At 37.4% G+C, this 62,350-nt stretch overlaps 1 protein-coding gene and 2 pseudogenes across 2 annotated transcripts; 1 reads left to right on the top strand and 2 right to left on the bottom strand.

Moving 5' to 3' along the window:
• Positions 1-2,379: 2,379 nt before the first annotated feature.
• On the top strand, positions 2,380-14,811 carry LOC114046886 (zinc finger protein 383-like). Of its 2 annotated transcripts, XM_027867488.1 has the most exons (6): positions 2,447-2,461; positions 3,145-3,309; positions 4,188-4,276; positions 10,295-10,421; positions 10,780-10,875; positions 13,213-14,811. In XM_027867488.1, the coding sequence occupies exons 3-6, from the start codon at positions 4,244-4,246 to the stop codon at positions 14,562-14,564; spliced, it is 1,608 nt and encodes a 535-aa protein (XP_027723289.1). In that variant the 5' UTR covers positions 2,447-2,461; positions 3,145-3,309; positions 4,188-4,243; the 3' UTR covers positions 14,565-14,811. The 2 variants fall into 2 exon arrangements, with proteins under 2 accessions (XP_027723288.1, XP_027723289.1); XM_027867487.1 differs by lacking the exon at positions 3,145-3,309 and having other exon boundaries at positions 2,380-2,461.
• A 1,665-nt stretch (positions 14,812-16,476) lies between these two features.
• On the bottom strand, positions 16,477-17,949 carry LOC114046890 (annotated as a pseudogene).
• A 20,736-nt stretch (positions 17,950-38,685) lies between these two features.
• LOC114047012 overlaps positions 38,686-62,350 on the bottom strand; it is a 71,802-nt pseudogene continuing 48,137 nt past the window's right edge.

The following is a 62,350-nucleotide window of genomic DNA, read 5'->3' as shown; positions in this document are numbered from 1 at the left end:
GGTTTCTCTGTGAAAGGACTATTTCATACTTCCTCTCCTATTTAAAATATTTATATATAACATAGCTAGCCAAATCAGAATTGAAATCTTGGATGAACTGATTTACAGAAAGATTTCCAATGAAGAGGAGCCCATTACTTCTTGAAGCAACCCATTCCAAATTAGAATAAATATAATTGTTAGGAAGTTTTGCCTTACATCAGCCCCAAATTGGATTCTCTTTATTTACCTAGTGTTCATAGTTCTACCCTTTGGGGTCAGATAGAATAGCTAATCCTTATTCTGTATAGCAGCTCTTTAAATACTTGAAAATTATGATGTCCCTCTCTCCCCCAAAACATGTCTTTTCATACTAAACATACCCAGTTTCTTCAGTCTTTGTAGTATCATTTCTAGTCCTCTCTATAGCCTGGACCCTCTCCCCTCTGAGTATACTCCAGCTTCTCAGTATTGTAGAAGACAATAATCTGTACTAACTCCATAGCCATTATTTATAAGTAGCATATGCCACATATGTAAAAACTCAAGTTACCACTCCATCTTTAGAAAGTTCCTACAATCATTTGGTCAACAAGTGTTTAAGTGCTTCCTATATGCCAGGCACTATGCTAGGTAGAGGAGATGTACTCAGCTCTGCATCATTGTCTGAAATAATACAACACTGTGTCCATGATTTGGGAATATTGAGACCCTGGAGCACCTAAGTTTGTCTCCTGATCTTATACATCCTTACAATAAACCTTGCTTGAAACTATAGCCTCTGAGTGCCTTGCATGATCATTTTCTGCACCTCTGTACAAAGTGCAAACCTATAAATGGGTAGACTAGCACAGAATTGGTAATAACAGTAAGATGCAGAAACTGAACCCAGAAGTGAGGATAAACAGGAATAAACATGGAAAGATGGAGTCTCCACTTTGGGTTGGATGGGTGGACCTAAGTAGGGTTTTTTCAACCCTCAGGTGGGCTTGACTGGTGACACCAGGGTCTTCTATAAAAGGGAAATGAAGCAGGAAGCAGTAGGTAAACGTTGAGGTCAGAATCTTGGGAAGGAGTAGGCAAAGCAGCACTGGGCTATGGTTTTGAAGGAAAAAAATGGAAAGAGATCAATACCACTGCTCATGACTACTTGACTGTGGACAGAGTGGAAATTATTGAGGAAAAGGCATTCAAACTCAGGCAAAGTTAGAGAGCATGGTATGGATCCAGAAAGGTTGGCTGAATTTTTCTTAACTTGGTGTCTGATGACCACAAGGTCATTTTCCACAAGGAAAGCTTTATTTTGTTGTTTTTTTTTTCAGTGTTAAATCTATATCCATGTGTGTGCCTGTTGATTTAATGTGTGTACATGTGTGCTAGTGCTAGTAGTAAATCTGATTAGGAGAGTACTATTTCTTTCCCTGTTACCTCTAGGATCAAATATAAATTCCTCTGGCATTTAAAATCTTTCAACCTAGGTCCCTACCTATTACCTATCCAGCCTTATTCCACATTACTCCCTTTCACATTCCCTAGAGTCCCGTCAAACTGACTTTCTTACTTTTTGTCATACAGAGTACTCTATTTTTCGTTGTCTCCTGTGTCTGCAATGCATTCTCACCTTGCCTCCACTTATCCGTCTCCTTCAGGTCTCTGGTATTGCCCTCTCCCTCTTCCCCTACCCCCCATTACCTTGTATATGTCTTCCTTAAGAGAATGTCAGAGGCAGTTCTCCTGAAAGTTGGGGACGGTTTCACTTCTGTCTTTTTACGCCTAGCAACTAAGACAGTACCTGCCAAAGTTTATGCTAAATGGTGACTTACACAAAGATACTAGTTTCCTGTCCCAGGTGAGCCAGAAGAGAGAGGTTCCGAGATGCTGTGGGAGAAGACAGACCAGAATGGGTATGAGGAGGGTAGGGAGAGAAGGTCGGCAATGGCGGCCTCTGATTGGTGGAGAGAGCCTCGCGTCCTGGCCCCTCCCCTACTCGCGCAAGTTAATTTATTTTTATCACAGTTTATTATTTTTTCCTTTCCACTGCTCTCCCTGCCTCAACAGAACAATTTTTCAAATCCTTCATAATAAATACGCTTAGTACAGCAAAACAAATTTCCACGTTGGCCATGGCCAAACTTGCAAGTCCACCTCTTCTGCATGGCCGGCAGCATGATTCATCTTCAACCCCCCGGACTTGTAGAGTTTCGCTTTTTGCTAGAGCTCTGGAGACTTACATACTCTTCCAGGTGCCGAGAGTTAAGGAAAGCGGGGGCGGAGGGGTCGGAGGCGGGGTACAAGTCTTGGAGAACCTCCAATAACTGAAGTCTCTGCAAGGCAGAAGCCGTGGCATTTTGGGAGTTGTAGTATTGAGGATCCCTGAGCGCAGGCGCAATCCCGAGCCTCGCCTGAGTATGAGCTAGATTTCCTGTAGCACCTTTGGTCGGAACGAGCTGGAGATCATTCTAGGTCCCGGACTCATTCCCAGGTATTTAATGACTTGGCCCCGATTCCCCACCCCTACTCCTAGATTCTGGATCAGGTAGATCCAGAATACTGTGCATGCATTTCCCTTGAGGATGTGTGTGTGTGTGTGTGTGTGTGTGTGTGTGTGTGTGTGTTTGTGTGTCCCAGATGAAAGATCTCCTTATATTCTTGTAACTGCTTTTGTGTGTGTGTGTGTGTGTGTGTGTGTGTGTGTGTGTGTGTGTGTGTGTCCCAGGTGAAAGATCTCCTTATATTCTTGTAACTGCTCAGCCGCTAATTCTGGGCTTTGAGCAGAGTAGGTGTTTATTTAACTACTTTGAAATGCTCATTAATATTCTCATCATCTTCAATTTACCTTGTATTTCATTCTTTATCTACATGTTGTATTCTGCTGGCCTACTCACCCACTGACTGCCCTAGCAATGTCAGCTCCTTGAGGGCAGGAACTTTCCATTTTTGCTTTTGTATCCTAGGGTCTAGCCAGCTGCCTGGAGCATAATAGCTGCTAAGTGTTTGTTGAATTTAATTGAATTATAGGTTTGTTGGATGAATGAAACTCATTTTTGCCCTTTTGTATGTACAGCTCTTTACCTATCTCTGCAGTGCCTGCCCTTTGAGATCCAAACTGAGGCTGGGGCTGCTAAGTCCTGACTGTTACCGATTCCATCTTCTTTGTGCTCACAGCATCCCCATTAGACTCTATAGGTGTCCAGTGTGGAGTACTAAAAGGAGTATTCTACAGAGGAGGCAAACATCTCAGCTCTAGTGATGGTCCCTCCAAAAGTGACCTTGCCTTTAAGCCTCCAGGCCCTGGAAAGCAGGAATCCATCCTAAGAGGAGAAACATTTGGTATGAGACCTTTGGCTAGAATTTCAGGAAACAGCAGGGTTTGTCAGAGGCTGGTGCTGGAGCAGTTCCCAACCACCCAAGTTGGGGTTCTTTGATCTCTTTCCCCTAATATCTGGCTAAACAATGTTAGAGTGACATCACAACATTCAGATGCTAAGGAGGAGTGAGTGATCTTAGAGAATCTGACCAACATGCTTGGGTAGAAAATTGAGCATTACAGAAACTAAGAACGAGTTGTGGTTTGGCCATATAGGAGATCACACCTAGACTAATTGCAGTAGCCTTATTAATACAGAAGAGAACATTCTTTGACCTGAAATCGCCTTTCTCCTTATAAAGTTTGCTTAGTAAGGTGGGTACTTTGTTCCCTGTGGGACTTAAGCATACCCTGCACTGCACCCCTACTCTATACTCACCAAGGGATGATTCTGGGAAGACATCAAAGGCAGGATATTTTAATGGGTCCTGGGTCAAGACTTGGAGTGGAGAGGAATTCAGGAGGAGAGGAATAGAGCAGAAAATGCTTTGCAAATGGGTAGGTAACACATTAAAAGCTTCCTGAACTATAGCTTGACAATTTGGTGACTGTAGAAGTAGGTTTTGGTTGGTACTATATAGGCTGTGGTGTTATAATATATATCTATTCTAATCTAATGTCTTAGAATGTACTAAGACCACAGTGATAGGATCTTTACTCTGTAGACCTTTCTTCTGATTCCGGATTGAGGGTGGGGCTACTCCTTTGACCTCCAGCTTCCTTCCTAAGGCATGGTGGGTAGATATAATAACACCCAGTTGTGCTGTGAGGATTTCTAGCTTGGTGGGTCTGGGAAGCACAAGACAAGAGATTTCCCTCATGGCTTCTTTCCCTTATGCAGCTCCGCCTTGTCAGGAATCCACCCTTCCTCAAGAGAGGAGCACAGAGTAGGAAGGAATGAGTGCAGGACTGCTTATGACCAGGTCACAGGTAAGTTGGGGTTCTTTGATCTCTTTCCCCTAATACGCCTTCTCCTGCCTGAGAGTAAAAACATTTTCTTCCCTTACGCTGGAGCTCATAAATGGCCTTCCTTAAAAAGTCCCGTCCAGGAAACCTGAGCAGTTATTTGACTCCAGAGGACTGGGAATGTTTTTCTCATGTTCCCAGTTTACCTACTGCTATTCCACAGCGTCCTTCTCTTCTCTCCCAAGATCCAGTCCTTCAATCAGGATATGCAGTTGTATTCTCAGTACTATGTTCAGGAACACTGGCAAAACATAAGAAATAGAAGACACAGGCCTTGTCCTTAAGAATCTTCTAGTTTCATTGGGGAGACAAGACATGAACATTAAAATCACAATTTTAATTATTTTTAACTTATAGAAAAGTTATATAATGCAAGATGAGTCAAGATCAAAATGAATGGCATGGACAGTAAATATGAGTTCCAGGAAGGTACAATGTGGGCTGTAAACTCTTTTGAAAGAGGTGGGATTTGAATTGGCCCTGATAGACAGGATTCGAATAGCTATAAAAGACAGCTAAGGGAAAGCCAGAGGACGGGCGATCAAATCCTTTTCCTGATGCTCTGTATTTGTATGAACTTGGGGCTAAATTCTGTAAACTGGAAAAACAAAAAGGTTACACTAGATGACCTCTAAGGCCCCTTCCAGTTCTAAAGCTCTAATCCTGTCATGCTATGAATACCATGAGTAAAGACTTGGAGCTGGAATGAACATGTCCTTTATAGGAATCAGAGAGAGGACTGACCTGGCTTGAGTTGAGGTTGCATTTTAGGAAGTAGTGAGGAAATAGAGCACAGCTTGGTAGGGTGAAGCCCTATTGTACTGGGCCTTGAATGTCAGATTAAGGAGTTTTGAATAGGTCCTGTAGATAGTTAGGGGATACTTTCTGTTCTCCGGGTTTTCATGATTCTGCTCTTCCTTGGTGTTCATACTGGTCTGACCTCTCTTCTATCTCCTTTGTTATGCCCCCTAACTGCATGTGTACTCCAGGATTCTGTCCTAAGCCTTTTCTCTTTCTACCACGTGGTGACCTCATCAGCTCCCACAGGTTTAATTATTATGTCTACATGGATAACTCCCCAATTGCTATCCAGCCTTGGGGTCTCTTCTGAACTTCTATCTTGCATCACATCACTAACTGCTTACTGAGAGTTTGGAACAAGATATCCCATAGAGAGCTCAAACTCGGCATGTCTAGAACAGAACTCATTGCACTTGCACCTGCCACCCCCACCTTGGACCCATTCCTCTCCCAAGTTTCTCGATTGCTGTTGAGGATACCACCAACCTAGGTGTGTCTTCCTTAACTCCTCATTCTCCCTCAGTTCATGGAGCCAATCAATAATGGATTTAAAGTCGGAGAACTTTGTTTAACTTGATACCATCACTATCTAAATGACCTTGGACATATCGCTTAACCTCCTTAGGCCTTAGTTGCCTCATCCTTAAAATGACAAGTTTGGACTAGATGACCTCTGAGGCCTCCCAAGTTAAAACACAAGCTCTCTGAGGCCAGAAACTGTTTAACTTTTGTCTTTGTATCCTGAGCCCCTAGCACAGTGCCTGGCACTATAGTGGTTACTTTAACATGCTTATTGATTGACTAAAGAAGAAATGACTTTTTGGGTGGAGGGGGATGAAAGAAGGAAGAGTCTAAGATGTCTTCAGGATTTCTGCACATTGTGCCTGGAAGAATACTGATCTAGATAGAGCAGGTGGAAGTGACTGTCTCACTGTTTGAGACTAGGCCCTACAGTATGTAAATTATCATTGAAAGTTGTTCCAGATGAAAAAATTTTCACATGTAAAAAATGACGTCCAAAAATACTCCCTTTAATCTCAGAGTTTTTAATTGTCTAAGAGTGGCAGGATCTGGAGAAGCCAGTTACAGGAGCCTGAGGTTGGAGTTTATTGATGTTTTCCCAGACAGAAGATATTTATACTTTTCTGGACAAGAACTTAAAATCCTGGGAGCTATTTTTCCCGTAGGAGGATGAATGCACAATTTAAGATTTATATTTTTACTGTCCACAGAAAATCAAGAACTTACCTATTTATATTAATTGTAGGCCAAATTATAGTTAGGTGGATTTGGAACTAGTTGAATTCCAACCTTTGGAGTCCAATATTGAAATCAGTGAGTAGACATTAATGGCTTCATATATACTTGAAGGGAGTGTCCCAGGAATCTGTCCTTGGTTCTGTGTTAACATTTTTTATCAATGATTTGATAAGGTGTAGATGGTAGATGGCAGACTTACATTTTTGGGGGACAAAACTGTCAGGGAAAGCTAACTCATGATGACAGGATCTAAAGAGATCTCAAAAGACTAATAAATAGTTGAACCAAATGTAATGTGGAATTTAATGGGAAAAAATTCAATTCAACCAAGATTTATTTGTGGTGGCGGTTGTTGTGGTTGTTCAGTCATATCTGGCTTAACGATTGCATTTGGGGTTTTCTTGGCAAAGATACCAGAGTGGTTTGCCATTTCCTTTTCTTCCTCATTTTACAGATGAGGAAACTGAGGTAAACAGGGTTCAGTGACTTGCCCAGGGTCACACAGCTAGTAAGAGTCTGAGGCCAGATTTGAACTCAGGAAGATGAGTCTTCCTGACTCCAGGCCTGACACTCTAGCTACTGTACCATCTAGCTGCCCAAAAGATTTATTAAGCTCCTACTATATATGAGCCACCATATTTGGTGCCAGGAAAATCAACTCTTTCTCCAGGATCAAGTATTATATTGGGAGATATTACATTGGCAAAATGCCGTATATATACATATAAGTTAATACAAAGTAATATCAAGAGGGTGACAATGTTAATAAGGTGTATGTGGGTGGAGATACTGAAAGGGTTCACGTTTTCAAGATGCCCACTAGGGGGCACAGCATGCCCTGGCCTGTCTGCAAGAAGAGAGGAATAATTGCAACAATAGTAATAGGACTAAGGCAGTGAAGCCCAAGCATGGTGAAGGAGCCTTCTGCTTTCCTCTTCAGTACTTCCTGGTAAATAAAAGGAGAAGCTCACAGCCTTGCCACCTTGCCACTTATCCCTTCAGACTCCTGGGCATTGCCATTCACCTTGCTAATGTGTGCAAAGACCACTGGATCTTGCCATCTGCCCTGCAACTAAACCTCTCTTTGTATGTTATACTCACGACATCCGTAACACTTCCACAGAAGTGTCTTCCACTTTTTGTGTGTGTGTGGCCCTAGTACAAGGTCAAACAGTAGGCTTCTCTCCACTCACAAGGCTACCATCCTAGTTCAGACCCCGCCTCTCATACCTGTACTATACAAGAGCCTACTAATTAATTTCCCTGAACCCTTTCCTTATTACAATCACTCCTCTACACAGCTGCCAAAATAATTTCCCTACGGGGTACAGAAATCTATCCTGCCCTACAGGAAAATAGAAGAGGAAGGGGATAAGAGAAGGGGAGGAGAGATAGAAAGGAGGGCAGACTAGAGGAAGGGGTATTCAGAATGCATGCCATCTTGGGGTGGGGGGAAGGGCGAGATGGGGTGAAAATTTGGAACTCAAAATCTTGTGGAAGTGAATGTTGAAAACTAAAAATAAATACATTTTAAACAAAGAAAAAAACAATTTTGCTAAAATGTGAGTCTGATGTCACTCACCTATTCAGTAAACTCCAGTGGCTCCCCTTAGCCTCTAAGATCGAATGTAAACTCTTCTGTTCTGCTTTTAAAGCCCTTTACAACCTGGACCCAACCTATCTTCCCCATCTTGTTACTCTTCTTCCCTCTATATACAGCCAAACCAACCTTCTTGCTATTCCTTACACATGACAGTCCCAGTTCCATATCTTTGCACTGGTTGTCTCCCATGCCTGAAGTGCACTCTCACCTCAGCCTCTTAGAATCTCTTATTTCCTTTAAAACTCTAGACGAGTAACATCTTGATCCAGCTAGGTGGTGGAGTGAATAGAGCACTGGATTTGGAGTCTTAGAGACTCCAAGTTCAAATTTGCCTCAAACACTAGCTATTTGACTCTGGGCAACTCATTTAACCTATCTGTGCTTCAGTTTCTTAATCTGTAAAATGAAGGGATTTAATTTGATGTCCTCTGTTCCCTTCTGTGATCTTTGATTCTATAGAAAGTCTTTGCTGAAACCCACTCCCCCAGGTGCTAGTTCCTTCCTTCCAAAAAATAAATTACTTTTTTTTAGTTATTGTGTGTATACTTATTTACATATTTAATAGAATTAAGCTGCTTGAGGACAGGGACTATGCCATTTTTGTCTCTGTACCCCCAGTGCCCAGGACATAGAAATTGTTCAATAATGCTTGTTAATTGATTCATTGATACCTTACCCCAAACCCAACTCTGTATATATCTTGGCTCTCTTGACCCACCCTCACATATCTAAAATCAGTGGAAGTAAATGTAACTGTAGATGGTAATTTCCATAATTCATTGGTCATCAGTATAAGGATACAGCTGCTTCTGCTTCCTGGTGCATGAAGAAAGTTGGATGCCATATAGTCCAGATAAGCCCTTCCATATTTTGCTTGTATTCCCACAGTACTATCATTTCAGTAATTTAATGCATAAATGGCAAAAGGTCAGTAGGGCCATAATTGAAGCTGTCCTAATTGAAGCTCACTTGGAAAAATTTGTTTTCTTCAGTCACTATCCCTAGGAATTCCTAAAGCAGGACAACTACTACTGAGGTGGATTCTTGGAAGGGCTTAGTGACTGACTCAAGAGTTGGATAGTACCGTGTTCCAATGTAGGAAGGGAGGGAGAAAAAAAGGGAATTAGCATTTACATAGCATTTACTATATTCCAGGTACATATTAATCACTTTTACCAATATTATCTTATAGGAAGCATTTGTCTTGCTATAGCCATTAAACCTAAGCATGCTCCCCAATGTAAGCATATTGATCTTCATGAGTATTTGGCCTAAGTAGCCATCCCATATTACTTTACTATAGGTTTTATGGCCCCGTTACTTTAAGCTCATTATATATTACTATAAGCACATTATGAATTACTGTGGCATGGCTGTCAAAATATTACTCACAATCTTAGGTTTTATTAATATGATTTGTAGTGTCTAGGGTGAGGGAGATGAAAAACCCATTACAGTCTGTGTTGGTCAGGCTAAATAGAGAATATTCTATTCTGTTGCGTAAGCTACATTTTAATGGGGACAAATAAACTGAGAAGGGAAAGACTAGCATGAAAAAGATGACATATGAACAATTAAAGAAAATAGGATGTTTAGTCTGGAAAAAAAGATTGAGAAAAATATAATAACAGCCCTCAAATATATGAAGAGTTGCTAAGTAAAAGATGGATTTGACTTGATCTTTGTAGAAGTCCAAACTAGGAACAATGGGTGGAAGTTAAAGTTAAAGGTCAAGAGATTGCACCTCAATAAAAGGAAGAACTTTTTCATATTTAGGAACAAAATTAATTGCGCTGCTATGAGAGAGAAAGAGACTCCACTGGAAGTACTCAAGCAAAAGTTGGTCGATTGAGGAGAAATGTAGAAAGTAATTGTCCATTAGATTTGAGATTGCTCCAAGTCAATGCTATGACCTAGATCAATGCTAACTTTACAATTCTGAATTTTCTGTGAAATCTTTTGTGATCCAAATCCAGGTTGGTCTCCTTATTCTGAGCTTATGTACACTTACTGTCTTGCCACACAACTTATCATTTTACTAGATCCTATCTTGTATCGTTTGCCAATTGAATTGTTATTTGTTTTAATACCAGTAAAAATATATGTTCCTCAAGGACACATTATATCTCATACTTCCGTACCAGCTATATAATCGGGGGAAGTGCTATGCTTATAATGGAGAATCACATAATTTATTTGACTTGAAACACTCAGGTCTCTGAACATTATCAGTACATATAATCTTATCCATTCACTTTGATCCTGCCAATTTTCCAAGAACACACCCAGGCTAAGCAAAAATGTGTTTGTCATTTCAGGCATCATTGACATTTAAGGATGTAGCTGTGGTCTTCACCAAGGAAGAGTGGGGGCAATTGGACTATGGCCAGAAGCACCTCTACAGGGAAGTGATGCTGGAAAATTATAAGAACCTGGTCTCGTTGGGTAAGGTTGATTTTCCTGTGTGATTTAGGGTCAGTCTTCTTATTGGAAACTTTTTCCCCCCTCAGTTAAGTTTTTGGGCTTCTAAAATACTTATCTGTGCAGGAAGTGAGTGTTCAATGATCTTATACTGCTAATCCCTTTGAGCATAGAAAGAGAATATTCCTGCTCTTTCTTTAAGGATGAAAAGTCTGCACTTTTATAGTATGAAATAGATACCTTTATAGTGCTAAATTTTTTTCAAATGCTTCAACTTTCTCATATTCCAGAGATTCTGAAGAATAAAGGGTTAGAGATTTTCTGTGATGTTTCTTCATTCTCAGAACAAATACCCCAGTAATTTGTCTTTCCATATGAGCAGGGCATAAAGGGTCCAAACCAGATGTGATCTCCAAGTTGGAACATGAAAGAGATCCATGGAAGGTAGAGAAAGAAATCACAAGATGTACCTGCCCAGGTGAGTGAGAGAAAACCAAGCAGGTCAGAGTCATCAAAAAGTCATAAGGAGGGGGCAGCTAGGTGGCACAGAGAATAGAGCTCTGACATTGGAGTCAGGAGGTTCAAATCCAACCTCTGACACTTGACACTTACTAGCTATGTGACCCTGGGCAAGTCACTTAACCCTGATTGCCTCACCAAAAAGCAAAAAAAAAAAAGTCATAAGGAGTTATAGTCTTAGAACTCTTGATATTGTAGTTTTGAGATTTCCCCAGGCCTGTGAGGAAGACTGAGGTCACTTGTCATGAAGCCTCAACCTCTATATATCATGTGCAACTTAATCAGTTTTCTTGCAGAATTCCAAACTGATACACTGAACATTTGAACCAATTCACAGCTTCAACAATAGTATGTTACTGTGACTGCTTTTCCACAGCCTGCAAGCAATATTTCCATTTTTTATTATTGTCTATTTAAGAGATGTGAGGTAGAACCTCAGAATTGTTTTTAATTTGCATTTCCCACATTAATGATTTGGAACATTTCTCATCTCCTTTGTTTATTGATTTATTGGGGAATAGGACTTTTATTCATAAATATTTGTTTCAATTCCATACATATCTTGAATGTCAGCTTTGTCCAAGTTATTAGATGAAAATATCCCCTCCCACCACTCAACATTTTTTTATTCTAGTTGAATTGAAAGTTGCCTGCTTTCTTCCTCCTGTTCAGTTCTAGTCCCACCTCATTATTCATCTTCAATGCCTTTCCAAGATGTGTGACCTGATGGACTAATTTCATCTGAAGACACAAAAGAAATAGTTTTAATGAAGAAGAAAATGAGTAATAGCCTTAAGAAACTGAAGTGGATACAAGGGAACCCATCAACCAACTTAGATTTTTAAAACATATACAAAAGATGGAATCAAAAGCCAATAATGGGAGAATTAATGCAAAGGCATTTCATGCACCTCTAAGAAAAGTATCAGAAATTTTAATTAAGGATCAGGATGAACTAAGGCTCATAAGGAAATGCTATACAAGAAAAAGGATATTTGTAGTAATTGGCAAAAAGATGAGTATCAAAGAGGGAATAGGACCACTGCTCAAAATGGATAAGATTCTGATAATCAATATAAAAAAGAAAACAGAGCCACTCAAAGCAGAAATATAAATAACTACAATAAAAAAAATATAAAGGATACAAGTAAAGGGAAAGATCAAGGCATCAAACAAGACTTTTTTTTTAAAGAAAGAGAGATAGGAACATGAGTTGGACCCTGAGAGCTTTTAGAATTTGAATGGGGTGAGTAGACAGTCCAGGTGGAGAGAAAAATATGAACAAATCTCTGGAATGAGAAATGAATACTGTATGTTTGTGGAACACTTACGAGCCCACCTAGACAAGAGTGGGTCATGCTTGTTTTGAAATAAGGCTGAATAAGTAGTATGAAAATGGATCATGAAACACTCTGAACGTCAGGTTAAGGATACTAATCTTTATGTTGTAAGCAATAGGAAGATGCAGTGTTCAATAAGAACAATTTTCACTTGGAGCCATTGGGTATAGTAGTAAAATGGAGGTTCAAGATCAGGGGGGAATAAGAACAGGAAGCCGGGATTTTAGACCCACAAAGGTCTAAAGATAGCAAAGTTATGGGAATCAGGAAATCAAATTAGAATAGAGTTAGTCTGGCATTAAATGTCAGATAAAAAGAGTTTCAATAGTGAGGGCAGATGATTGCCCACAATTCAGTAACATCAGGAGAATAAAACACGACACCTGTGATCAAAATGGGGTGCTGCTCCTGATAATGTGGAGCCAATGGTTTTCTCTCTGGCCCTTTGTAATTTTTACAGAATGTTAGCAACCCCAGCCCTGTAAGTGTGTGGAAGAAGTGATTGCATTTAGACAGAGATAATTATCGTCGTGGTCACAGAAAGACCCTGATAATGGTTAGGGAAGGTTTGGGAGAGCTGGGACTGCAGGGATCTTCTTATAGACTTGAGGATTTTTAAACAAAATGTAGACAGAAGTGTACAGGGTCAGTTGAAAAGGACAGGATCGTACTACAGTAATGGGAGTGATTGAGCTCTCTACGCTGACCTGAGTCTTGTTCCCACAATGCTGACATTTGCTCTTTGACACATCTCCACCACTTCACTTATTCCACTCCTTCATCCCTTCTATTCCACTTCATTCAGATTCTTTCACTTGCTTTCTGCCTTCTTTTTCCATTCTCATTCAGGATCATTGTGCATTATTCTCATCATTATCACTTCATTATTCTCATTTTAGTAATTTCCTTCCTCCCAACACAGGCTATAGGGCACAATTTTATCATTTTTCTTTTAGAATGGTATAACAGACATGAAGTCAAGGAGCCATTTTCAAAACAGGGCATTTCTGAAGAGGAATCCTCCAAAGGGTCCACAGTGGAAAGATTTACAAAGGGTGGCATCTTGTACCCTAAGCTAGGAGAAGTCTGGAAACTCAATGACCAATTTGGGATGCAGAGACACCTGCAACAAATGACTGTTTCCCAAAAGACAATGTTCCATGGAAAGACAGGTCCTGAGTGTAATGAATTTAGTCTGAGCTCAAACCTTGTTACAAAATGGGATGGTTTTACAAGAGAGAGTTGGTATAAATGTGATATGTGTGGGAAAATCTTAATATGTAAAACCCACCTAATTAGACACCAGAAACTGTGTGTAGGAGAAAAATCCTATGATAATAATGAATGTGCAAAAATTTTTAATGAGGGTTCATTCTGTAGGCAGCATCAGAGGGTTCCTGCTGGTGAGAAGTACTTTAAATATGAAAGTGGGGAAGCTTTTCAACTGCATGAAAACTTTACTCAATATAAGAAAATCCATACTGGCAAGAAACTCTCTGAATGTACTGAATGTGGGAAGGCATTCAGAATGCATGGACAGCTTAGTCAAAATATGATAGGAAATATTGAAAGCAGGAAAGCTTTCAATAAGAGTGAATTCCTTTTACAACATCAAAGGATCTATACTGGAGAGAATTCTTATAAATGTAATAATTGTGGGAAAGCTTTCAGTAAGGGTGCAGTCCTTAGGCAGTGTCAAAGAAACCATGATGGAGAGAAATCCTATAAGTGTAATGAATGTGGGAAAGACGTCAGTAAAGGTACGCTCCTTAGGCAACATCAGAGAATCCATACAGGAGAGAAACCCTATAAATGTAATGACTGTGGGAAAGCCTTCAGTAAGGGTGCACTACTTAAGCAACATCAAAAAATCCATAGTGGAGAGAAACCTTACAAATGTAATGAATGTGGAAAAGCCTTCAGACTGTGTGGACATCTCACTCAACATAAGAGAATTCATACTGGAGAGAAACCCTACAAATGTTATGAATGTGGGAAAGCTTTTCGTCAGAGTACAGACTGTACACAGCATCAGAGAATTCATACAGGAGAGAAGCCCTTTAAGTGTACTGATTGTGGGAAAGGTTTCAGCAAGGGTGCACTGCTTATACAGCATCAGAGAGTCCATACAGGAGAGAAACCTTATAAATGTAATGAATGTGGGAAAGCCTTCAGCCTGCATGTAAACCTTACTCGACATCAGAGAATCCATACTGGAGAGAAGCCCTATAAATGTAATCAGTGTGGGAGTCTCTTCAGGCACAGCTCAGCCCTGGTCAGGCATCAGAGACTTCACAAAGGAAAGTAATACTGGTTTTAATGACTTCAAGAAAGCTTATGTCATTCTTTATTCAAATACCTTATGATTTTGATATTACAGTTTGTCATCAGTTGAGATTTGGGGGGAGAGTGTTTGAGTGAGAAATATGCTTCTTTTCACATCCTACTTCAGCTGTATTTTATTTTTCCCTGTAACACATACCAGTTCTGATAAAAATTACATTTGTTAACTTCAAAACAATCTTCTGTTCAATTTGCCTAATGATTAATTTATCTGACACCAATTATTTAAATCTATTAAACACTTTTATATTATTTTTAATTACCTAATTTTATGATTTTTATCCCTTACTACAAAGTTTTATATCATTTTTGGTGATGTAACAATAGTGGTACCTGAATACTCTTCTAATGTTGATAGATATTAGAACAGTTGATCGTTAGCCTTATTGACTTCAAATGAATTGGTTTGCTTTTCTTAGATGTAAAGCTGTTACATGTGTAATGGGAATTATGGTTAAATGAATTATTAGATAATAGCTACCAAAAATCTCAATTTTCTTTAGAAGCATAATAATTATTTTAGTTTAAAAATAGAAATCAGGAGAAACTGGTCTATGAAGTCAGAGTGGACTGAAGGGAACTAGTCTCTTTACAAAGAAATAACAACTAGGAATACCAAAGAAAAGAGAAATAGCAAAAAAAAAAAAATTCAACCAACTAACATTTAAAATAAGCAAAGTTAAAAAAAAGAGTTTTGATTAAACTTTAAAATATTGTATTACAACTGAATCAGCTACAGTACCAGAAGCAATGGAAATTAAAAAAAAAAACCCACAGATATTCCAGGTCATATCCTCAGATGAATATATGACACATTAAAAGAAATCAAACCATAATTGGCAATGCTGTGAAATTCACAAGATCACATAAAATTCTATGGGGAAATAAAATCACTATTAAGAGGTATTGAAAACAAATGAGAAGAAATAAAGAATATTACCAAATTCAAAGAACTCTAAATTATTCTATTAGAAAACATAGATTCAAGTAACGAGACCTTAAGAATAAATCATAATGTAGCATTCTCTAAATGACTTAAATTCCAGAGAATTTAGAAAAAACAAAATAATGAGACACTATTTTTAAAAATCATTGGAGAAAATTTCCCCAAAATGGTTGAAATACCTGGTCAGATTCAATTATAAAGAATTCAAAGGACACAGAGAAGATCCCATGTGTATATATCTAACATGCCTTGACACATAGTTAATATCCAACACCATAATAATAAGAAAAAAATACTATTGTTAGAAGTAAAAAAAAATAGCAAGAAATAATATCATAACAGATTTTTCAAGAATAAGGAAGCATTGCCAAAATTGGAATACAAATTTTATGGAATTAAGAAGCATGGATCTTTATGTACCAACAAGATTCAGCATAAAGTCTTATGGAGTAAGATGGATATTTGACAAGTAAAGAGACTGAAGAGTTTTCAGAGACCTATTTACTTCATGAAAATCTTTGAAAGATAAACAAGCATCCCAGAAAAAAAGACAAATACTTAAAACAGGCACTTACAAAAAAAGCAGAATTCCCCAGAGCACTATATTGAGGATATTACTAACAAGGAAGAGATGGTTTCAGGTGGTCTCTGAAACTCACCAATATCCAGGAAGGAAAGAAGGAAAGATTATTAAGCACTCATTATGTGCCAGGCATTGTGCTAAGTGCTGGGGATACAAATACAAGCTGAAAGAAAGACAGTCCCTGCCCATTAGAAGCTTTTATTCTAGTAGGGGAAGACAATACAAATAGAAGCTAAAAAGGCAATGGGGCAAGAAGAAGATGGCATGATTCTAGAAACCAGAAATAGAGCTGGGAAGAGAATGAAGACTAGCTTGGGCCCCTTAACCTTCCCACGCCAGCCTCAAGAGTTATTTGTGCCACCGAGTTGACTGAGGCTTTGGAACTTCCATATTCATCTTTTCATATTCTTATAGTAGGAGCCAGAATCATCACCATTTGGGGGATGGGTTTCTTTGGGGAGGGGTGTGAGAGTGGGGTCACACACCTAGGCAGGGATGATTTTGCCATACATTCATTTGATAATTGTCTCTCAAATACCACATATTCCAACACATCCTTGGACATATCTTCTTGTCCATACATCAACTGCCCAAACTGGTCATATATGTGTATGAGTCTGGAGGGTGTACATGTGAACGGTGGCCTAACCATATATCTTGCTCTCATTCATCATATCTTGGCAGTGAACATAAACCTTCCATGGTGGTTCTAGAGATTCCTCAAAGCTCCAACATACTGCTTTAAGTTAAATGTCCCACTCCATTTCCAGGCAGCAGTGCTAGGTTACCAAGGCATTAAGTCAGTCATAATCTGAGATAAAGGAGAAAAGAAATATGCCACTGTTTCATGCCTTTCTGGACTTTGAATCTGGAATAAACTGTTAGAATTCCTAAGCATTGGAAACCAACTGAGCCACATACAAAGAAGGATCCCTAAAAAAAAAAAAAGGTGATATCTAAGGGAAGAGTAAAGCAGCATTGAGATTTCAAGAGCTGAAAGGATTGGATTGCTTTGGCTCATTTTAAACTTTTAGGTTGAGCAAACTGCCCAACAGGGAGATTGTAGACCTTTTCTTCTCATCTACAAATTTGGCCTCATACAGCCGGATATTGGAAAAAATTCACAGATTTCAGGTATTGTGTGGCCCTCTGAAAATCTCTGGTTACTTTTTAAAATCTTAAGGTTATTCCCATATTTCCATTCCTAACAGCAAATATTCTAAGCCAAGGGGCGAGGGGAGTGGGAGAAGGGACCTGTGGCCTCAAGGCCACATATGGCTTTCTAGGTGTTTGGGTGCGGCCTTTTGACTGGGTCTAAGTTTTATAGAACAAATCCTTTTATTAAGGAGATTTGTTCTGTGAAGTTTGGATCCAGTCAAAGGGCCACGCTTGAGGACCTAGAAGGCCACATGTGGCCTCAAGGCCACAGGTTCCTTACCCGTGTTCTAGGCCATAACCTTAAAAACATTTCAGAAGTATTAATAAATCTATGTGACCCTTGGAAAGGAATATCATCCTGTCACTTTTCAGAGAATTACTGTTCTGCCAATTTCTACATTAAACTAACTAATCCAGATGCCAAAGCTTCCTAGGAGGCTAGTCAGCAACTTATGCCCAAGGAGAGGCCAGGAATACCGAAGGCAAAGGTTCAGATTAATTAATCAGAGTGGATTGATTTGTGGCAGACCAAGAACTTGGTATCATTGGGTACAAAATATAGAGCACCCTCTCATATGTTGAGGTATTGAGGAACCTCAACAAAAATTTGCTGAACTTTTTCTGGGAAGACCTTGTAGAAAAATCAGTGCCATATTCTCTCATTTTCCAAATGTCCAAGGCAGGGAAAACATCTCTGCTTCATGGGTCCCACCATGATGTTATACTAAAGAATTCTATATGGAATGAAAATATGTTAAGCTTATATATGCATATTCACACAGGTATGTATACACATGTGGATATATATGTACATGCATGCTCATCATATATATGTTTGTGTATATACATAAGAATAAATACATAGGCATGCATAAGTTTATATACACATATGTACTTAATAATTCTGCAACATCATAAGGGAAAATCTCATAGTCTTGCAAGAAATAAACTTAGAAAAATAATTAGGAGTTTTTAATACCTCATTATCATTACACGATAAATTTATCCAAAAGTTAAGAAAGGAATCACAACTAAACAAAATATTACACAAATGAAAATAAATAGCTATATGAAATGAACCTTATGGGATAAGAAAAGAATATATCTACTTTTTCAGACTTTGGAACCTATATAAAAATTGTTTGCATGCTAGACCATACAGGAGACATAATAAATATAGAAAAGGAGAGATTCTAAACACTACATTTACAGATCATAATGCAGTAAAATTAATATATAATAATGCTATGAATAAAAAGTGTAGACCTCTATAGACATTTAATATTATATAAATAATAATAATAAGTGAAAGAGGAAAGTGTAAAAAAAAATAGGCCATATCAAAAATAATGGCAAAATGGCTACTTTGTGTCAGAATTTATGAGATGTACCCTAAGTAGTACTCAAAGGCACTTTCATAACCCTGAATATTGCCTGAGTGAGGAAAAAAGAAAAAAAATAATGAACTGGGTCTGAACCTAAAAAACTTGAAAAGGAAAAAGCAAACAAAAAGAAGACATTACTAAGATCAAAGAAGAGAATATAATTGAAGATTAGAAAACAATTGAAATGATAAATCCAAAAGCTGAGTTTCTGAATAAATCAACAAAATTTATAAACTATTAGTAAGTATAATTATAAAAATGAAAAGAACAAGATGGGGCAGCTAGGTGGCGCAGTGGATAGAACTTTGGCCTTGGAGTCAGGAGGCCGATTTCAAATCCGGCCTCAGGCACTTGACATTTACTAGCTGTGTGACCCTGAGCAAGTCACTTAACCCCGATGGCCTCACCAAAAAAGGGAAAAAAAAATTGGAAAGAACAATGAATGACAGGAACACATATACCTAATGATTTTCATTCAGTTTCCTAGAACTTTATAATACTATAATATGATAATCAAGTTTTAATCTTTTGTTTTCCTTTCATATATATGATTTTCCCCATCGTGCCACTCTTGAGAGAATGGTTTGAAGTATGTTTTCTGGAATACCAGAGACTTTTTATAAAACTATAAACTGGGGGGAAATTTTAGTATTGGGCATAAACAGTTTTAGTCAACTCTTAGGTCTCTGGGGAATGGTGATGGTTGTTGTCACTAAAGGAAGGAGAAAATCCTCAGAATCCTTAATTCTGTTTGTGTATGTCTAAGGTTAAAATGATTTGACATCAGTGTAGGAAAACTAAACAATAAACATTTCCTTCCTACTTGTGTTTCTGTTGCTTTGTGAACATTTAGCCTTGTAATAACATGACACAGTGAGTTCCTTTGGCAGTCAGGGGCCTGAGCTGGAACCTGTTGGAATCAAGTGAACGATGCCTTAATTTAAGTCATTTTATAATTGTGCATATTAATGCACATGAGATTAATGCAAAATGATATTTTTTTTGAAATTTTGAAAATTTGAAAATTTCAAGGAAATGAGAGACAGATGTTCATTCTTTAGGTTGAATTTTATATTGTTACCTTGCTTTTAATCTTATCAATAAACATCATTTTTGTATCTCATATAAAAAAGAAGAGAGTAAACCTAGGTCTCTGAAATTATAGAGAGAAAATATCAAGAGAGCAAAAGAAATCATGATAAATTGGATTATCAGAGATTATTCTACATAACTGCATGATAATAAATTTGAAAATTTTTTAAAAATTGCTACCCACAAAAATATAAAATACTAAAATTAAAATAAAAAGCAAAAAGTGGATAATCTAAATAGACTGATCTTAGAAAAAGAAACCCGACTATTAAACAGTATCCATGCAAAAATATTCCAGGTTCAGGTATAGTTACAAGTGAATTCTACCAAACTTTTAAAGAATAAGCAACTGCTGTGCTACATAGACTCCTTCAAAACATGGAGAAAATCTCAGAGTTCTACTTTGCATATCTCTTATCACTTATTTGTGTTTTAAAATACCTCATTATATGGCAGTAGATAGCTCTTATTTCTCCTTTTGAAAACTTGTTTTTCATAAATATCCTTTGATCAGTTATTTTTTGGGAAATGTCATACATGTGTGTCAATTTTATATATTATGCACATAATTATATTATGCAATAAATATATATATTAGGCTTTTATCAGAAATATCTGATGCCAATATTTTTCTCAATCTGCAGTTTGTCTTTTTATTCTAGCTCTATCGATTTTGTCCATGAAAAAGCTTTTAAAATGTTATGTAACTGAAAATTTAAAAAAAAATTTATGATTACCTCTATCTTTAGATAAAGGATTTCTGCTCTAGACATAAGTGCAAAATGTACATCCCTAATTTTTTTATGATGTGAACATTTATATGTAGGTCATATATCCATTTGAAGTTTATTGTATTTGATGTAAAGTTCTATTCTAAATTAGTTCTAAAACTAATTTCTTCCTAACTACAAACCAGTCTTCCCAACATTTCTTATTAAACAGGTAATTCTTTTCCTAGTAGATTGTGTCCTGGGATTTATCAAACACTGAATTGCTGTGTTTGGTTGCCTCTGGGCTCTGCTTATCTATTCTCTTCTGTGGATTTACTTTTCTGTGTTTTTTTTTTCTTTTTTTTGGTGAGACAATTAGGGTTAAGTGACTTGCCCAGGGTCACACAGCTAATAAGTGTCAAGTGTCTGAGGCTGGTTTTGAACTTAGGTCCTCCTGACTCCAAAGCTGGAGCTCTATCCACTGTGCCACCTAGCTGCCCCTACTTTTCTGTTTTTTAACCAGCATCAAATTATTTAGAATTACTGCTTTTTAATATGGTTTGAGAACTAGTAATATAAGGTCCCCTCCATTCCTACTTTTTTCATTGTTTCCCTTGAAATTCTTAGACTTTTTGTTCCCCCAAATGAATTTTATTTTTTTTTTTGCTAGCGCTACAAAATTACTCCTTGTGAGTAGAATATAATTTCAGTAGAATATAAGCTCCTTAGGACAAGGACTCTTTCATTTTGTTTTGGTATTTACAATGTCTAGCACATAGTAGGAGCTTAATAAATGTTAAATCAAAAGTAAAGCAATAGTAAAAGGCAGCTGAAATCTGACTGATTGCAATGACTAACCTTTGTTCCATAACAGACAATGAAAACATTCTTGCCTCTTTTGAGCAAGAGGTGGAGATCTATGAACCTGATCAATTGCTGTCAGACATGGCCATTTTGTCATTTGGTTTTTCTGTGTTACAAGGGAAGGATAAATGATGGGGAGGGAGGACATATCAAGAAATTACTGTAACAACAAATGCATCAATAAAGCTTTTTTTTTTAATTGAGAAAGATTATAGGCTGTACAACTCCTGTGAGACAAATATGTTGTTGATCTCCAAAGTGAACAAAAACAGAGTTTTGAAAAAAAAACTATACACCAGCATTATTCATGAGTATTGATATGAAAATACTAGGTAAAATGCTACCAAATAAAAAGAGCAGTATGTCAAAAAATTATACATCATGACTTTGTAAGATTCATGTATGCAATGCAAGGGTGGTTTAATATGAGATCAACAATCAGTATAAAAATCATATCAACAAGGAAAAAATTAGTGTCATTAGAAACAGAGAAAAACACTAAGGCATAATCAAGATAGCAGAGTAACAGGAAGAAGTACAGCCTTGTTCCCCTGACAAACCTCCTCTACAAAGAGCTAGAAAATGCACCAGACTGAATTCTGAATGGGAAATCCAAGCAAAAGTCACAGTGAGGTATTTTTCTAGCCCAGGGCAGCTTATGGAGACAGAGAGCTTTAGGGACAGGAATCTGTCCTGAAGTATGGAGTGCTTAGGGACTAAAAGAAAACCAAGACTGGGTTCCATGGCAGGAAAGCACTGGGACAGGAAGAGATCCAAGGGGATTCCTGAACTGCTACAGCAGGTAGGAAATGGGTGCCATCTGGCAGCTCTGTCACCTACTATCCTATTCTGGGTCTGACTGAAAGGGATGGTAAGGAGAATTTGTTCATAGGGGTGGTGAAGAAAAGTGGTGGTTGGCAGGCCCTAGCTGTATACTGAGCAAGGAACAGGGATGGAAGCAAATCATAGCTCTATGGCTCTGACCCCAGAAGCAGAGCTGGAACTTGGTTCTAGCCTTTAGGCCAGGGTCAAAGGCTACAGTGAAATATCTAGGGCAGGAGTCTCAGACCATAGGAAAACCTGCAGTTTTCCTTTGGGGAGAATAATACACTGGGAGAGAAGGGGAAGGAGAGGAAGAATGGAAATATATCTCATAAGTGGGGTATACTAGTAGAAGCCTATACAGTAAGCAGAGGTGGGGTGGGGTTGAGCGGCACTTGAACTTTTATCTGGACTGGTCAAAGAAGGGAAGAATACAGATATACACAGTTGGGTACAGAAATACATTTTATCCAATAGGAAAATACAAGGGAGTATAGATTTAAGGAAGGGATTAGTTAGAAATCAAACAAATTCTTAAAGAAGTGGGGAAAAAGAAAGAAGTATGAAAATAGGGTAAAGGGAAATACACAATTAACGATTAAAACTATGAAAATGAATAGAATGATCTCACCCATAAAATGGCAGACAATAGCAGAATGGATTAGAAACCAGAACCCAACAATATATTGTTTACAAGAAACATATTTGAATCAGAAAGATACACATAAAACTAAGAATAAAGTCATAGGGCAGAGTCTATTATGCTTTAGCTGAACTAAATAAAGGTAGGGGAAGCAATCATGATGTCAGAGAAAGCAATAGCCAAAATAGATCTAATTAAAAGAGAAAGGGGAACTGCATTTGACTGAAAGGTCCCATAGAGAATGAATTAACATCAATACTAAACATATGAACCAAATGACATAGCATCTAAATTCCTAAAGGAAAAGTTAAGTGAGTTACTGGCAGAAATAGTAAGATGATAATATTGGAGGTCCTCAATTTACTCCCTCTCAGACCTAGATAAATCTAACAAAAAACAAAACAAGAAGTGAAGGAAATGAATAGAATTTGAGAAAAGTTAGATATGGTAGACCTGTGTAGAATACTGAATGGGAGTAGAAAAAAAGTATACCTATTTCTCAGTTATGGCATCTTTGCAAAAATTGACCAAGCAGCAATTGACCAATTGAAGCATAAAAACCTCACAAAAATACAAAAAAAGCAGAAATATCTTTTACTGAACAAAATTCAAAAATATTACATTCAATAAAGGATGTTGGGAGCAAAGGTTTAAAATTAATTGGAAACTAAATAACTTAATTCTAAAGAATGGCTGGAACAAGGAACAGAGCCAAAATGGCAGCGAAAAGGGAAGGACTCACCTAAACTCTCCCAAATTCCCCTCCAAATAACTTTAATGCTTCAAAACAAATTCTGGAGCAGCAGAACCTCCAAAAAGACAGGGTGAAACAATTTTCCATCCTAAGACAACTTAGAAGGTTGGCAGGAAAGATCTATTGCACTGGGATGAGAGTGGAGCACAGTCCAGTTTAGGCCACCCCAGCAAACCAGCAGAAGGGCCTTGGGGGCTACTAAAACAGTGGCAGTAGGGGAGGTTTCCAGACCTCTCAGCCCACAGATAGTAAGGGAGACAGACAACTAGTCAGAACGAGATTACAGGGGTCCCTTTGTTGGCACTGGGTGCAAAACTCTGTTGCATTGCTCAGATATGGATCAGTCCTGGGTCACAGTCCCAGGGCAAGGAGGAACACTAGCACCCCAGAGCTTGTAATTGCAAGGGAATGGGTGACCCTAGTCACAGTTCCAGGCAAAAGAGAGTACTTGTAATCACGTAAAGACCAGAGCACAGGCCAGGAGATTAGTAAACACACCTCTCCTTAGATCATTCTACCTTAGAAGGACTAAAAACTTACAGACCCTCAGAGCTAGCTCTGAAAACATCTGCACAAAAACCCTGAAACTCAAGGCAGTGCCCATTCTGCACCATAAGAACTTTAACATAAAGTTAAAAATCAAGAAATAGTCTGGAGAAATGAAAAAACAACAACATAACCTGATCATAGAAAGTTACTATGGTGAGAGGGAATTTCAAAACACAAACTCAGAAGAAAACAACAAAGTCAAAACTGCTATATCCAAAGCCTCAGCTGGGGACAGGGGCAGGGGTGGGGGTAGGGAGGTAGGGGGTGAGATGTGAAATGATCTTAGGTCCAAAGAGGATTTCTAGAAGAGCTCAAAAAGGATTTTTAAAAATCAAATAAGAGAGGTAGGAGAAAAATTGGGAAGAGAAATGAGAGTGATGCAAGAATACCATGAAAAAAGAGTCAACAGCTTGGTAAAGGAGGCACAAAAATGTACTAAAGAATATAACACCTTAAAAAACAGAATAGGCCAAATGGTAAAAGAGATACAAAAATTCACTAAAGAGAAGACCTCCTTAAAAGCAGAATTGACCACATGGAGAAAGATGTACAAAATTCATTGAAGAAAAGGATTCCTTAAAAAGTAGAATTGGCCAAATGGGGAAAGAGGTACAAAAGCTCACTGAAGGAAATAATTCTTTAAAAATCAGAATTGGATAAGTGGAAGCTAATGACTCCATGAGACAACAAGAAATGATAAAATAAGGAGGCATCTAGGTGACACAGTGGGTAGAGGACTGGCCCTGGAGTCAAGAGGACCTGAGTTCAAATCTGGCCTCAGACACTTACTAGCTATGCAACCCTGGGCAAGTCACTTAATCCCAATTGCCTCCAAAAAAGAAAATAAAAGAAAAGATAAAATAAAAAATTAAATCAGAAGAACGAGAAAGTAGAAAAAAGTGTGAAATATCTCATTGAAGAAACAACTAACCTGGAAAATAGATCTAGGAAAGATAATTTAAGAATTATTAAACTGCCTGAAAGCAATGATAAAAAAAAGAGCCTAGGCATCATCTTTCAAGAAATTATCATGAAAAACTGCCCTAATATTCTAGAACCAGAAGGTAAAATATAAATTGAGGGGCAGCTACGTGGCAAAGTGCATAGAGCACTGGCCCTGAAGTCAGGAGGACCTGAGTTCAAATTCAGCCTCAGACACATAACACTCACTAGCTGTGTGACTCTGGGCAAGTGACTTAACCCCAATTGCCTCACCAATACATATACATACATGCATATATATGTGTGTGTGTGTGTGTGTATGTATGTACATACATATGTATATATGTGTACATATACACGTGTATGTATACATATGTGTATATATACATATATGTATATAAAGTGAAAGAATCCATTGATCACCTCCTGAAAGAGGTGTCCAAATGAAACTCCCAGGAATATTATAGCTAAATTCCAGAGCTCTCAGGTCAAGGAGAAAATATTGCAGGTAGTGAGAAAGAAACAGTTCAAATATCATGGAGCCACAGTCAGAATAACATAAGATTTAGCAGCTTCTACATTAAAGGAGGGCTTGGAATATGATATTCTGAAGGGCAAAGGAGCTAGGATTACCACCAAAAATCACCTACCCAGCAAAACTGAGTATGATCCTTCAGGGGAAAAAATGGATATTCAACAAAATGGAGAACTTTCAAGCATTCCTGATGAAAAGACCAGAGATGAATAGAAAATTCGTTTTTGAAATGCAAGACTCAAGAGAAGCATAAAAAGGTAAACAGGAAAGAGAAATCATAAGGGATTCAATAGGGTTACACTGTTCACATTCCTACATGGGAAGATGATACTTGTAACTCCTAAGACCTGTATTATTAGTAGTACAGTTAGAAGGAATATACATAGAGAACATGGGTGTGAGTTGAAAAAAATTAAAGGGAGAGAAAGGAATATACTGAGATAAGGGGAAAGGAAGAGATAGAATGGGGTAAATTATGTTACAAAAAAGGCATGAAAGAGCTTTTACAGTTGAGGGAAAGATGAGGAAGTGGGGGAAGCAATTAAACCTTACTCTCATTGGAAATGGCTCAAAGAGGAAATAACATACACAGTCAGTTGGGTATAGAAATCTTTCTGACTGTATAGGAAAATAGGAAAGGAAGGAATAAGAGAAGGGGGAGAGAGCTGATAGAAGAAAGGGAAGATTGGGGGAGAAGGTAGTCAGAAGCAAAACACTTTTGAAGATGGACAAGGAGAAAGGAAAGAGAGCAAGATAAACAGGGGAGGAGGAATAGGCTGAAGGGAAATATAGTTAGTAACCATAACTTCAAAAAAAATTTATAGCAAGTTTTTCTGATAAAGGCCTCATTTCTCAAATATATATAGAACTGAGTCAAATTTATAAAAATGAGTCATTCCCCAACTGATAAATGGTCAAAGGATACGAACATGTAATTTTCAGACAAAGAAATCAAAACTATCTGTAGTCATATTGAAAAAAACTCTAAATCACTGTCTGTTAGAGAAACGCAAATTAAACAACTATGAGATACCACCCCATACCTATCAGATTGGCTAATATGACAGAAAAGGAAAATGACAAATGTTGGCAGCGATGTGGGACAACTGGAACAGTTTTCCTCCATCGTTGGAGGAATTGTGACCTGGGTCAACTATTCTGGAAAGCAATTTGGAACTATGCCCAAAAGGCTATAAAACTGCATTCCCTTTGATACAGCAATACCACTATTACGTCTGTATCCCAACAAGTAAAAAACAAAAAGAAAAAGGACTTATATGTACACAAATATTTATAGCAGCTCTTCTTGTGATGCCAAAGAATTGGAAATTGAGGGAATGTCCATCATCTGATAAATGACTGGAGAAGTTATGGTATGTGTGTGAAAAGGAAATCAACTAGTATTGATTACTTTGATTTATTTTTAGGTTGATTATAGAATTAAACTCTTTTCTTTAGGAAAAGCTATCCCTAACAGATAACCGGTAGTCATTTAAATCTAGGTTACCTATAAATTTGGTGAATAGATAGATTGATGACTTTATCATTTAGTAGCAGATAATTTAGAAGAAAAAAAATTATAAACTTATAAGGTTTTTTTTTCTTTTGAAAGGCAAGGTTTCCCTTTGTAGCAGAAAGGGTGGTTGACCAGAGGCTAAGTTCCCCTTTCTGGCAGCTGGAGAAAGGTAATTCAGAGGTTAAGTTACTCTTTCCAGTCTTAGTGGATAAGCTCACTCTTTTCTTTTTTTTTCTTGAGCTAGAGTCTAAATTGAGTAACGGAATCTTCTAAGGAAGATTTTGGGGAAGCGCTGACTGCTAACTATTGACCACAGGTTCCTCTTTCTCAGTATACTTTCTGGTTACAAAAGGCACCACCTGTAAGGCAAGTTCTTCTGGGGTAGGATTAAGAAATCCTGGGAGAAGCTAACTACTCAAGTGACATGCGTTGTCCGATTGAATTATGTTCAAAACATGTTTCTGTCACTTTTTTTATTCCTTTTCTGTTACAAAAATCAGTTCTGTAAATCACTCAGGGTCTCTGCTTTCTGAGGAGTCAGATGACCTGATTTGATATGCAAATACTAGCCTTGTAAATTAAATCATAGATGCTTGGTAACTTTGTCCTCAGTTTCCTTTTATTTCAGAAAATTAATTTTAACATATGATTGTGGAGGAATATTATTATAAGAAATGTTGTTCAGAATGCTCTCAGAAAAACCGGAAAGACTTACATGAATTGATGCAAAGTGAAATGAGCAGAACCAGGAGAACACTGTACACATTATAGCAATATTGTATCATTATCAACTGTGAATGCATTTGCTATTCTTAGCAATACAATGATCTAAGACAATTCTGAAGGACATATGATGAAAAATACTTTCCATCTCCAGAGAAAGAACTGATGGAGTCTGAATGCAGATCAAAGCATACTTTGTTGCTTTATTTATTTTTCTTAGGGTTTTTTGGTCTATGTTTTCTTTCACAACTTGATTAATATGTAAATGTTTTGCATGACTGCATGTATATAACCTACATAAAATTTTTTACCTTCTCAGTGAGGGGGAGAGGAGGGAGAGAAAGAACTTGGAACTCAAAAAATTTTTTTCTACAGTTAATTTTTGTCCTTCCTTTTCCAGGCTATTGACTCTGTCTTGCATACCTCTCATTTCTTTTCCCATTTTTTCTTCTGTCTCTCTCATTTAACTTTTAAAATCCTTCTTGAGCTCTTCTAAGAAGGCTTTTAGGTTTCAGACCAGTTCATATTCCCTTTTGAGGTTCCAGATGTGAGTTTGTTGAAAATGGTGTGATCTTCAGAATTTCTGCCTTGATTTTCACTGTTCTCATAATATGAATCTATCCTAAGTTTCTTTTTGCTCATGGTGTTTGCTTATTTCCAAGAGATTGAGCTCTCCTGCTGGGAAGCAGAGGGCACTGATCCAAGCTTCTTGTGTTGGGAGTCTAGGGCTTGGTCATTGGCTTTGTGTGCTGGGGCCTCTGACATTGGCAGTTGGAGACTCTAGGGTTCTGGCAGCTTACCTGGTGTTGGGCTGGAATCAGCAACACTGGAACTCTAGGGGTAGGATTGAGTACTGTGACCCCTGGAGATTTTCACTCACCTGGGCCTTTCCTTCCTTTCGCTTTCTTCAGCTCCTTTCAGATGGGTGTTGCAGGATGTTTATCCACCTGGGTGGAGCTGTTTTTTCTTTTTTTTTTTGCTGAGGCACTGCGAGAGCCGAATGCTGGGGCACGTGGTGGTTTTCCAAGCTGGTTTCCACTGGTTCCCCCATCCTCACTGAGGCACTCGGGGGTCCAGGTGTTGGTGTTTGCCTGCTCCACCTGGGTTTCAGGATCTCCTCCTGGTATGCTGAGGTGGGGCTTTCTGCTAGCTTGCTGGGATGCCTCCAGTTCTGTACTGTTCCCCTTCCCCCAGGGCAAGGGGCCTTTCCCATTAATCCCTCATTACTGGACTGCTGCACCCTGTCTTTCTTCTGGTTCAGCTGTTCCAAGGTTTTTCCTGGGGTGATATTTTCTGGGCTTTCAGAGGTTAATAAGGGAACGTAAGAGCGACTTACTTCTTAATCCGCCATCTTGGGTCCCAGAAGCGGAAGACTCAAAAAAAATTTTTAAGTGAAGGTTAAAAATTGTTTTTACATGTAATTGAGGAAAATAAAATATTAAATAGGAAAAAAAAGAACAGGACAAAAAACAAATAATAGAAACAGTCAACAATTTCATTAAAAATAATAGCAACGAGACAACATACCAAAAATTTTGGGATGCAGCCAAAGAAGTACTTTGTGGGGAAATGTCTGTCTCTAAATGCTTTCATCAATTAAAGAGAGATAAAGTAGATCAATGAAATAGACATGCAACTAAAAAACTAGACAACCAACAAAAGTAAAAAAAAAAACCCAAAACAATTAAACACCAAAATAGGAACCCCGAAAATTAAAGGAGAAATTAACAAAAATGAAAGAAAAAAACCTCACCCTTTGAATCAATAAATGAAACTAGTAACCATTTTTTTAAAAAATCAATAAAATAGATGCGCCATTTGCTAACTTAATTTTAAAAATAAAGAAGGAAACCAAATAACTTATATCAAAGAAGGAAAAAGGTAAATCCACAACCAAACGAAAAAGAAATGAAAGAAATTATTAGGAGTTATTTTTGCCCAATTATATTCTAACAAAATTGACAAATAAAATTAATGCATATTTATAAAAATATAAACTGCCCAGATTAGTAAAATAGGAAAAAGTACTTTAAATAACTGTAAACTAGAAAAAAAAATTGAACAAACCATAAATACTCAAAGAATTATTTCTCCAATTAATTAATTATGTCTTTATTTCTATAAAGAATGTTTTGCAGTTGTATTTATATAGTTCCTGTATGTGGATAGACTTTCAACTATTTATCTATTCTGTAGTTATTTTAAATGGAATTTCTCTTTATCTCTTCCTGCTGAATTTTGTTGGTAATAATATAGAAATGCTAATAATCTATGTAGATTTCTTTTATCTCCTGCATTTTTTATAAAGTTATTAATTATTTCAATTAGTTTTTTAGCTGACTCTCTTGGGTTCTTTAGGTAGATTTCATTATCATCTCTAAAGAACACATTTCTTTTTGTTTCCTCTTTTCCTATATGTATTTTTCTCAATTTATTTTTCTTCTCATATTGCTATAGCTAAATTTCTAATGGACACATTTGTTTTACTATTAATCTTATTGAAAAGGCTTTTACAATTTATTATATATAATGTTGGCTCTAGGTTTTAAATAAATACCAACCACATTAAATATCTAATTACATTTCCATTTACCTACACTATCTAGAATTTTTAATGTCAGGGATGTGGGATTTTATAAATGTTTTTCATCATCTTTTAATCTAATCATGTTTTTAATGATTAATATAGTTTATTATGTACATAATTTTCCTTATATTGCATTTCTGGTATAAATCCGACCTGGTAATGGTGCATTAACTTAATATATTGTAGCCTCTTTGTTAATATTTTATTTACTATTTTGAGACAATGTTTATTGGCTATATTGAGCTGTGATTTTCTGTTTTGCTTTTCCTTGGCTTAATTATCAAGACTATATTTGTATCATAAAAAGTTTGGAAGAATCTCTTCCTATTTTTGCAAACAGTTTATGTAATATTAAAAATAACTCTTCTTTTAGTGTTTGATGGAATTCACTTTTAAATCTATCTGGTCCTTGGGTTTTCTTCTCTGAAAGTTCATTTGTTATTTCTGCAATTATTTTTATCATATTGGGCTATTTAAATAATCTATTTTTGTTCTATTAATCTGGATATTTTATATTTTCATAAATATTCATTCATTTAATCTAAGTTGTCAGTTTTGTTGGCATATAATTGGGCAAAATTATTTGATAGTTTATTTTATTTCATTTTCAATTGTCATGAATTTACCTTTTCATTTTTTATACAATTTACTTTTCCTTCTTAAAACTACTTTTAATCTACTTTTTTAGTTTTTCTCCCTCAAAAAAAAAAGCTCTTAGTTTTAATTATCAATTCAATTATTGCCTTTGATTTTGCTACTCTTCGGTTTGATTGTCAGAATTTCTATTTTGGTGTGTAGTTGACATTTTTTATTTGTTACTTTTAAAATTTCATTGTAAGCCCAGTTCATTGATCTGTTCTTTATCTCTTTTGTTTATGAAAGCATTTAGAGATACAAAATCTCTTCTAAGAATTGCAGAAGTATGTTGTTTCATTGTTGGAAGTTTCACGAATTCATCTATTGTTTCTATGATTCATTAGTTAATCTCCCCTCCAATTCTTTAAAATTCAGATATTTATTCTCCAATTAATGCTAATTCTTTCTACAAAGGTCCTTTACTAAATGATATTTTATTGTATGGTCAACAGCAAATGATTATATTTAATATTTTGCTTTTCTGCATTCATTTATGAGGTTTTACTCTCCAAGAAAGGGCCAATTTTTATAAAGGTGCTATTCACTCCTGAAAATATGTAAACTCTTTTCTGTTCCCATTTAATATTGTGAGATGTCTATCATATCTAACATTTCTAAGGTTCTAATCAGTTTTTTCCTTTATTCTTGCTTATTATTTTTGTTAGATTTACCTGGGTCTGAAAGGGATGTGTTGAGAATCCTGCCTATTTATGTTTTATTATTTCTCTCTGTAATTCAACCACTTTCATGTATTTAGATACTATGTCATTCATTGCTTATGTATGTATGTGCATATATGTGTGTCTGTACACATATATATGCATATATAGTATTTAATTTGTCATCAATGGCATCTTTAAACATAATGCACATTTTTTTTATTCTATTCTTATTTTTGCCTTGTCCATAATCATGATTGCTGCCCTTGATTTTTAGGTAGTTAGGCAGCTCATTTAGCCATGTGACCCATGGCAACTCACTTAACCTCTGTTTGCCTTAATCCACTGAAGAAGGAAATAGCAAACTGCTCCAATAGCTTTGCCAAGAAAATCCCATGGATAGTATTCATGTGATATGGTCCACAGGGTCACAAAAAGTTGGACATGACTAAATGACTGAACAAAATGCTTGGTTTTTTAATTCACTTGAAGCAAAAGAGATTTTTCCCTAGCCTCTATTTCAATTCTGTGTTGATTTTTATATTTCAAGGGTATTTCTTGCTTCAACCTCTCAAAACCTGTATGTGTTGTCTTCTATTAAAATGTTAGCTTTTTCAAAACAGCAATTGTATTACTTCTTTATTTCTATTGCCAGTCATTAGCACAGTACTTTGTGCATAGAAAATGTAAAATAAATGTTTTAACTCACATATTTTTTAAATACTTAATGTACATCTTCCTTCATCCCTCCATAGAATATAAGCTCCTTGAGAGCAAGAACTATTCGTTTTTTTTACTTTGGATGTCTAGCACCTAACACAGTACCTAGCACATAAGGAATGATTGATCAGTTGGTTCTTTGTAGCATCCTATGATCCTTGTTATTGTCTCACACCTTGTGTTCTAGGTTACTTTGCTTCAAATTGTTTTCCAGAAGGGGTGACCAATTCATAGCTTCACCAGCATTGCATTAATGTTCCCATCCTACTACAGCTCCTTTAATAATTATTTTGATCTTTTGTCATCTTTGCTAATTTGATAGGTTGGAACTTCAACGGTTGTTTTAATTTGCAATTCTATTCTTAGTGGTTTGGGTCATTCCTTCATATAGCTATTCATCACTTTCATTTCTCCATGTGAAAACTAGTTGTTGTATTCTTTAACTATTTAAATATTGGGGAATGGTTCTTGTTCTTAGTTATGTGCACAAACTCCTTATGTATCTTATACAGCAGACCTTTATCAGAGATACTTGCTGAAAAGGTTTCTTTCTCTCTTACCCCGGTTAACTGGTTTCATTTATAATTCTAATTGCATTGATTTTTGTTTGGGAAAGACTTTTCAAGTTTACATAATTGAAACTGTCAATTTTATCTTCTGTTATCATCACTATCCCCTAAGTAAGCATTCTTTTCCTAGCCCAGAAGCTCTTAATTTTTGTCATGAACCCATTTGGCAAGCTGTTGAAACCTGTAAGCTCCTTAGAATACAACTTTTAAATAAACAAAATAAAATACAAAGGGTTATAAAAGAAATAAATTATACTGAAATTTATAAAGATATATATATATATATATATATATTTTAATTGCAGACCCTAGGTATGGGCTGAGCCAGTGTCCCCTCCAGCCAGACCCTGTCACAAGCCTTCAAGTTTGTTTATGCCCCCTGGGACAGATACATGGAACAGATTTATAGGCAGGGCTGCTGAGAATTCTAAGTATTTAAGTTCTCTGTTGTTATTTCATGTATTGTTTTACATTGTGCAGTGTTTTTGTCCTCTTATTCATTTGGATTCAGCTTTAATCACTATATGTTTGGTACCTAATTCCTTTTCTTGAAGTTTTTCAGTTGCAACAGTTAATTGAACACAACAGAACCCTTTCCTAGTCATAGGTGTAAAAGGTATGCAAGGTATATTTCTTCTTTTTCTGATTTTTTTACATGATGTTTTAGTTTAGTTCAAATATTCATTTGGAGCTTATTGTGGGATATGGTGTAAGATATTTGTCTGAACCCTAATTCCTCTGGGGCAGGTAGGTGCCACAGTGGATAAGAGTGCCAGGACTCATCTTCCCAAATTCAAATCTGGCCTTAGACACTTACTAGCTGTGTGACTCTGGCCAAGTCACTTACCCCTGTTTGCCTCAGTTTTCACATCTGTAAAGTGAACTAGAGAAGGAAATGGCAAAGCACTCCAGTATTTCTGCCAAAGAAATTCCAAAAGGGGTCATAAAGAATTGGACACAACTGAAATGACTAAACAACAACAACAAAAAATTTCTCCTTGACAGTTTCTTAGTTTTCCCAAGTTTTTGTCATATATGTAATCCTTACCTAAGTAGCTGGTTTCCTTGGGTTTACTGAACAGTTGTATGTTGAATTTCTTTTGAGACTTGTTTACCTAATCTGTTCCACTGATCAACTTTTTTATTTTTTATCCAGTTTTGATAATTAATGATTTGCGATCCTACAGGATAATTTTTGATCTTGTAATGCTAGGCCTCCTTCATTCCTACTTTTCCCCATTATTTTGTTTGAGATTCTTGATCTATTTTTTCAGGTGAATTTTGTTATTGTCTAGTTTCATAAATTAGCTCCTTGGTTGTTTGATTGGCATGGTGCTAAATCAATAAGCTAATTTTTTGGTGTGGGGAGGCAATTAGGGTTAAGTGACTTGCCCAAGGTCACATAGCTAGTAAGTGTCTGAAGCCATATTTGAACTCAGGTCCTCCTGACTCCAGGGCTGGTGCTCTATCTACTGTACTACGTTTTCATACTAGCTGCCTCCCCCCTTATCAATAAACTGATTTTTTTTTAAAAAGTCTTTTTTTTTAGAACAATTCTGGAGTTTCTTGCTGTTGTGACATGATCATGGAGGATTCTGTAGGATTTCCTTTTTCATAGGGTAATTTTGGTTCATTTTTCTCCATTTTATACTTTGTGTTATAATCTTTGAGTTTTAATACATTCTTTGTTGTGTTTTTAATATTCTTTCTGTTGATTTATCTGCTCATGAACTAAATGAACTAAGTTCTTATTCTGGCTTTCTCTCTTGAACTTTCGGTCTTTCAGCCTTTATATTTCCAGTATTTTCCTCTGGTTTCCCCCGTCTTCTTTTCTATAATTGCACAGATCTCCAAAGTTAGACATATTAGCTGTCCCAGGATAGGAGGGTTTTTTGTTTTTCTTTGGGTGTGGGGTGGGCTAGTTAAATTCATTAAATGTTACTCCATGTGAACTCAGACCAAGTCAGTAACATAGCATAAGTTGGTAGGGATTCCTATAGCCAGACTCTGTCACAAGCTTTTCAATTTGCTTGTACTCACTGGGACATGCATGTGGAATGGCTATGGGGGTGGGGCTACTGAGTTCTAAGTACTTAATATGTCTGATATCATTTCATGGTTTTTACCCTGTGCAGTGCTTTTGTCCGCATCCATTGGATTTAGCATTAGTAACTGTATGTTTGGTGCATAATTCCTTTTCCTAAAGTTTTTACAAAAGTTAACAACACAACTATTCTACTATCTTTGGTGACATGAGTCGTCATTTGTTTTACATTAGTCATTTCCCAGTATACATCCCACCACCCCCTGCAATTGAATCCTTTGTAAAACAGTTAAGCAACAGTGGAAATGAAAGTGATGTATAAACCAAATAAATCAATAAAATTATTCTTAAAGGGGCATTTTCTTTAAAAGGAGAGAGGGAATATATAAAAGGTGGCCCATAACAACAGGTAAAATGACCACAATCTGACAGCATATTTAATATTCCTCCCATTATTAATGAGAAGCAATGGATGGAAAACTGGCCTCAGAGACAGGAAGTCCTGGGTTTTAATTTCTGCTTCTATCATGTACTTGCTGTTTCCCTGGCAATTTAATTAGTCCCTCATGTGTTCTAAGCAACTAAGACTAAGCTGAAGAGAAAATGATCTACATTGGTACATGCTGTTCATCACCAGGAACTCTCTACACTGATGAAACCACAAGTCTCATATATGTGTGTGTCAGTATATATATAAATGTTCTGTGGGGTTTCTGCCATCTTATAGATGTATCTTTGAATAGTCTATAATTGACACAATTTTTTTTTTGTTTTTTGGACTGAAATCAATTATTTTGCCATCTTTCTGATGACATGACTTCTGGAGACAGTCTTTTCAATAATCAATTCAGCTGTGATTTTAGCTTATCCTCTTTAAAATTCCAGCTGTGACCTCTATGTATAAAAACTTGAAATAGGAGAGAGAATGGGACATGTGAAGAAGAACTTTAACAGACAAAAGGCAAGAAAATCTCTAACAAAGGATGAATCAGTGATAGCCATTATATAGTGGAAAGATCAGTGGGTCAATTCCCAATTTAACTATGTGTGACCTTAGGTAATTCATCCAGCTTCTGGGAAGTTTACATATGAAATTGTAATAAAAATATATGTATTGCCTTCCTCATAGAGTTGTTGTGTAAAACCTTATATATTTAGATACACATATATGAGATTTAAAGAATATAGTGTGCTGTAAGAACATGGAATTAGAGAACCTTGTTATATATAACGATTATGAGCAAGTCATATGACTTTTCAGGCCTATCATCTATTAGACATGAACTGACCAGTTCATGGGACCACTAGACACTGGAAACCTGTTACAACTGCTAAAAATTCCAGCCAATTAACAACCTTTAGGTGCTATACAGAAATGAAGAAGACATGTACTCCCAACTCCTATGCAATTGAATGCCATAAAATTATAGCTATAATTCCAGGAAGCCTAGATCTAGAGATCAAAGGGCTACCCAACTTTACCTCCACCAATGGAATCCTCCCTGCTAATACATGCAGTTAAGAAAAACAGACCACATCCAACAACATATGCCTCATTCTCCACAACAGTACACCACCTCTTTACTGAAATAAGGTATGTTTCATCACCAGTCCTTTGAAGTGGATTGGTCATTTTCCTTTCTAGTATTGTTGGGACTGTGTATACTGTTCTTTCTTTGTGCTTTGCCCTGCACTGGGCATCCAAGTATTCCCGCATTTCTTGATGTCTCATATTCATCATTACAGTACAATAATACTCCATTACATTAATATAGCACAATTTGTTCAGCCATTCTCCAACTGTTGCTAGTTTCTTGGTACCACAAATATACCTATTAAAGTGCACTGAATTAGCCACCCCCAACATGCCAAGATCTTTTCAGATCTTGGTCACCACTCCTTTTTAAGTGAAGGACCTGACTTTTTCCACTCCCCCTTGCTTCCCCAAACAAAACACCATACCTTTTAGTTATTTTTTTAATTGCTGGAAAGAATAACAAGTAGAATCCAAAACTGAACTCTGACCAGGTTTAGCCCTGAAGACGTAAGAAAATGACCCACTCTTCCTTCTTTGCAGTAGTGGGAGACTGGGTTTGGAACACTGAATATGCTGTCAAACTTGATGTTTTGGTTAGTATTGCTGAAATGCTTTGTTTCCATTTCTTTTCTTTATTCTGTTATAAAAAATGACCCAATTTGTGGGGGACGGATTTGAAACTAAAAACATACAAACCAAATATATCGATAAAATTATTTTTAAAGGGGGATTGACTTTAAAAACAGAGAAGTAACATAAAGGGCAGGGCCATGATAACAGGTAAAAAGAAGTAAAGTTATATATGTTGCAAACTGTGAATAGTTTAATCTTAAACTTACTCCCCAACCATGAGGTCTTCTTAGCTAGACTGCTTTCCTGCATACATACTACTGGGTATTAGGTTGGTGATAGCTCAGTTCTTGTTCTTTTGCAATGGATTTGGATAATTTGAGCTTTCCTGAATTTATTCACTTCAATCTTCTGTTACAGGAATGAAAAATTAGTGTCTGAGATCAGTATTGCTCTTAGAGAGTCTTCAATTTGACCCTTCATAGAATATTTCACACCAGATTATGAACCTAGCAACATCTTGCCCTTGCTCTTCTGTTTACCAAGTAATGCTCTTCCCCTGTTTGTACCTCAGGCTATAGCATCTCATTAAATTTGGGGGCTTCTCCTTCCTCACTCTTTAACTAAAGATAAACACTCTTTAACTAAAGATAAACACACTATGACTTTGTGAACATTCATTCTATCTCTCACTCTAATCCTACCTGTTGGATTGGTCCCTATCAAACCTTATGGGTTTGGGTTTTCATATTTCTGATGGGATAGAGTTGGCTTCTAGACTTTACTACTTCTTTTCTTGACCCTGCAGCCTCTGGAAGTTCAGTCTTAGCTTGGCAGAACTGAGCTGACAGAAACATACAGAATCAACTGGCATTGGAAACTCTTGTCTTACAAAAAATAAATACATGAGTATTGCAACTGCATCAATATATTATAGATTTTCACCTTTCCAGTAATCAGGCAAAGCCAAAAGAAAGTTTTATAATTATTACAGATAGAAATATAAATACAAATACAAATATCTAGGACATTTATCAAGTTTTTCAACACATACTCTGCAAATTCAGAATCAAACTCACAACTTTGGTCTGAGTTTGATTACCATTAATGCCATATGAGGTTTTTCAGTCATATGAATCCACAACATAGTGATGGATCATAGAATGAACATTTCAGTGCCAGCAATAGTTGATTCATGCATTTTCAAGGTAAGTCTGCTCGGCAAAATATCAGGGTATAAGGTGAGTGCTCAGATGACAGTTCAAAAAGAATAAAGACATTCTGTTATCAAATATAAGAAAAAATACTAACAAACTGATATCAGTTCCTATGGTTAACATTACAAGAGAATTTTTAATGAGACAAAAGCAGCAAAACATGAAAGGTAACAGGAAGCACTTTCTAATTTCATGATCATGACAAAGGTTTTCCTTTATTTTCTGATTTCCTATAGCACAAAATAAGGTAATAATTATAAAGAAAACAAGAATTTGGTAGACAACATTATGAATTTTTTTTGCTATTTGTTATTGTGTTGTCCTGTTCGATCAACTTCCAAACATACTTTGATATCACACAGATAAACCATTTAAAGTTGGTTTATAAAATAAGTGTTCGTAATATTTTTTAAAAGTTGGGCAGGAATGTGACCCCTATCATAAAACTGTTCCCATATAAAAATCAGATGGAAATTATATTACTTCACTTTAAATTACCTTTTCCAGTAATATAAGCAGCAGTAACCGTGAGGGCTATCTTTATTCATTTTATTTGTTCTGAAACTTTTCTTAAGTTACACTGTTTTATTGCAAAAGGTTTGTTTTTTAAATAAGTATCTCAAGGACATGAATAGTCATAGCAGAATAGAGTATGCATATTTCCTTTACCAATGTCCCTTATAACTTCTCTATGTTGCAGTAGATGTTTTCATGAACTACTGTGACAATTTTTTTTAAAGTTATTTCTATTCTTTTTGAAGACACTATGGAATTTAGTCGTTATTACCTGATGATCCACACAAGGAAACTTTCCAATTACATTTCCTTGCAAAGAAAGCAGGCCAATTCACTGAAGGGCAATGATCAACCTTTCTAACCCTATTGGGTATGTTCATGCATCACTGTTGTTTCATTAACAAAAATGATTTGGAAATAATTGAGGCTAAAAATATCCTTGTAAAATAGGTAATTTTTAAAGAATCAAAATTAAAATGCTTATTATTCCTAGAAAATTAGTATTAGGTGGATTAATCCTTAAAGAAATTTATCAGATGAGCTACTTTGGGATGAACTGATTTAACCTCACTTTGTAGATGCTTTTATTGGAGAAGAGTAACATAGCAGAAGAGAAAAGAAACATATTTCTCAATTTAAATACCCCAAGTAAAATAATAACTGGTAACTTATGTGATATTGTGACTATAGAGTATTTGAATAAGGGATAAGTCTAAAAGTTTTACATTATTCACTAAATACTCAGGATTACTCTCCACTATGAAGTCTCTGATGTCTGACTAGGGCTGAACTATGCCTAAAGGCATTCCCACATTGATTACATTTATAGGGTTTCTCTCCAGTATGGATTCTTTGATGTCGAGTAAGGTGTACATGCAGACTGAAGGCTTTCCCACATGCATTACATTCATAGGGTTTCTCTCCAGTATGAGTTCTATGATGTTGAATAAGGTCTGAACTTCTAATAAAGGCTTTCCCACATTCAGTACATTCATAGGGTTTCTCTCCGGTGTGAATCCTTTGATGCTTAGTAAAGGATGACCTATCACAAAATGCTTTTCCACATTCACTACATTCATAGGGTTTTTCTCCAGTATGAATTCTCTGATGCTGAGTTAAGTGTGTACTCTGAATGAAGGTTTTTCCACATTCAATACATTTATAGGGTTTTTCTCCAGTATGAATTCTCTCGTGTTGAGTACGGTCTGTACTCTGACTGAAGGTTTTCCCACATTCATTACATTTATATGGTTTCTCTCCAGTATGAATTCTCTGATGTTGAGTAAGGTGTCCACGCAATCTAAAAGTCTTTCCACATTCATTACATTCATAGGGTTTCTCTCCAGTGTGAATTCTCTTATGGCGAGTAAGACATATGCTCTGACTAAATGCTTTCCCACATTCATTACACATATAGGGTTTTTCTCCAGTATGGACTCTCTGATGTTGCATAAGGAGTGCAGCCTTACTGAAAGCTTTTTCACAGTCATTACATTTATAGGGTTTCTCTCCAGTATGCACTCTCTGATGCTGAATAAGGAGTGCACCCTTACTAAAAGCTTTCTCACATTCATTACATTTATAAGGTTTCTCTCCAGTATGTACTACTTGATGTTGCCGAAGGAGTGCACTTTTACTGAAAGATTTACCACATTCATTACATTCAAAGGGTTTCTTTACTGCACAGATTTTCTGATGTCTAATTAAATGTGAATTACATATGAAGGTTTTTTCATATATGTCACATTCAGGATATCTCACTTTTCTAGGAACATCCTCTTCTGTAACAAGGACAGAACTCAGACTACACATATTGTACTCAAGGTCCCTCTTCACAGGTAGCATTTTCTTTTGGGGAACTGTCATTTGTCTCAGATGTCTCTCCTGGATTCTTTGCTGTCTCCCATACTGGGCATGAGATTCCCAGGCTTGTCCTAGATTAGAGTAACAGAAAAAATCCCTTGTGAATCTCTCCATTGTCACCTCCTGGGACGATTGCTTTTCAGAAATCGCTTGCTTTAGAGTTGAGGTACTGATTTCAGGCATTGACTCCCAGTCTGAAAGAATGAAAATAAATATAATTGTGCCTTTGTGCCTACAGAAATGTGTGCTACAAGAATGGAAACTATAAAGAAAGAATAGGAGAGTGAAAATGATGAGTATATAGATGGTTTTTTGACAATTTCAAATATGCAAATGTGGTCTTGTACTCTAGAGAGTGAAGGAGAGGCAAGGTACAGAGAGCAGAGATCACACATGGTTGGAAAGGGCCGATTCAGTGTGAACAGTGAGCACAGAAATGGATACAAACCCACCAAGGAAGATTAAAAGGTAAGAAAAACTAGAATAGGCTAAATAGGGTCAAATATCAGTATTATGAGAGGCTGTGTAGGGTCAAATATCAGTATTAGGAGAGGCTGTCTAGGTTATTATAATAGAATCCTAACTGATTTCTTAGGTCCCCTTGTATTATCTCTCCCAGCTCATACCATTGGTCCTAAAAGAATCATTCATAAACAACAATGCCATTATCTATAAGTAAGGACTTTTCTATATTCCCAGCTCCCCTTCAATTGCCCTAACCATAATTAAAGCCCATCTTTAGCCATAGTGATCTAGTTTCCAAATCATTACAATCATTTCCTACACAGACCTAGAGAGGTTTAGGACTGTCTATAATCATTAGGACCTAATAAAGGGGTCTAAAGCCAAACAGCTGGTGCCCCACTATCTCTTTAATCTACATTCTCTCTCTATCTACTGCTTCCTTCCCTACCATCTACACATAATGCCCAAGTCTCCACCAACTCTAATAGCTATCATCCTATGAATATCTTATTCCCTTCTGAGCTAAACTCCTATAACATGCTATGTTCAGTGCCTCCATTTTTTCTCTTACTCTCTTCTGCAGTCTGGTTTACACCTCATCCAACCATAACTGCTTTTTAAAAAGTTATCAATGACTTTCTGACTGCCAAGTCTAATGGTCCTTTCTCAGATTACATCCTTTTAGATTTCTCTGCAGCATCTAACACTTTACTATTTTCTCCTCCTGGACATTTGCTCCTCTCCTGGTTCTTATGACACTGTTCTCTCTTGATTTTCTTCCTTACCTGTGTGACCACTCCTTCTTAGTCTCCTTTGTTGATTCTCTGTCCATGTCACACTCACTAACTGTTGGTGTTACCCTGACTCTGTCTAGGGCCTTCTCTATTCTATCTATGCTCTCTCACTTGATGATCTCAAGAGTTTCCATGGGTTCAATTAAGATATCTATGCAAGTGATTCCCAGATCTATCTATCTACCTCCAGTTTCTCTCCTTAGCTCTAGTCTATTATAACCAACTATTATAACCAACTGCTCGACATTTCAAATTGGATGTTCTATAGGTATCCCAAATTCAATATGTCCAAAAAAGAACTCAGTATCTTCTCTCCAACCCCTAACTCACTCTTCTCCCAAATTTTCCTATAATAACTAAAGGTGCCACCATTCTTTCTAGTCACTTGGGTTTAACTCTGGTATCTTCCTCACCTTCTCATTTTCACTCACCTCACATATCCATTCAGTTCCCAAACCCATTTCTATCTCTACAATATCTCTTGAATCCATTCCCTTCTCTGCACACACAGCCACCATCCTATTCTAGGCCCTAATTAACTCTTGCCTAGCAGTCTCCCTGCCTCAAGTCTCTTCCCAATTCCAATCTATTTTTAACACAGGTGTTAAAGTGATTTTAATAAAGCATAGGTCTGACTGTGTCATTCCCTACTCAATAAACCCCAGGGATTCCCTACTGCCTCTGAAATAAATAGAAATTCCTCTGTCTTGGCATTTAAAGCTCTTCACAATATTCACAACAACTTACTATCTTTCCAGAATTCTTATATAATACTTCCTGGCATAGTAACAACTTAACAAAGGTCTGTTGATTCATTAGCTGATTGATAAGTCTGAAATATTCTTATATAATATGTTCAAAATATTTGAGGGAACTTATGCCAAGTGGTCTTAGTCTTCTCCACAGGACTGGAGAACTTTAAGGAGAATTATGAAATCAATACTCCAGGATAACAAACTTTCATAACTTTGTTCTGTATCTGATTCTCTTTCACTTACCTGGGAAGGTATCTCTTGGAATTTTTCTCTCTACCAGCCAAGGCTCTTCTCCTTGCTCCAACTGGGAGATCACATCAGGTTTTGAAATTTGATGCCCTGCTCATATAGGAAGACAAAAGATTTAGGTATTTATGCTCAGAAAAAAGAACTATCCCAGAAAATTCTAATTCCTTCCTTCTTCAGGGACCTCTAAAGGATAAAAATAGTTGTAGCATCAAAAACAGCACAAAGAAAACATCTATTTCATCCTCTACAAAGTATGACCTTTCATAGAAGGGGGAGTGGGAACATTTTGTTTCTGTGACCGAAAGGCAAGAGATCTCTAATCATTGAGCCACAAGCCCGTACCCACAAAAATATACCAGAGTCCCCACCCTCATATTTTAATAACTAAGGAAATAAAGATACTACAACGGACAGAATGGCCCTGATTCACACACAAAAAGTACACTTACCCAATGAGACCAGGTTCCTATAATTCTCCAACATTACATCCCTGTACAAGTATCTCTGACCAGGATCCAGTTGCCCCCACTCCTCCTGAGTAAAGTCCACAGCTACATCCTTGAATGTTAATGATTCCTAAAAAGCCCAAAAAAAGGCTGGCTCAAGTTAGGATCATTTGACCTCCCTTAAAGGCCATGCTAATGGCCTTGAGACAGAAGCTGCAACATCAGTGGGAGTATACAAGAGAATATGCTCTGATAAGGATCAGGAAATCTGATTGTTCCAACTTAAATTATTTACTCCGTACCATATAGGTAACACTGTTTCTTTCTATAAAAAAGGACATGCAAAAAAAAGTATGAGACAGTCAGTATTCTTGAAGAGTATATAGTTTTGACTGGGAGAAAAACATATACATAACCCAGCTGGAGAACAATGGTAAAGAGCTTCTAGTAAAGTGCTAAACTGTGTGTTACTGATGAGAAGCAAACAATAGTTCAGAAAAAAAGGAAATACTCTTGGATTCTGGTAGCAAGGGAAGACTTCACAGAAAAATTACAGAACCTTAAGGTTGGAAGAGATCTTGTAGGTCATCTAGTAGATCAGATTGTAGAGGTCACTTAGGGGATGAATACTCTATCCATCCTTCTCCAGTTGACCATGTTTAGTCATCCAATCTCTCCTTTAATCCTAGAGAAGACACTCTCTCATAAGGAAGCTCAATCTACTTTTTTGCCTCTCTAAAGATTAGAAAGTTTTTCCTTTTACTGAACTGCAACCTTCCTCCTGGGTAATCAACAAGTATTTATTAAGCCTATGTACCAGGTATAGTGCTAGGCACTGGAACTACAAATACAATGAGTGAAATAATCCTTACTCAAAAGGCAGGTAGGGGGTGCTGTGGATTCCAGAGCACTGGACTAGCCTCAGAAATTTCTGTGTGACCCTGAGCAAGTCACTTAATTTCTGTCTCAGTTTCCTCAACTGTAAAGTAGGGTAATAACACCACCTACTTCCCAGGGATATTGTGAGGATAAAACGAGATGTATTTGTAAAACACTTTGCAAACGTTTAAGCATTCATAAGTGGTATTATTATTATTAATATTATATGAGACTAGTATATATTTATATAAATATAAAGCATAAATACAAAGAGAATATAAAGTAGTTAGATAAATAAAGTTTGAGAAGAGGAGTTTGGTTTATTTGTTTTTTCCCTAAGCCTTTCTCCCTGAAACAATAGTCTGTCAATAAATTCCTATTAAGTACCTACTATGTGCCAAGCACTGTGCTAAGTGCTGGGGATATATATAGGCAAAAGACAGTCCCTGCCTTCAAGGATTTCACAGTTTAATGGGGAAGAAGACAAGTAAACAAATATGTACAAACAAGCTATACACAGGATAAACAGGAAATAACTGAGAGGCAATATTTAAGAGAGGTTGGGAAAGGCTTCCTATAGAAGAATCATTGGATTCTCTAAATGTCATGACCAAAAAAGGAGCCTTACATCTCATTTCAAGAAATCTTAAAAAAAAAGCTTCCCAGCTCTCTTAAAACCAAATGGTAAAGTTGAAATACAAAGAATCCACCAAACAACTCTTGAAAGAAATCCCAAAATGTAAATTCCCAAGACTGTTATTGCCAATATTGTACATAAATATATGATGGAATTCTATCGTGCTGAATCTCGTAACATAATGGCTAACCACAATTCCAAAAGAATTTCTCCACCAATTTTCAAAATATCTTCTTTTGTATTTATTTTGTTTGTTAATTTGATGATTCTCTAGTTTTTAAAATTGCATTCTCAATCTTCTCATTTTCTATTTGATAATGTGTCCTTTCAGAAAAACAATCTTTTCTCAGAGCCCTGCTGTAGCTGCATCCCCTAAATTTTGGGTTTCTAAAAAGTTATTTTCTTTTACATAGTTTATTATTTGTATGATTTGTTATTTGATCTGCTTAATTGTTTCATCCCCTCCCAGAGAGCCATCCAGTATAACAAATAGTATTTATAAGATCAATAAATAAATAAAAGGAAATAATCAGCACAACTGCTGAATACAATGAAAAAAAATCTAAAAACATGTGCAATACCTGTAGACCTCTCACCTCCTAGAAGGGGTGGGCTGGGAGCGTCTTCTCATATTTCTTCTCTGGAGTTATACTTGGTCTTTAGAATTCTGCTACATTCACGTGTGTGTGTGTGTGTGTGTATGTGTGTGTGTGTTTTCTTTCCATTTACATTGTGACAGTCATGGTGAATATTGTTTTCACAATTAATAGTTTGCAATTCTTTCAAGAATTGTTTGGTCATATTCTTTGACTACTTATCTATGGCAGAACACCAGTGATCTTTTTATTGCTAAATCCAATGGCCTTCTCATAGCTATCATTCCTTCTGATGTCTCTATAGAATGACACAGCTGACCACCCCCTACTCTGAAGCCTCTCTTCTGTCTCTATTTTTTGTTACATTGTTCTCTCCTAGTTCTGTCACCAATTCATTCATTTACACTGAGAAAAAGAACTGCCAAATGAACTGAATATTTGAGCCAGCCATCTGTGCTTTATCCTCTTGGTTAAAAAAATGACTTGAAAATTCAAAGTTGGAATACAGCTTAGTAAACAAGCAACCAAAACAAAAGGAACTGGAAAGATTAATGAGACATTATCATTGTATGCTTGTAGACAATTAGAAAAAAAAAGAACCTTCATTAGCTAGTCACTGGTTTACTAGAATACTTTGATCACTTTGAAATGAAGAAATCTGTTGTGCTGCATCCCAACTTATGTTCAATGACAAGAGAGAAGTCACTTCTTATTCCATTATCTAAATCACAGGTTTTAGTTCTATAAAACTTGCTTAAGTCAGATGTTCACAAGGAATCCAAGGTACTTAGGGATGGCATCTGTCTCTCAGATACATACAAAACATCCATGTAGCAATGGAGAATAACTAGTTTGCAATAAGACAAACCCTCTCAAGATGAAAGTGTTCTTTCTTAAATGTTTCTAGATCACTTTGTATAAATCTCTCCTTTGCTTCCATCATTCCCTTTTATTGTACTTTTATTTATATGTCTTTTCTTATTCCCCACCCCCTTAGAATGCAAGCTCCTTGAGATCAGGGACTGTTTCTTCTTTGTATTCTAAGTATCCAGCCCTTTAGTAAAAGACAATTTTTAATAGTTGAATGGAATTAAATGGGGGGGGTGAAACACGTATATGAAAAACTATAATAAAATTAAGAAAATAAGTAAGTACAGAGGAAATGTCAAAGAGGAAAGTCTCAGAGAATCAACAAGAAAGGGATCAGAGGAAGAATGATGGAGAAAGTAGCACATGAATTGAACCTAGAAGGAGAAACAGATTAATGGATGGGGATGAGAAAAGCCTGTAAGGAATAGCTATGGGCAGTCCTTAAGGAGGATACTTGTATCAATTCTTACAGGCAGCAGATAAATCAAGCAGAAGCAGAAAGCTAGTGTACACAGGCTGGCCCATCATACTATTGTTGGAGAACTGTTTACTGTTTAAGAAATAAAAGTTATTTAGCTGGGTGAGACCTCTTCATGGAAAAGCAATGCAGCTCTAAGTGTTCTTCTTAAATATCTTTGTTAATGTGTCTATGGTTCCCCTGTTCTGTATTTATACTTGCAGAAGTCTGAGGGATCAAGTAATGGGATCAGAAGGTATAAACAACTCTTTCTAGAAATTTAGGAGTGAAAAGGAGAAAGAGAATCCAATAGCTTTAAGGATATAACAAAGTCAAAGGAAATTTTTTAGAATGAGAGACCTGAGACTGTTTGCAGGCAGATCAAAGGTAACAAGAGAAAAGGGAGGTAGATCAATGGAGATAAGAGGGGATAGATTCAAGGGCACAAATAGAAGGATTAGGTCTAACAAGATCAAAGGCCTCCTCATCTCCTGAGGTTATATGGAAGAGAATATGGGAATGGTCCCAGGGAGGATATAAACTGTGTAGGAAAGGAAATAAGGGAACTCAGGTTGGATAACTTCATTCTCAGTAAAGTAGTAGCTGACATTACCTCTTGCAAAAGAATGAGCTTAAGGTAGAGTGAGGGGCTTGCAAAGAAATGAGGTTTTGAATGTCCACTGTGGGAAATGTAATAGGTAATCAACACTGCTGGGGCATACTAAGGGCCCATTTGAGATTAGACAGATAGAGGAGTGTGTGTGTATGTGTGTGGGTGTGTGTGCATGCGCGTGCAGTCTTCTTTCAGCAGCACTCCAATGCTTAGAAGTTGGAACACGGCATGCAGTATTGGAGAATAGCAGTGCAGGAACAGTGGAAGGTCAAGGAGCTACAGATTAAAGGGGATAGGGAAACATATTATTGAGATGATTGACCATACAGCCAAAACTCTAACGAGTGGAAAGGGAAGCCACAATAAAGTGAAGACCTAGAAGAACAGGATGGGATCAGGGAACAGAAGTCACAGTAATGACCAATAGGAGGTTCAAGAATAAGGATGTAGGAAAGGTAGAAGGGCGAGATATTGGTCAAAAAAAAAATTTCAGAGTTCAAGATCTTTGACACTGCATAGTTTCAAAGGTATCTGAGGTTTAGGATGTGACCATTCAGGAGAGTGGCAGGAATAGAGTGGAGATGGTGGTAATAAGAGTTGAGGAGGTTTAGAAACTGAAAGGACTGATTATTAAAAATGGGCTAAGTATGAAAATACTGAAGTCATCAAAAACTGTGGCAGCAAACCATAAGGCAACTAAGTCAAGTTTTGAGGCCCTTGAGGAAGGTCTTAAGTGCTCCGGAGGCTGCCAGATTATGGCAAAAAGCATAAAGAAAGGATGGTAAAATCATATAGTACAAGTGTCAAAGGCAGAAAGGCTATTAAGTGACAGCAGGAAAGCCAGGGTCTGAAGGTGGCAGCAGGAAACAAAGAGAATGACAACAAACCTTCCTGGCTCTCTAGGTCAGGAGAATGGGGAGAAGTCAGTCAATAAACATTTATCAGGAGGCTACTCTGTGTCTGGCGCTATGCCAACACTAAAACAGGGGGTTGAGGAATGTGGCTTCCTCAGGAGAAAGCTAGGTTTTAGTGAGTATGAGAATATAGAATGACTGTATGAGGAAAGGATGGAGGATGAAGGGAAGTTTGTTGACAATGAGAGGAGGGACAGCATGAGGAAAACAATGGAACTCTGGAGGTCAAAGTGAAAACGCTAAAGGACAGGGAAGGTAAAGCTGGGATGAGAATATAGCAAGGGATAGCAGAGGAGCAATTATAATTTTGGATTACATGTATAATTAGGAAAACAAGATAAGGAAGTGATGAAGCCTGGGAGAGGCCTGAGCTGTTTCCAGGTGTTTTTATGGAGTACACCTGTGATAATTTTAGTGCCTTGACTATAGCTGGGACAGGTCAGAGACTTGCCTGGGCATAAATCTGAACACGTCCTCTGCTCAAACTCATCAGTGGTTCCCTATTGCTTACCAAGTAAATTTAAACTCTTTAATCTAGTATTTAAGGCCCTAAATAATCTAATATGACCCTACATATACAGTGTAGTAGATAAAGCGCTAAACTTGGAGTAAAGAGGATATGACTTAAAATTCTGCCTCTGAAATTTACTAGCTATATGACTATGGACAAGTCATTTAAAACCTCTCTCTACCTCAGTTTCTTCATATACAAACTAAGGATAATAATTCCCATAGAACCTAACTTACAAAGTTGACATGAACCTCAAATGAGAAGTATGTAAGGGCAAGAGATCATCCTAGACAACTACCCCAGCCATTTAAAGTGGTAGAGGGGCTATAGGAAGACAGACAATGCTGAGCTTACAATGCTGTGTCTGTGTAAGCTCCTGTGTGAAGAACCTCCCAAGATGTCTGTGTGTTTGTAAAGAACCCACAGAGCACATGTCTATGTACGTTTACATGAGGAAAGAATCTGAAGTGTAAACCTGCGTGGGAAGAGGCCTCCATAGAATGTTACCAGATGGAAGGCAAAATATCCCCAGTCTCCTGGGCTGGAAGAGTCAGGGATCAGGCTCCTCAATGAAACTTTGTTGGATAGGGAAGCTCCAGGATAGGACATGTTTCCACCCTCTTACTAGAAAAGAATCCCCCAACTCACCTGGGGTCTGGCTGTCAGAAGCCCAGGAGTCATTTCCAGCTCATCGGTGCTCACCAGCTGGGCAACAGCAGATTCTTGAGAAGGAAGAGCTGTGGAAGAGAAAGGAGCTTCCTGAGGGCAAGATGCTTGCTTTGGGGTTCCCAGACTCACCACTCTACAAATGCTCACAGAGCAAGCAGGTGTTAACACCTCTACCCCTCGAGGCCTTACAGAAAAAAAGAAAAAAGTCAAAGGGAGTCCATAAATAGCACCTCCCTAGGCCCAGATCAAAGCAAAGATTCAAAGATACCACTGTCTGGGAATCCAGGCTCTATCCCTGTGGACCTAGAAGGTTTTAGCTAAGAATTTAGCCACTGCCTACAAGCCCAACTAAAAACCATCTCCAAAGACTACCAGGCCAGAGGAGCTAAAATGCTAACAGTTTTTATTAAGGTGATCCTCACTCATTTTTAGAGCATCTATGAAAGTCAAAGTATTACGCTTCATGCTCCTTGCACAAAATCAAAAATCTTATAAATCGCCATTTCTCCTCATCCCAAGATCCAAGGAGAAGATCACTATAATATATTGAAATATCCTGCCTTTGACTCCTTCCCAAAACCATCCCCTGGGAAGTAAAGCATAGTAGTGTAGTGAAAAGTATACTGTAGCTTCCCCAGGGAGCATAGTAACTCCTAATTAGACACTCATTCTAAAGGAAAGGCAATTCCAGGTCAAATAATGGAAAGTGCTTTTCTGAAATACTGTAGTTTACTCTGGCTCCATGGAGAGAATGCAATCTCCTCTCCAGTTAATCCACACTTCCTTCCCCTCTCCTTTCTCACCTCTCTCCCCAAGCATTTGGGTCAGATCCACCAAGGTCATCCACTCCTCAAGAGTATCTAGATATCTGATATCACCCCAGTCCTTTTCACTCAAGCAGAATGATGAGGAAATGTTCAAGCATCAGCGTCTCCAGGACCTGCTCCTTCCTGAAGGTCTGACTAGAGGTCTCCTGCTTGCATTTGCTTCTGGAATGGATTCCGCAGGTCTGGAGCCTCAGAAGGAAAGTCACTTTAGCTGGAAACTTCACTCTGGAGCAGAGATTTCTGAGCTCCTCAGTAGGAAATCCTCCCACTGGTATTTCCAGGCCAGACACCTGCAGTAGCTTTGCAGGGCTGCTGTGGGTGAGAAGATGCAATTAAGAGACTTCACCTCAGTCACCTTCTGATACCTGAAGAGCACCAGAAAGAGCCAGAGGACCAGATGTACAAACGGGCACATAATGAATTGCACTCATTAAACAAAGATCTAATTCAATTCAATTCAGCAAGGATTTAAGAACCCACAACGTGTAAGACTTTATGATGCTGCTGGGAATACAAAGACAAAACAAAAAACAGACCCTGCCCTCAAGGAGCCTCTATTCAACTCTACTGAAGTGATACAACACGTACACAGATAAATAAAGAAAAGGTAATTTGGGGAGGGAAGGATATACCAGGTGCATTAGAAGTTCTAACTTATTCAAAGAAACCTATGGCAGCTGCTATGGAGGACACATGGATGAAAAAATCCAGGTGTCTGACCTCAAGAGACATAAAATGTCAGACAGCACATGACACTACGGTCACACAGCCCAGACAGAACTCCTTCAATGGACCCTGAAAGATGGATACATGCCACAGCCAGACACAAACTAGGGGTTCTTCACATATAGACACACACACTGAGGAGCTCTTTCTATACAAAAACATACTTGCAAGATTCTTTGCACACACATGGACACAGACACACTTTAGATTCTTCGAATTCCCAGACACTATACAGCTTCTTTTCATTCCCACAGATCCTCTATGGGCTCAAGTCACAGACACATACACCATGGGTTCTTCACACACACACACACACACACACACACACACACACGGCTGGGTCCTTCACATGCTATGGGTTCATTTCACTGACACACACGGAGTCCTTCACACATTGTAGGTTCTATATACATACACACTGTACACAACTCTATAGGCTCTTCTCACATACCAGACACACAAACTGCAGGTTCTTTATGCACACCAGACACACACATAGGTAAGCTTTGGGTTCCTCCAACGCAGACACACACATAGACAAACTATGGGTTTTTCACATATATAGGCACACAAACATTGTGGATTCTTCATTCACTGTAAACACACATATGCTTTTTCCAGACATGCAGAGATACACCATGAATTCTTCAGGCATACACAGGGACACACTGATACTTCTTCACACAGATAGGCATATTGTGGGTTCTCATATACAAAAACCCACTGCAGGTTTTTCACACTTCCCTCAGATGCTTCCCTCAGAGTCACAAATACAATGTAAGTACTTCCCATACATGCACAGATACATACACACACACATACAAATTTCCAACCATCCCTTGGGATCATTACAAGCAGGCACAATGAGTCCTTTACACATATGGAGATACACCAAGCTCTTTACACAAACAGGCACCTATAATCATTGGGTGGGGACAGGGAGAGACGTGAAGGGAATCTTCCCGCCCAGACAGAGGCCTATTGCAGCTTCCTCACAGTAAAGGGTTTCAGCACACACACACACATACACACGTGTGGTTTCATCTCATATACACAACACACAAACTGCAGGTTCAACACACATTGACTACAGATTCTAATCCACAATGTGCCTATGTACGTGATATATATATACACACACACACGTAATATATATTTATATACACATGTTATATATATACATACATACACATACACATTCTTTATATGTACTGTACATACATGTACTACACACACATATATGTACTGTATACACATTCTTTATATGTACTGTACACACATATGTATTGTACATACACACATATATACGTACTGTACATACGCACTCTTTACATGTACTGTACATACACGTTCTTTATATGTACTGTACATGCACATATATATGTACTGTACGTACACACATATATATGTACTATACATACACATTCTTTATATGTACTGTAGGTTAATCCTACACACACTACAGATTCTTCACATACACTGATACACTGTAGGGTCTACAGACACATCAAACACACATACTCTGTATGTTCTTCCTATAGTCAGAGGCATACACAGACACACTTGGGGTCCATCCCCAGGTCTATTCACAGACCAGGCCTATTCACAGACACACTGAGGATTCTTCTTCCTCACACACAGACCTCCTACAAGTCCTCAAATATAGACATACACAGGCACACACATTGTGGGTTCATCTTACATTGAAAGACATGCACAGAGACAGCTGTGGCTTGGAAGACACATGGAAAATACTTATGTCAGAGAAAGATACACAGTGAATTCTTGCTATAAAGCCACTCATCCAGGCACACGAAAGAGGGTTTTTCACACAAACACACCCACACACACCAGGCACACTAGAGAGAGTTTTCCACATAGATACACACACAAAGAAATAACCATGGGTTCTTCATACTCAGATACACTATAAGTTCTTACTACAAACACACACACACACACATATGCACACAGGGGGAGGAATGTCTTCTACACAAACTGTGGGTTCTTCCTACAAATGCATGCACACACATAGATATACACTCCACTTTGAGTTCTTTCCCCCACCCACAAAGATATACTTGGGCTTCTTCCCAGATAACATGAGTGTAGGTATCTCACACACAGAGAGATATACCAGGGGTACTTTATACACACACACACACACACTTTTATATATGTGTATATATATATATATATATACACGCAAATATATATATATATGCTGCATGTTTTTACACACACACATACACACTGCATTTTTCATACACACTGACAGGTTCTTCTTACACAATCACAATATGGGTTCTTCTATAAGTATAGATTCTTTGCACATACACAGTTCATGTTCTTTGTGTGCACACAGACTTAGTTGTGTGCATTCTTCTCATATAGGATTCTTTACCCCCAAACAAAGGCACTACAGGTTTTCACAAAGAACACACTGGTTTCTTGACACAGATCTTCTCTCATACACATTCAAAAAACTAAGGAGTCTTCTTACTCACAAAAACACATTGATACATATGGGATTCTTCACCCTACACAATGAATTCTTCAGCTACACCCAGATACCTTTCATTCCTTCGATGCCCACAATGCCTGTTCTTCCTAGATTCTGACTAGATTTTTTTTATAGCCACCACCCTGCTCCAATCTATCCATCATATAACTGCCAAAGTGATTTTCCTAAAGTACAGGCATTGCCAAGACACTGTCCTATTCAATATTTACGGTCATTCTGGCCAACGCTCTGGAGGCTTTTCATACATAGACACTGAAGCTTCTTCATACACAGTGACACATTACATAGGTTCTTAATACAAAAGAACACACTGTTCAAAAAATCATGCAGAGATATACTTGGGGTTCTTCAGAGTTCACACATAGACAGTGGGCTCTTCCCACACACAAAGACACAGATACCTGTGGCTTTTTCATGCACACAAAGACCCAGAGATACATTGCAAGCTCTTCTCACACAAAGATACATACCACATGCTCTTCACATGCACAAACAGGTCTTCATACACACACTGTATAGCACATAGATACAAAGGCATTCCATGTCCTTCACAACCAGGGAGTTCTTCAAACACAGATACTGTGGCAAACACTCTATGTTATCTCCACACAAATATACAGGGGGGTTTTTTCACATACACTGACACATAATGATTTCTTAACACATGCATAAACGTCACATACTGTTCTTCTTGAGAACACACACATGCATACTAAGGATTCTTCACACGTAGACATACTGAGCTCTTCACAAACTTTCACGGGCATACTGCGAACAACACACACAATGGGTTCTCTGAAGAGACACAGACATTGACACAAAGACATACACCCAGCAGATTCTGGCAGACACACAGAGGTTTCTTCATATGCAAAAACACAAAAAGACATATACCACAGGGTCTCCATTCTTACAGACACAAGCTGCTGGTTCTTCACAAAGACCCACAGAGACAGACTCCTCGTTCTTCCCAGTAACAACATGTAGTTTTTTACACACATACAATCACACACACAGTTTTTAACAGAGAGAGAAAGCATTCACAGTTCTGCACAGACATACTAGGCTTCTTCACACACACACACACACACACACACACACACACAATCTTTAAGTTTTATTCCCTCCATGCCCCCCACACCAACAAACTATAGCTTTGTTACACAACCACACACCCACACCCACACTCACAAACACACTGTAGGTTCTTCAAAGCAGACTGATTCATAAAGGTTTCCTTCACAGAAACACTAACACACTGTAGGTTCTTCAATGCCACACCATGTGTTCTTCTGAACATAACAGAAACAGGTTCATGAGAACAGAAATTCACTGTTTTTTCCATACACCGAAGGTTCTCTCACACTCACACACACACACACACACACACACACACACGGCAGGTTTCTCACATACACAAAGACACCAAGGTACACTGAAGGCTTTTCTCACACACATACATTGTGGTTCTTCACAGTTACAGACACTCAGGTTATTCACTCCTAGATACACAATGAATGGCTTTTTCACACATACACTAACAAACAACCAGACAACAGACCCACAATAGGCTCTTCAGAATACACTGATTCAGCAGGTTTTTCAGAGACATAAATAAAGGCATACATTAGATTCTTCATAAAAAGACAAAGCAATTGGCACAATGTGGGCTCTTCACATAGAAAGACAAGGGTACACACACACAGACATACTATGAATATTTGCAAACACATAGTTTCTGCACTGGATTTCTCAGAACGCACACACAACTGTAGGCTCCTCACCCACAGACACACCCTTTAAGACACAAAGATAGGATGTAGGGTTCTTCACAAAACAGTAAAGTTTCTTAAGAGTAAATAGACACAACATGTGCTTAAGAACAGACACATGATTTTTCAAAACACACACACTGCGGTTCTTTACATATATACCCATAACAGGTTTTTCAAAGCACACAAACATGCTCTTTTCCTGCTGGAATCGGGGGGGGGGGGCAGCATGCTACTCAGCTTTTTCCCAAAATCTCTTCTGAAAGGCTAACTGGAGACAAAAACACCTAGAGAAGGAGGCTTTGAAAAGCTGCAGAAGATATACAGGAAAGTTATTTATAAAAGTGCTAAAGTCTACCATAAGAAATACAGAAGAATGTATACAAATGAAGTTCATTTGGCTAGAAAGGCACAAAAAGTTGGCAGCTACTATGTACCTGACGAGCAAATGAGCCTCTAATCAGAATTAGAGGTCCATAATGTACTGCAGCTTCTTTATCTTTACCATATTTTCTGATTGCACATTTGTTCAATTCAATAAGGCTTGAAGATACTAAAGACTGTGAACCATCTATTCCACAAGGTTACCCAAACCTGAAGTCTGAAAGTAGTTTGATTCATAAATGTGATTGTGGCAAGGTCAAGAAATAGTGAATTATTTTGACTAAAAAGTTATTGCAAAATCTTCTGGTAAATATGTAATAATCTTCATGGAGGATTTGAGCCATAAGATCTAACCTATTGACAAGTACTTCAAAGCTATCAACAACTTCCCGTAGCCATTCACATGATCTCACCAGAGGGTGGAATGAAGAAAGAGACCAGAACAACAGGCATATTAGAAAAACGAACTGAATGTGTCTACCATGATTATTTTTCTTATTAAAATGTCTGTTATAAAACTGATATGTTTTTTGTACACAGTTCTGATTAACTGTTGTTCTGACCCCATCCTTAGATCTGAAGTTCAGGGCAAGGGACTTAGAGATAAAAATCTGAGAGAATGAACCACAGGATATTTGGTGGCAAGTAGATATAAAAGCCATTAGGAATACATAAGAATGTTGCTGCAGATATTGATGGGGGCTGTGCCCCCCACAAAAGAACATTTATGTTTACTGAATAGAATTTGTTCCTCTACTTGCAGTGCAGAGTATGTATAGGTAAAAACATTTTTTTTTAAGTTCTAGGGAATGTTTTGACAAAGTTACTGATGACATAAATACCCTTGTCATCTAAAAATTGTGATTAGAATGGAATTTTAGATGTACAACAACTACTATAACACAGTTTGGATTCTTTATACATACACAGAAACAGCACGTTCTCTACAGACACACAAACTGAAGGTTCTACACACACACACACACACACACATACACACACACACACACACAGAGTAAATCAAGCAACAAGAATTTATTACACACTTACTATGTGCCAGGCACTGTGCTCAATACCTGGGAATACAGAGAGAGACAAAAATTTGTCCTCAAAGAGCTTACTATGTTTTCATGGAGGAGACAACATGCAGATAATTAATTACATAAAAGATACATACAGAGCAGATGGAAGGTAACACAGGGAAATGCTCTGGAAAGGAGCCAGGTCATAAAGAACTTTAAGTGCCAAACAGAGAATTTTCTGTTTGATCCTGGAGTTCATAGGGAGCCAACAAAGTTCATTGAGCAGGGAGGCAGGGGCAACATGATCAGACCTACACTTAAGGAAAATCATTTTGGCAGCTGTGTAAAGGACGGACTGGAGTGGGGAGAAACTTGAGGCAGGAAGACCAAAATAGAAGGCTATTGCAATAGTGTAGGTGAGAGGTGATGAGGGTCGGAACTAGGGTAGTGATTGTGAGAGTGGAGAGAAGGGAATGCATATAGGAGACATGAAGGTAAAAACAAAATATGGCAACAGACTGACTATGTGGAGTGAGTAAGAGCAAGAAGTCAAGCATGACACCAAGGCTACAAACCTGTGACTAAGAAGATACAGGTGCCCTCAAGAATAAACAAAAAGTTCAGAAGACGGGATGATTTTCAGAGAAAGATATTGAGTTCTGTTTTAAACTTGTTAAATTTGAGGCACATATAGGATATCCACTTTGAAATGTCCAATAGGCAGTTAGTAATGTGGTAATGGAGCTGAGGAAGGACTAGGAGTGGATAAACAGATCCAGAATATATAGATGGGAAACATCTGCATAGAAATGATCATGGGAGTTTATGAAAAAGAGAAGAGAGACTAGAACAGAGTATGAAAGGATACATCCAGTTAAGGGGCATGACATGGATGAAGATCCAGCAAAGGAGAGAAGGAGCAGCAAGGCAGCCAAAAGGAGAACCAAGAGAAAGCAGCAGCGTTAATAAAAAGAGAGAACTCAAAGTCTCCAGAAAGAGAAGCTGATTAGCAGGAAAAGGATTAATAAAAAGCCATCAGATTTTACAGTTAACTGAGATCAGTGATTACTTTGGAGACAGCAGTTTCAGTTGAACGGTGGGGTTGGAGAGGGTTTAGAAAAGAGCGAGAGGATAGAAAGTGGAAGCACCAAGGAGAGAAAACCTTTTCAAGGAGTTTAGTTAAGGAAGGAAAAGATATAGGACAACAGCTATCAGGAAAGGCAAGAGGATCAAGTGAGATGTTTTTTTAAGAATGGGGGAAATAATTTGTGTGTGTATGTTTGTGGTGTGTGTGTGTGTGAGAGAGAGACAGAGAGAGAGGCAGAGAGACAGAGAGACAGCGAGACAGCGAGAGAGAGAGAGAGAGAGAAAGAGAAGGGAAGGAGTTAATAGATAAGGAGAGATTAAAGATAAGTAAGATAGGAGGATGATAATGGAAGAAATGTGTGACAGACATAGGGGCTTCTTCAGAATACACAGTCATACTATAGATTCTTCATATTTTCAAAAACAGACACTGACACACACATACTGTGGTTTCTTCACCATCACAGACACACATCAGGTCCTTGAGAACACACAGACACAGTTTGTGTTCTTCACACATAATACTTAAGAAAAGAAATAAAATGCAGGTTCTTCACACAGAAATAAAATGGGTATGGCAAAACACAAAGACATACACAGACATATCGTGTGCTTTTCAGAGTACAGAAATACACTGTTTTCTCCAGACAGACAAATATAGACACAATGAGGTTATTTTAAGAACAGATACAGATTCTGCAGATTCTTCAGAGCACAAAGATATAGTGCAGGTTCCTCATACAGACACTGCAGGTTCTTCGCATACAGAGGTACAGACGAAAGGTTCTTCACACGTACACATACATACAGCTGGATTCTTCAAATAATAGTGGGTTCTTCAGGACCCATAGAAACAGAGCGGGTTCTTCACAGACATACACATACAAGATAAAGATATGCAGGTTTTGTGGGACAGAAAATACATGATCTTCAGAATAAACACAAGGTACTTCACAAATAGACCAACACAAGTCAGACTGCAAGCTATTCACAGACACACAACATCTCCAGAACACTCCGACACACAACAGGTTATTCACTCATAAACACACGGGGTTCTTCACCCACGGACAAAAGCAGGTTCTTTACAAAGACACAAGTAACTTATTAACAGACACATTCTTCACAGAGAGACACTGTAGCTTTTTCACACAGACATACTATGGGTATTTCATTCACAGAAATGGACACACTGGGTGATCTACATTCAGATGTACTGAATGTTTTTCACACAGAGATGATGACAGGCTGTGGACTCCACATGCAGGCACACTGTGTGGTTCTTTTCATGAGTAAAAGGTAGGTTCTTCAGAATAGGCACAAGGTAGACTTTTCAAAATACACACACACACATACACATGATGTGGTCTGCAGAAACAAAGAGACACACAAGACATAAGCACACAACTATTCTTCAGGCCATACACTGGGTTCTTTACAGACAGACACACAACTATTCCTCAGGATACTCAGAAAGACTGTAGTCTTCACAAACATGCATACTGTTGCATATTCTTTACACAGACACACAGGGACAGACATATTTCAGGTGCGACAGATACAGATATACTGTGAATCTGTCACGACAGAAAAAGATAGTGAGTTTTTTCACAAACAGCTATACCGCAGTCTCATCATACAGAAATAAAACATAACTTGGGCTCTACACACACACACACACACACACACACACACACACACACACACACACAAGGGTCATCAGAATATTGAGAAAAACTTTCAGTTCTTCATACACAAACACAGACACAGAGCCAGTTTTTCAGAACACACAGGTACAGAAGACACACACACACACATACCAGGTTCTTTAGAGACAAAAGGACACAGGACAAATCTGCAGCTTTTTTTCCAAACAAAAAGACCACACACCACTGCCTTCACAGACAGACACATACAGAAGATACTGATAGCCACACAAGTGTTCTTGAGAACACAGGTCCAGTGGGTTCCTCAGGAGAAGTCACATACAACACACAGACAGCTACAGTTGTTTTTCAGGATACAGAGATACACAGCAAGTTCTTTGGACGCAAGACAAACATCTGTTCTTCAGAACACAGAGATCCAGCAGATTCTTTGCAGATAGATACATACACAAGTCACAACTAGTCACACCACTGTTCTTCAGAACACACAGACGCAGAGGATTCTTCAGAGGTGCACATGCACACACACATCAGACACATAGTGGTTCTTCAGAAAACACAGACAAGATAGGGATATATAATTGTTCTTTAGAACAGAGAGACATACAACAGAGATCTTCACATACACACAAAAGACACAGTTGTTCTTCATGACACAGCTTGTTCTCTAAAACACATAGACTCGGTGAGGTCTTGACACACACGCAGTTATTCTTCAAAATGTGTATATATAATAGTCTTCAAAGACACACAAGCCTCAGGCACACAACTATTCTTCAGAATACACAGATACATACCTGATTCTCCAGAATACAAACACACAGTAGCTTCCTCACAGACCAAAAAACAAACAGCTGGTTTTCCAGAATACAGACATACAACATCATCTTCATAATACACACATATACACATACTCATACCACAAGACACAGATTTACAACAGGTTCTCCAAAACAGATTTTTCTGATATTCAGAAAAAGAGAAATGTATAAGACACAGCCATACTGGTGGTTCTCCACAGCATAAACACATAAGAGGTTTCTTTACACACACATACACACACACACATAGATACACACACACACAAACACACACACACACACACACACACAAGACATGGCCATTGTATACTACAAACACTAAAAAAAAAAACTAGGAATAAATGGACCTTTCTTTAAAATGATAACTAGTATCTATCTAAAACCAAGAGCTAGCATTATACGTCATGGGAATAAACTAGAATACTTTCCAATTAAATCAGGGGCAACATAAGGATGTCCATTGTCATCACCATTTGATACAGTACTAAAAATGCTGGCTGTAGCAATAAGACAAGAAAAATAAATTGAGGGAATAAGCATTGGTAAAGAAGAAACCAAGTTATCACTTTTCACAGATGACATGATAGTGTATTTAAAGAACTCTAGAGAACCAACCAAAAATTAATGGAAACAAATAAAATCTTTCAGAAAATTTCAGGATATAAAAGACAAACACAAATCATCAGAATTTCTGTATAATGCCAATAAAATAAGAAAAATAAATTCCATTTAAAATAACTACAGAATGTATAAAATATTAGGACATGAAAGAATGAAGTGAATACAACCACAAAACTTTGCTCACAGAAATAAAGACAGGCCTCAATAACTTAAAGAAAATTCATTCTTCACAGGTAGGACAAGTCAATATAAAAAAAATGAAAATACTATCTAAAGTAATTTATTTATTCAATGCCATACCAAACTACCAAAAGCTTATTTTATGGAACTAGAAAAAATAACAAAATTTATATGAATGCAAAAAAGTCAAGTCAAAGGAAAAAAAATTTTTTAAATGAGAATAAAAGGGGCCTATCAGTACCAGATCGAAAGCTATTGTTACAAAACAGTAATATTCAAATAATAAAATTTATATGAATGCAAAAAAAATCAAGTCAAAGGAAAAACATTTTTAAATGAGAATGAAAGGGACATATCAGTACCAGATCGAATGCTATTATTACAAAATAGTAATATTCAAAACAACTTGGTACTGCTTTAAAAAATAGAGATCAGTGGAATAGATTAGGTACACAGAAGCAAACACATCTACTAGCCAAGTGTTCTATAAATACAAAGACTCTAGCCACTCGGTAAAGATTCATTATTTGGCTAAAACCACTGGGAAAGTTGGACCATAGTTTGGAAGAAATTAGATTTAAACAAACATCTCATACTTTATACCAAGAGAAGCTCCAAATGGACAGGTGATTTAGATATAAAAAGTTAGTTCATAAACAAATTTGAGAAACGAGGAAAAAACTACCCATCAGATCTATGCTTAGAGGAAAAGTTCTTATATAAGAATAAGAATCATTTCTCAATTGGTAAATGATCTAAGTATATGAAAAAGCAGTACTTAAGGGGAAAAAATTGGTCATATGTATAACCCTAAGAAAAAATTTCAAATCATTAATAAGTTAGAGAAATGCAAATTAAAATAATTCTGAGGTTCTACTTCACAGCCATCAGATTGGCAAAACTGATTTTAAAAATTATAAAGGTTGGAGGGATTATGGGAAAAAAAGACACATTGAGACACTGACTGGACCTGTGAATGGGCCAACCACTCTGGAATGCAATATGGAATTAAACACAAGAGTTACTAAACAGCGTATGTCTTTTGACCCAGCTACAACACTGCTAGGTGTAGGTCACTACAAAGTAACCAAGGAGATCACAGAAAGAGGAAGAGGACCTACACATA

Source organism: Vombatus ursinus, unplaced genomic scaffold (assembly GCF_900497805.2).
Source record: "Vombatus ursinus unplaced genomic scaffold, bare-nosed wombat genome assembly UNPS02014786.1, whole genome shotgun sequence".
Classification (NCBI taxonomy): Eukaryota; Metazoa; Chordata; class Mammalia; order Diprotodontia; family Vombatidae; genus Vombatus; species Vombatus ursinus.
This window is presented reverse-complemented; position numbering and strand designations above follow the sequence as displayed.

Excerpts from the sequence above, each read along its gene's own strand:
- LOC114046886 (XM_027867487.1), top strand. The coding sequence starts at position 4,244 with ATGAGTGCAGGACTGCTTATGACCAGGTCACAG. Across the intron at positions 10,422-10,779 it reads TAAGAACCTGGTCTCGTTGG|GGCATAAAGGGTCCAAACCA; the intron begins GTAAGGTTGATT and ends CCATATGAGCAG. Across the intron at positions 10,876-13,212 it reads CACAAGATGTACCTGCCCAG|AATGGTATAACAGACATGAA; the intron begins GTGAGTGAGAGA and ends TTTTTCTTTTAG.